The 53,479-nt window shown below is 39.4% G+C and overlaps 7 protein-coding genes across 23 annotated transcripts in view; 2 read left to right on the top strand and 5 right to left on the bottom strand.

Annotated features, from left to right (window-relative positions):
- Window positions 1-707, top strand: part of LOC102719528 (squamosa promoter-binding-like protein 1) — a 6,003-nt gene extending 5,296 nt beyond the window's left edge. For all 5 annotated transcript variants that reach the window (XM_015832580.2, XM_006644023.3, XM_006644024.3 and 2 more), the window contains exon 12: window positions 1-707. This exon is cut by the window's left edge and continues 244 nt beyond it. In XM_015832580.2, coding sequence (XP_015688066.1) covers window positions 1-218 — 218 coding nt within the window. In that variant the 3' untranslated portion in view covers window positions 219-707.
- A 305-nt stretch (window positions 708-1,012) lies between these two features.
- LOC102713783 (S-adenosylmethionine synthase 3) lies at window positions 1,013-3,562 on the bottom strand. Its single transcript, XM_006645724.3, has 2 exons — window positions 3,533-3,562; window positions 1,013-2,418 (listed from the first exon to the last, which is right to left on the bottom strand). The coding sequence occupies exon 2, from the start codon at window positions 2,406-2,408 to the stop codon at window positions 1,227-1,229; it is 1,182 nt and encodes a 393-aa protein (XP_006645787.1). The 5' UTR covers window positions 2,409-2,418; window positions 3,533-3,562; the 3' UTR covers window positions 1,013-1,226.
- Window positions 3,563-9,598: 6,036 nt separating this feature from the next.
- On the bottom strand, window positions 9,599-11,724 carry LOC102719993 (transcription factor TIP2-like). Of its 3 annotated transcripts, none has more exons than XM_040529979.1 (4): window positions 11,564-11,724; window positions 10,760-11,380; window positions 10,237-10,674; window positions 9,599-10,026 (listed from the first exon to the last, which is right to left on the bottom strand). In XM_040529979.1, the coding sequence occupies exons 2-4, from the start codon at window positions 11,351-11,353 to the stop codon at window positions 9,955-9,957; spliced, it is 1,104 nt and encodes a 367-aa protein (XP_040385913.1). In that variant the 5' UTR covers window positions 11,354-11,380; window positions 11,564-11,724; the 3' UTR covers window positions 9,599-9,954. The 3 variants fall into 3 exon arrangements, with proteins under 3 accessions (XP_040385913.1, XP_040385911.1, XP_040385912.1); XM_040529977.1 differs by having other exon boundaries at window positions 10,760-11,386; XM_040529978.1 differs by lacking the exon at window positions 11,564-11,724 and having other exon boundaries at window positions 10,760-11,517.
- Window positions 11,725-16,126: 4,402 nt separating this feature from the next.
- Window positions 16,127-24,715, top strand: LOC102720277 (protein WHAT'S THIS FACTOR 1 homolog, chloroplastic). 11 transcript variants are annotated; one of them, XM_040520758.1, is made up of 5 exons: window positions 16,127-17,441; window positions 17,662-17,746; window positions 18,299-18,445; window positions 24,388-24,494; window positions 24,635-24,715. In XM_040520758.1, exon 1 carries the CDS (start codon window positions 16,144-16,146, stop codon window positions 17,383-17,385), a length of 1,242 nt encoding a protein of 413 aa, XP_040376692.1. In that variant the 5' UTR covers window positions 16,127-16,143; the 3' UTR covers window positions 17,386-17,441; window positions 17,662-17,746; window positions 18,299-18,445; window positions 24,388-24,494; window positions 24,635-24,715. The 11 variants fall into 11 exon arrangements, with proteins under 11 accessions (XP_040376692.1, XP_040376700.1, XP_040376702.1 ...); XM_040520766.1 differs by having other exon boundaries at window positions 18,303-18,445; XM_040520768.1 differs by having other exon boundaries at window positions 18,342-18,445.
- Window positions 24,716-25,699: 984 nt separating this feature from the next.
- LOC102714056 (peroxidase 2-like) lies at window positions 25,700-27,636 on the bottom strand. The gene is made up of 3 exons (XM_006645725.2): window positions 27,618-27,636; window positions 27,213-27,479; window positions 25,700-26,708 (listed from the first exon to the last, which is right to left on the bottom strand). Exons 2-3 carry the CDS (start codon window positions 27,435-27,437, stop codon window positions 25,899-25,901), a joined length of 1,035 nt encoding a protein of 344 aa, XP_006645788.2. The 5' UTR covers window positions 27,438-27,479; window positions 27,618-27,636; the 3' UTR covers window positions 25,700-25,898.
- A 4,761-nt stretch (window positions 27,637-32,397) lies between these two features.
- Window positions 32,398-33,562, bottom strand: LOC102714332 (peroxidase 2-like). Its single transcript, XM_006645726.2, has 2 exons — window positions 33,329-33,562; window positions 32,398-33,213 (listed from the first exon to the last, which is right to left on the bottom strand). Exons 1-2 carry the CDS (start codon window positions 33,560-33,562, stop codon window positions 32,398-32,400), a joined length of 1,050 nt encoding a protein of 349 aa, XP_006645789.2.
- Window positions 33,563-40,116: 6,554 nt separating this feature from the next.
- On the bottom strand, window positions 40,117-41,602 carry LOC102720557 (peroxidase 2-like). The gene is made up of 2 exons (XM_006644027.3): window positions 41,295-41,602; window positions 40,117-41,186 (listed from the first exon to the last, which is right to left on the bottom strand). Exons 1-2 carry the CDS (start codon window positions 41,517-41,519, stop codon window positions 40,368-40,370), a joined length of 1,044 nt encoding a protein of 347 aa, XP_006644090.1. The 5' UTR covers window positions 41,520-41,602; the 3' UTR covers window positions 40,117-40,367.
- Between the last annotated feature and the right edge of the window lie 11,877 nt (window positions 41,603-53,479).

Here is a 53,479-nt window from a genome sequence, read left to right on the forward strand (position 1 = left end):
AGAGTGCAAAGCCACCACCAATCTGCAGACAGTGTCTCCCAGAACCCGCATACCGTCATCATGCAAACAGGTTTTTGTCGACCAGGCCAGCAGTGCTCTCCTTGGTTGCCATTGCTGCTGTTTGTGTCTGTGTAGGATTGATCATGCAGGGGCCACCGCACATCGGCGGCATGAGAGGTCCTTTCCGCTGGAATTCCTTGCTTTCAGGCCCCAAGTGATGTGATGATGATGATAGACGGCCAAGCATTTGCAAATACAGTTTAACTGTATCATGTAGCATGAGGATGCTTGTTCTGACTGTGTAGATTATTGTAACACAGATATTCTTCTTAGCAAATCACATGTAGTGTAAAATCTTTAGAATGCTTAACTTGCATATATCGAAACCCCAACTTCTTGTGATTGAAAGAAACAAGACCAGATGGATGAGTTATATCAGATGGTTTAGTTTTGACCATGAGCAGCCACAACAGAAACGCAGCAGGTTCAATAAAACTGTTGTGGAAACAAACAGCAGCACTATCACAGACAGAGAGCAAGTAGCAGAGCAATACTGGCTTGGATCAAACTGAAATTGCTGATGATAGGCTGGGTGTTAAAATAGTTAAAATTGCTCTCTTTCTTAAATGAGAGGCCGGACATTGAGGCTTTGTTAATTAGATGGATTAACTTAGAAAATTATTTGCTACTACAACTGTTTTATATGTTAAGACTTTCTAGGCTTGTCTAGATTGATTCATTGATGAATATATATAATTTGTATATATGTTTAGATTCATTAGCATATATATAAATCTAGATAAGGCTAGAAAATTTAGATTTATGAAACTAGACAAGGCTAGAAAGTCTTATATTAATAAATAAATCTAGATAATGCTAAAAAGTCTTAAACGAAGGAAGTAGGATAGTAGGCGAGAGGATTTTCATTCCGTACGGAGGAGATTGATGATCATTCACAGAGCAAGGCATCATAGTTGGATATAAACGACAAAATACACACAAGACGATGACAGAGTAGAAAGGTTTCATCCCTTGGGTAGTTTCATCCTTTCATCACCATACAAGTTTTTTCAACACAAGAACACGTATAAGACCTTACACATACCTGCTACTAAGGCAGTGAAAATAGACATGTAGATAGTGATGATCTGATTAAGTTCAGATTTTGTGGATAAAAACGCTTCCAGAATTAATGGAAATGCATCCGGCTGCAAAGGCATTTTCGCTCATGCGTCCCACTTGAGGGGCTTCACCACCTCCCAGGTAAAGTCAGGGTCCTCCCTCCCGAAGTGCCCGTACGCCGCCGTCTTCAGGTAGCGGCCATTGCCGCCCCTCATCAGGTCGAGGTCCACGATGATCATGCCTGGCCTGAAGTCGAAGTTGTCGGCGACGACCCTGAGGATCTCCCTGTCGGGGATCCTGCCCGTGCCGTACGTGTCGACGAACACGGAGAGCGGCTCCGGCACGCCGATGGCGTACGACACCTGCACGACGCAGCGGCGCGCGAGGCCGCTGGCGACGATGCTCTTGGCCGCCTGCCTCGCGACGTAGGCCCCGCTCCGGTCGACCTTGGTCGGGTCCTTGCCGGAGAAGGCGCCGCCGCCGTGCGCCCCCCAGCCGCCGTAGGTGTCGATGATGATCTTGCGCCCGGTGAGGCCCGCGTCTCCATGAGGCCCGCCGATGACGAAGCGGCCCGACGGGTTGAGATGGAAGATCGTCTTCTCGTCGAGGTACTGCTCCGGGATGACCGGCTTGATGACATGCTCCTTCAGGTCGGCCGCGATCTCGTCGTTGGTCACCGTCTCGTCGTGCTGGGTGGAGATGAGCACGGTGTGGACGCGGAGAGGGACCATGGCGCCATTGTCGTTCTGGTATTCCACGGTCACCTGGGTCTTCCCGTCAGGCCTCAGCCACGGGCATGCCCCGTTCTTGCGAACCTCGGTGAGGCGGGCGCCGAGCTTCGTGGCAAGAACATGGCTGAGCGGCATCAGCTCGGGGGTCTCGTCGGTCGCATATCCAAACATATGGCCCTGATCGCCGGCGCCGATCTCCTCGGGGCGCTTGGTGAAGTGCCCATGGACACCCTGCGCAATGTCAGGGGACTGCTGCTCGATGTTGACGAGCACCTTGCAGTGCTCAGCATCAAGCCCCACGTCGTTGGACACGAAGCCGATGCCGCGGCAAGTATCCCTGACGATCTTCTCGTAGTCAACGTTGGCCTTGGTCGTGATCTCGCCGAACACCATGACCATGTTGGTCTTGGTGCAGGTCTCGCAGGCAACCTTGCTGTCAGGGTCCTCAGCGAGGCACGCATCGAGCACCGCATCGGATATCTGATCACAGAGCTTGTCAGGGTGTCCCTCGTTCACGGACTCGGAAGTGAAGAGGAAGGTGTCAACCTCAGCCATCTCCTTTGACCTGCACAACACGTTGCACGGTTTGCATATCTCAGAACATAAATTTGCATTAAGTAAAATTTTGTTCAGATTCCATAAGTATAGACTAAGAAAAGAATAACCCAAATGTCTCCAACCACACGATCTTAAAATGTGGCTGAAAACTGCTCTGTAACAAGCTGTGAGTTTTCCTGAATTACACCAACAAGAGTTAACTCTTGGTATCTTGTGTAAATTTAGTATCAAGTTAGCAGCATGGAAATATGCCCCCAAGTCAGTGTCCATGTCCAGTGAGAAATAAGGCAAATGGCATTATCCCAGTATTCTGAAAATATGGGCGTGATGCCAAATGCCATTATTCCACAGAACAAAAGAATCACTACCGCACTCAACTCCCAAATACCAGTATTCCACGGAACAAAAGAATTATCCCAGTTATAACAATATGCGAAATCAGCGTCATCCCACATCGCAATAGCATACAAATCGGCACGCAACGGATTTGTCCTTAACAGGTAGTACAGCAAAAGATTCGACGGACAAATTTTCGATTCGCTAAATTATTCACAGCACAAGCTACACTTCAGTTGTTAATGAATCCACTCGTCCCAGCACAGAGAATTTTTACGATTCTTGGGCTGGGGAAGTTACCATTTTTTTTTAGTATCTCCTGTTACCTCCATACGAGTAGATACTACAAATTGACCAAAAGATAAGTAACACAAATCAGCAAAATCAGAAGTAAAAACATCTTCACACAAAATTATGACAGAGACGTACAGTAAAACCACTCTCCAATTCATCTTTGCAAACTGCATGATACGAACAGAACAGCTTGCAGCTGAAGAAGCATCAAATGACAAAGCTGCACACTAAACCAACTCCAATTTGCTGGCTCCCCCCTAGTTCACAATGATATAAGCAGGCCGCGAGACACGCGCGCAATCCAACTTTTCAGTATATAAAAAAATAATATCAAAAGAGAAAAACAAAAGGAAGCCCAAACTTGCGGGTCTCGCCGCCCACTACGGAATCTAGTCCATCGATCTAAGCGAAGCACACAGACACGGGCACACAGCACCGACTAAACCGAGAGGAGAGAGAGAGAGAGAGAGAGAGGGTGTAGAGCGCCTCACCGGTGGGTTGCAGCGGCGCGAGGGCGAGGGCGGCCGGGAGGAGGAGGAGGAGGAGATGGCGGAGGCGAGCGAGAGCTTAGGGTGGTCGGAGGAGGTTGTGGAGACGAGAGATCCGGCCGGGCCGCCTCGCGGTCGCAGCTAGGCTCTTTATATACTGGTAGGAGGCAGCGCCGGTGCGAGGCGGGGATGGCTGGGCCGTCGGATGGGATCCAACGGCGAAGGCGGACCGGAGATGCCCGTGGTGGGCCCCACACGCCGGGACGCGTGGAGTCGGAGTCGCGGCCCACTCTCTGCCTTCGAGCTGCGCTGTGCCCTCTCTCTCTCCAAAATAATGGATTCAGTGGTGTTTAGTTAATAAAAAAAAATGGTGTCACGTTATATATTTGATTGGATGCTGAAATGTGTTTTCGGATACAAATATAAAAACAAATTTTATGGTTGGCCTGTAAACCGCGAGACGAATCTTTTGAGCCTAATTAATCCGTCATTAACGTATGTGAACTGCTGTAGCATTTATAGCTAATCATATACTAACTAGGCTCAAAAGATACGTCTCACGATTTATCATATAACTGTGTAATTAGTTTTTTTGTCTATATTTAATACTCTATTTAATCGTTGAAAGATTCGATATGATGATTTTGGACGAAAATTTTTAGGAACTAAACATCCCCTCAATTAAAATAAAATAGATACGCTATGCTTGATCGCTGACCAACCCCAAATCCCCAATGGCTAGTTGATGGATCATGATTGGTATAAGTGTCTATGCTTGATTATTAAGTCTCTTTCAAAATGTTTATATAATTGTTACTTATTTTATTTTGACTTCATGTATTACTAAGATCATTTTATTTATGAGATTTACTTCAGTCCAATAAAAAGTATCTCGAGGTACCGGTATTTCACGGTACCAAATCATTTCTAATCGTAGGATCTAACAGTAAATATCCTACTCAGTTAGATTTAATAATGAAAAACGATTTGGCACCGTAAGATACTTTTTATTGGACCGAAATAAATCTTTTTATATATAATTGTGTATATTTAAAAAAAATTTAAATAAGACGAATTAAACACAACATCAAATAGTGAATAAAAAAAGGAAATTTTGCTTCGTATTTTGGGTTCACGTGCTAGTGATAAGCGCAGTACTGTCCACAATAAAGGATCTTGATCTCAATGCATGGCTAGCTGTGCTGCACAGTATGAGCATTAGAGCAAGTTTAATAATATAGTAAACTAGTAGCTCCAATTTATATATAGTTAATCTAATATCCAATTTATATAATAGTTACCTACAAAACATCAATACATGGTCCTACATGTCATACACATATTTTGTCTTAAAGCCCGTGTGCAGCTGGTTACAAATTACTAGCATACCTCTCCTCTATCTCCTCTCTTACCTTTTAAAATATGCTTATAGCTAGTTTATAGTCTGCTATTGTACCTGCTCTTAGGCCTTCCCAACCCAATGATTAGGATGTTGTCCATAATATTAAATAAGTTGCTATCTAGGATGAAAAATAATACGGTAAGTGAATAAATGAGATTTTTACACAACATCTGAGATATCATGTGAGATAAGTAGTATTAAATTAAAGTATGAAATAGTAATGTTAGCATTGGAAGAGTAATGTTTATTACTAATTTCTTGACGATGAGTCCTAGCAGATGTCGTAAGCAGTCCAAGCTTTGAGAGTTTGTTGCTTCTCGCTCTTTTGCTTTTTTTTTTCTCGCTCTTTTGCTTGATCAGGTCTTCAGGCATAGTCAAATCAAAGGTGCTAATTAAGCTGGTTGTCTTTGGTATATCAGTTATAGGTTATGAGATTGGTACATACCGATACCAAACCCGGAGGCTGGTGTCTTGTTGGTTGTTGAAGAAATTAATGATGCCAAAAAATTCTTACTTGGTGTATATATATTGCCTTATGCCTTGCCTATCCCGGCCCTTGGTTAGTGCTTTCCTCATAGATTAATTTTAAACCTATCAATTAGTTTCTAATGACTGCAAAATCTTGTCCATGAACTTCTCCAAAATAAAACGGAAAATCTTGCCATGATAAAGCATTTCCACAGGCATAATATCTAAGCATTATCATTTCTCTTCTCTCACTGGTAGAATGGAAAAAAAACAGGAGCATATTCATGGTTTGGGACACGTTAAGTCAGATATATCATGGGTCACTTATGACCGTACAAATAATGAGGGCTTTCCCAGTCATGCACGGCCCTTTTCTGAACCGGATTGTTTCTGGTATATGTTTGCATTTAAAAAGCCCATTTGCCACACTTTCATCCGGCTCACTTATAACAAGCGTTTGAGAAACCTAGCTGGCGAAGTGGCCATTGCTAAAAACGTCTTCACTTTTCCATCACAATGACAAATTTCTAAATAAGCTTATAAGCAGCGGTGAACACAGAACAAAAGTTAGCAGGAATCCTATACATGTCATAACACATATAAAATTCTTATTTTTAACTAATAATATAATTAATATAGACTAAAACAACTAAATATTAGAATTTTACTAGGGTCCTGTGACCCCGGATCCTATACTATAGAAACGCCATAAGCATGAAAAGCGTCTACAATTGATTACGTATAGTTCCAACTTTATAGACATGTAGATATGTGCACTGCTTATTTACAAACTTTTCCATGAACTAACTTGATTAATTAGTAGTTCCAACAACATATATTTGTTGGGTTCTAACTAGGGTTTCTCTCTTAACGCGTAATATAACTAGCCAAGCCACCGTTACTAAAATCGATGAAAATAGGATAAATTTTACCAAAAAGAATTAATCCTTTACAAGAAAACTAAACTAGGGTGATATACTAGACACTTTCAAAGGCTAGCTAGCATGCAGGTTACTAAGGTATGTTCAAAGGTAGAGCCTGTTATCGACTCTTATCTGATCCACGTCAGCAACAAGAACCTATTTTATAATGATACGTACAAAGCTAGAGTCAGGTATGTTTTCTTTGTTAATGCAATAAAATATTTTTTATTACTCTAGTTTCCTTTTTATTTATCTTCATGCAAGTTTTCTTTAATAAATGCTTAGAGTCGACTCTAAGCCATTGTCATGCATGACAATGGCTTTTCTCTCTCATTCTCTCTACGTCACTAAATTTGCTTATGTGATGATTGATATAGTCAGCTAATAAACACTTTTGTACGTGCTCTAATAGTGATAATCATATGGGTGCCAACATCTTTACTTAGTTAAAAATACGAATATTTATATCTTGGTACGTCGGTCCATTGCCTAAATTTTGGGTCGATTTGGCCCGCTGACATGTGGCCACCAGCAACACACGAAGTTAAGGCCCACGACGGCACGCACGGCCCATCTCAGTTGCGGTGGCCTTGCATGGTTTGACGCAAGCCAAGGCACACAGGCAGCATCTTCACTTGGCAATAGTATGTACGTGCATATCAATGATCATGATCATAATTACTAGAAGCTTCAATCTGATCGATCAAGCACTAACCTTAGTTGTCGTTTTATTTGTCTTGTGGCGTGCGTGCTAGGCTGCTAAGTTTATGCATGCATGTCGTACGACTGTGTCGATCGCTTGATGTTTCAATGAGACAAAATATTGACATCTACACATACATAGATTGAGATTGCTTCGTCTGCAACTAACTGTAAGAATTAGCTAATAAAACTGTAACTGACAATATCTAAGGAATGTGTGCACGTACAAATTGTTTCCAAAGTTAGAGTTGGGGAGCACCGGCAAACTTGATTATGTTCATCAGATTTTAGTGAATATAATTTCTCCATCTCGGGTCACTAATAAATTATATTCAAGTACAAACATAGTAGTATGTACAACATAATTTTATCTAAAGATGTTCCTATCTATCTTATAATTAATCTTCCATACACTTAAAAGCCACCCGTTGCTAGGCACGTGCGTACTAGGCACGTGCGTATCAATGGTATCTTTACGTACTTAAAAATATGAATTATTTCTATTTTCCTCCGTCTATTATATGTTTTCCTGATACGCAGTCAATTATTTACATCAAATACTACTTAAGATGTTATATGAAACTCGATTGTCCATTAAATTATATATACATGACACGCGCGCGCACACATATATAAGTCATGTATTTTAATGGAATTCTATATGGAATGATTTTTTTTATCCCTGTGGTGAACCATAGGTATTGTACTAGTATATAAAAAGATATGGTGAACACGTACCGAGTGTTCTTACGCAAGGATGAGGACTTAACTTTGACGGACCATTCATGCACATGCCACATATGCGTGAGACGAGACGAGCATGCGTTCCTCTTGTTCTCTCCACCACACATTTCTTAGACATCATCCCCTTATACGGATGTCTCCCTCTCCTAGAATAAGCAAGATGACACTAAACTTACTCACATGTCATCTCATGAGGTGTGTTTTTGTGATTTTTCAAAGAATCTTCATACGTGCCTCAATCCATATATTAATACAGCAAAACCTTGGTTCAGACGATGGTTCTACGAATCTCTAATTGAGAATGAAGAAGCACGCAACTTTCATCAAATATGCTATAGTGCAAACTTAAATATTTTTTCATTCTAAAATATAATAATTTCTAGATAGGTTATTGAGCAAAGATTATTTTAACTAAAAAGATTTTGATATATCTAAATAAATATATACGGAGTATGTAACAAGTATAGGTATAATGCTAGACATGTTTATATTGTGGAACCAATGTAGTAATTTAACGTGAATGCATGCAAATGGAGCGTTAATATTCATCTTAATTCTTAAGGCAGAGATCGAACGGCATGAATCAAAAGTTAGAGTCTTTTTGTTCCTCCTGATTTTTTCATAGTCCTATCACATCGAATATTTGGACACTAATTAGAAGTGTTAAATATAGAATATTAATAAAACTCACCTCATACTCTGGACTATTTCGCAAGACGAATCTATCGAGCCTAATTAATCCATAATTAGCGAATGTAATGCTACCGTAAACATTTACTAATCGTGGCTTAATTAGGCTTTTGTCTAATAAAATAACATTTATTTATACAATTAGTTTTATTATCAGTTTATATTTAATACTATTAATTAACGTTTAAACATCCGATGTGATAATAAACTATAAAAAGTTCCTACATCTAAGCAGCCTCTTGATTAATCACGTACCATGTATCGATCGAGCGGCCTAGCAGAAGATCGAGCAGTACAACTGTACTAGTGTACTTGCCGACCAAGACCAAGTCAAGAAAAACTTTTGCAGGCTAGCTAGCTATTGCGCCTGCATGCAGTGAAACAACCAAACCCCAGTGTACTGAACGAATCTATCCATATGGTATGCATGTGTATGCGTAAACCCCTTGCAGGTTCATCCAACTTTTGTTTGGCAGGAAAATTCCGCTGTTGCATTGTGTATTTCAAAACTAATTGAGAGAGCAATAAGAGATGTCCTAATAATTAAGAAGAAGCCCACTTGTAAAGATGTATTTATGCTATTACATATATATTTCCTCTGTTACATAATGTAAGACTTTCTTTCTAGTCTTGCTTAGATTCATATGGCTGCTAATGAATCTAGACATATATATATATAAATTATATACATTAATCATCAATTGATGAATTTAGACAAGGCTTACGATATAAAACGAAGGTAGTATCATAGTACCTAACTCTAAACTAAATAAGTGGTGTTATCCAAATTCAAACAAATTATTACTCAAGTAAAATGATCTCCATGCCCCCTATTTATTTATTTATTTATTTATTTATTCTTTTGGTGATAAAAATATATGCAATAATTATGCATGTCTCTATTTATTCTATTTTCTTTTCTTGTAAATCCCAAAGTGGTCACTAATTTTGTGATAAATTTTTTGATAAAAAATGATCGCTTATTCTATGACTGAGGGAGTAACAGATCCAAGTATATATATGTGAGTTAAAATTTATAATTAATAACTAGTAGAACATAACAAACTTACCTTAATTTAGAACAAAGATAACAAACAAAACCACAAATAAATTATAGTCATAAGGAAAATCTACTGACAGCTGAACAAGCACTCACCTAACCCAATTTCATGCCTACCGGTCTATCTACTACTGTACTGGAAGTGCAACCTACATGCACGAGTAATATATTACTGAAATATTTAATCCAATTAAGTGTGTAGTAACATCTCAATTAGAGCATCAGTTATTTATCCAAGTAGACCAAATACATGCAACCATGACATATACCAAAGACCCAAACAGAGCTAGCTAATAAGTCTAACAATCCAGATTAAACTTAACAGTCTAAAATTAAAGGGAAATTTAAGATCTACTCATGCATCCAAGAACCCTAGCTAGCTAGCGCGTAGAATTAAACTTGCATCGTATATCGGTTGGCTAAATTAGCATGATAGCTAGTACTCATCCACCACTTCAATCAGCCTGCTGGCCACTGCACTTGCAAACACTGGAGACCCCGGATGAATCTGCATGCATCCAAATTTAACAGGAATTAATAGATCAAGAAATCACATTAATTGCATCTCATTAACATTTAATTATTTTGCACACACGACGAATGAATTGCTCAGGTTATGATATGATATGTGTTGGCTTTTCTCTACGATGAAAAGTTGATAATTAATCGAGAGATTCTATGAAAGCACGAGATGGGATGGGGTTGCAGGTTGTGTGACCTTCGTGTTGAACATGTAGATGTGGCAGTCGCCGATCTTGCCGCCGGAGAGGTGGACGAGGTCGAGGCGGAGGTCGTCGAGCGCGCGCGACGCGGCGGCCAGGCACCCGTCGCGGCGGCGTTTGGTGAGCTTGATGTTCACGTCGTCCTCCACGATCCGCACGTCCACGAACGTCTCCTTGCTCCGCCGCTGGATGTACGTGCTCCGGATCAGCTGCCGCGGCACCACCACCGCAGCCGCCGTCGTCGCCGCCGCCACCTCGCCCTCCGAGCTCTCCGCCGCCTCCAGCAGTACCGCCGACGGCGCCACGTCCACCACGTCCCCCTGCAGCTCCCCCCGCCGCCGCTTCTTCTCCACCAGCAGCGTCAGCTCCTCCACCGTCCTCCCCAGCTCCTGGATGTACTCGATGGCGTCCGAGATCACCGTCGCCCTATCCTCCTAGTGAATCATCCATGGATGGAGATGGAGAATAAGATCAAAGCAAGAATCGATGGCTAGGGCATGCATGTAATATGGCATGTACCTTGGTGCGGTTGGGGATGAGGAGCATGAGGGCGTTGTACTTCTCGGTGAGCCGCTGCCGGCGCTGCTTCTCCTTCTTCTCGACGCCGTTGGCCGGCCCGCCACCACGAAATCCAGCGTTTGCGCGGCTGCGCTTCCTACCTCCGGCGCCGGAGCGCGGCGTCGGGGAGCTGTCGAAGGGGCCGACCATGTACGCCGACTCGTCGTCGGCCGGGCCGAACACGAGGGACGACGACCCGGTCCTTGGCCCACGGAGGTACGCCTCGGTCGCCGCCCCCGCCGGCGGGTAGTGGCCGCCGTAGTAGTCGCGCAGCATGGTCACCGTCTGGTGGTGCGGCGGCGCCACCAGCTGGTCGTACTGCACCACCGTCGCCTGCTGCTCGGCGCTGCCGCCGAAGAAGTAGTCCACGGTGGGCTGGGAGGTGGCGCCAGTGGAGGAGGCGGCAGCAGCAGCAACCGCAGCTTCGAGGGAGTGGAGGAGGTGGAAGTTGAGCTCCCCCGGCATGGCTGCGACGGCGGCGGCGAGGTGCGACTGGCCGATGTCCAGCTCCAGGCTCTCATGCGGCATCAGCAGCTCGCACTGTGGGTGATACATCTTCACCCGATCTACCTGCAAGGCTAGCTGCAACTGCAACACAAATCAAGAACCCAAACCACGAAGCGATCAGCGCTCACTCTTCTTGCTTAATTAAATTATCTAAGTTCATCAACCAAGCCCGAATTAAAGAAGAACAAACACAAAATTCGATCCTTTAAACTCTAGAATAGAATCAATCACACAGTGATGAGATAAACGTAGCCAGACCTTTCTTCAGAGCTCAGATCTCACTCGCAGTTCAGCAGAGATGAACCAGCTACAATTAATTGAGGTTTGCAAGCTGATCAGAGGAGATCAGGGCTTCCTACTGAGAGCCATGAGAGGAGGTAGTAGTATATAAAAGGGGCAAAGGTGATATTGGGTAGGAGAAAGCAGTTGGTTTCTTGTGGATTGGCAGAGAGAAAGCAACGCTGGTACAGAATGCTAGCAGCTGCAGCCTGCAGCCTGCAGCTGGCCTCCTTTTCATCAGAAGTGTGGTTTGTTGCTGGGATTCCTCTCGGGGGGGCCCCACCGCCCTACTCTCCAAAGGAACCAAAATCTGCAACACACCACACACTGACAGTTTTAGTGGTACATGGTCATGCAGGGTTCAGAAAGGCGTCCATGCATGTCCTATATTGTCCTGGCCGGCTAGCTTGTTGGTTTGATGTACACTTGTACACCAGCTGCCGGCTAGCTTTTTCTCTGAAGGCTGAGTGAGGGAGAGGCAGAGAAGTGGGCATATAGTTGGTTATCTGATCAAAGGTTAGGAACTTAGGAATTAGGATAAGATCAAGGTGTTAGGACCTTAGAAAATTGGGATAACATATCAGGGGGGAGGGTTTGTTGAATTATGATCCTAATTTATTTGTGGTAGTAGAAAGACCTACTTCGATAGAGTGAAGCGTAGGCCTGGGGTGTGAGGGCAGAGCCCCAGTGGTACGGATTCTAGGGTTTCACCTTATATACCTCTTATAAGCCGTCGTGTGGTGCTGTAATCTTATCCTGACATAGTGAAGATATTTGCTGGCTAACGCCTGTGGTTTTCTCTCCTGTTTTAGGAGGATTTTTCAAGTTAAATCTCGTGTCTTTTGTGATTGATCTATTATGTTCATTGTTTATTTGCCGATCATTTCGTAACACGGTTGTCATGTTTAATTAGTTTTTGCGGTCTGGTTGATGGTTACATGCAGTAAATTTTACTGTATTTAAGTGCAACAAACAGTCTACGTGTTGATATTTTATCTTTTGTTCAGGCGACAACCAACGAGCAGCGACATAACATGAGTCTTAACCTTTTTCCTGTTAATTCAGCCAATACAAAGAGACAGTACCTAGTCATAACTATTGTGTGGTAGTAATTATTTTACCTGGTGTGTAAATGTAGTCATAACAGTAGAAAGAAAGTATAAATAGAAAAAAAGATTAACTATTAAGTATAAACCTCATGAGGGCAAATCTAACATGGTACTAAGGTGCTTCAGCCCATTTACCCGCTGGATTCTCATGAAAACAAGACAGAGCTAAAAGACAAGAAGGTAGAAAAAAGAGTAGGGGATATGCATTTTGAGACCCCCCACGAAGTGTTATATATTTAACTTGATGTGTTCAGTTAACTATGCGTATGTATATTAGTTTTTTTATAAATTAAAAACTGAAGACTAACTTCAAGTTTTCTTCCTCACTTTAAATTTTAAAGAGATGCGGAGCCATAATAGAAGCTCATCGCTAAGAGAACATACCACGTACTCCCTCCATCTCTAAATGTTTGACGTCGTTGATTTTTTTATATACGTTTGACCACCCGTCTTATTCAAAAAAATTACATAATTATTAATTATTTTCATATCATTTTATTTATTGTAAATATAATTTTATGCATATATATAGTTTTATATTTTTTAAAAAAAATTAAATAAGATGAATGATTAAACGTGTATAAAAAAATTAATGACGTTAAACATTTAGGATGGAGGTATAGGAAGTAACATGCGTGATGCATCCATCGAGTGCTATGGCAGAAGATGACGATGCATAAACACATACAGGAAAAGAGCGCATGCAGTACAGCGCACCGGCCAGAAACCAAGTCAAAATTAAACTTTCGCGATCGAGCTGCAGGGGACAGAAGAAAAGATATCTGGATGTGCTTGCGACTGCAATGCATTATGCACGTACAGTGCATGGCCACCAAATGATCAGTGAAATGAATTGATCAAACAGCTGGGACAAATAACAAGGAATCACTTTCTTAAATTGATATATACTCTCTCCGTCCCAAAATAATATCAGTCATTCTGCCCCTTTGATTTGTTATGCAGAGGGTTTAGTAAGATTCATTATATATTTATAAAATTAAAATTAATCTCTTTTCAGAGTTTCAGCGTGTGCACCTCGTCAAAACAGAATCGTACAAATTATATCGACAAGGACCATCCATATTATATCTAGAAGCATATTAGCTGTTTTTTTATTAGGTTAGAGGCTAGAGATTCAGAACAGGGATGCAACTAAAAACACAATGATAAAGAAGAAAAAAAAATCGTCAACTTGGACCATATTGTGCCTTTGTAGTACCAATTATTCAGAGTTCTTACTTAATTAGGGCGCTTCTCTAGGAAGGCCCTTTCCCTCTTAATTAAGGGGATGCCCATTTTTTATGCCATCCATATTTCTAAAAATATTTGATCACATGTCCAATAATGATTTATCACTCTACAAACATGCAAATTCAAGTTTGACATATAAAAGTTGAAACAAAAGAATAAACTTAACGAATATGCACACTATTCACAATCATATTTATTATTTTTATTTTAGTTTGTACAAGTTGAATTTAAACATGCATGTGTATGTTGAGTCATATGTCATATATTGTTTTATATTGTCAATTTCTTTTGAACTTTCACAAATAACAACTATTTTGAATGCCTTTTACGAAAACCTCTTGCATCATGCAAATCCAACTTTTTAGAAAATGATAGTTTTTGGTACTTGATAATAACAGTGTATATTTAAAAATACCATACAACATTTTAAAAATATGACATGAAAATAAAGCACGTTAAATGTAAGGCAGTAATTTACACATGTGGCTATGTGGTTAAATTTGATGCCTATAGAAATTTTGTCCACTGGTGGCCCACTTTATTTGGTTGTCTATGTAAACTACTATTATAGTAGACGGTCAGTGCAAGTTGGTCACTAGTAAAAATCATCTAACATACCCTGAGTAACACCGTCCACTTGTAAAAAATACCGATTTATATAGGTCATTACCTAACGAGGGTGTTCACCCCACTTGTGCAAATCATTTTGGTCACCCGTAAAGGAAAAAAAGAACTTTTATATTGATTTAGGTTTTTTAAAGGGTCGTTTTAGGCTGAATAATTCTAAATATGGTAGAAAGAGGTGAAATATACGTGCAGGGCCAGACAATGTTGATGACTTTTGGTAAAACTTATAATATGTTTAAAGTGCTTAATTATATCTGCACAGTATATGACACCCTATATATTTTTAAGCATGTGCCGTTAACCCCTCAAGATTTCTTGATGTGTTGTTGGTGACAAGGGTGATATTGATGGCTACATCTACATAACAAGCATGCATGAACCACCCTAACTGCAAATACGTCCATGGATCTCTCTCTGTCCTGTAAACCTTGATACGCGTAATCATTCATTCGTTTACATCACCCATCAGGCCATCGGGCCATCAGTCGAGAGAGAGAGAAAGAGGGAGCGGGGGGGGGGGGGGGGGGGTGGAATCTCCGAACGGTAAGCCGTGCCATCGATGCATGCAAAGTTAACCTCACGACAACCTGCAGGGAGGCGGCCATGGTGGAGGTTGGTTGGTTCACGCCATTTCTTCAGCTCTCCCCGTACTAATCAGAATCTCGCAGCCAGCCAGCTCTAACGATGCACCTATAGCTATTGTTTCAGGTGTACTAATTCATTTTTTTTATGTGGTATATCACTTCTTTTTTCTCCTTTTGCCGGGCAAAAAGAAGGGTAAAAAAGAATGCGAATATGTAAATTCAAGCGCTGGCATTTCTGGGTTTGTTTAGTTCACGAGATTTTTTGGGTTGGGTATCACATAATATGTTTGACCGGATATCGGAATACTATTTCGGTGACAGATTAAAAAACTAATTACACATGGCGTCAGGAAACCACGGGATGAATTTTTTAAGCCTAACTAATCCGTCACTAGCACATATAAGGTACCGTAGTAGTTATGGCTAATCATGGACTAATTAGGCTCAAAATGTTCGTCTCGTAAATTCCTTCCAAATTACGCAGTTAGTTATTTTTTAACTATATTTAATGCTCTATACATATATCCGAAGATCCGATGTGATGGGTGAACACGAAAATTTTTGCGAACTAAACAGGGCCAGACTGGCCTCCGTTAGAATAAAACATATTTTCTCACGGAAATTCCACGGGAACTGAATTTTAATTTCTATGAAATTCCTGTAAGACTGGCAAAACATAACGGATATACCTGTTTTTCAAAAGGAACGCTCGAACAATAGACTGGCAAAACCTCATGGGCGTCCAGCCCAATAAGGCTCATTTGACGGGCCAACTATTCGGCCCATCAACAGGGTGGGCTAGAAAGGTAAACTAAATTTCAGCCCATTTCCGGGATGGGCTGGGAATTGTCGATGGTGTCCAAAGAATACGTATTTCTCAATTACGTTAACTCCTCCGTAAAGCGTATTTGGTGAAGCATCGGTGAAGAAGAATGTGGGCGAATGCCACTACACCGTTCGAAACTTCCCTTAAACCCCCCACGTCGCAATGCTTCTTCCGGCCGCCGCCGCCGCCGGCGTTCGCCGCCTGCTCTCCCTCTGCCCCGTCCGCCGCATCTCCTCCCTCAAGGTACCCTGGCGCCGCGACGCCGCCCTCGACGCCGCGATCCTCCGCGACCGGCGGTACCGCCTCGCCTCCCGCCTCGTCCGCGAGGTGCTCCTCTCCCCCGGCCGCCGCCTCCTCCTCCGGTACCTCTGCAAGCGCCGGCAACGCATCCGCCTCCCGGTGCTCGTCCCGACCTTCCTCCGCCGGTACCCCACCCTGCTCTCCGTCTCCCCTCCCCCCAGCCCCTTCGCGTACCCTTCCCCGCAGCTCCGATCCTTCCTCGAGTTCGCCGAGCGCCTCCACGAGCTCCACTCGCCGCTCCTCGCCTCCAAGCTCGCCAAGCTCCTCATGATCTCCTACACCCGCGCCCTCCCCGTCGCCAAGGTCGCCGCCGCCAAGCGCGACTTCGGCTTCCCCGACGACTTCCTGACATCGCTGGTGCCGAGGTACCCTCACCTCTTCCGCCTCGTTGGAGATCCCGGGCCCGATGCGTCCGGCGATGCGTTTCTTGAGCTGGTTTCGTGGGACGACCGGCTGGCGAAGTCGGCGATTGAGTTGAGGGCGGACAAGGAGGCTGATGTAGTCGGCATACGGCCGAGGCCCAATTTTGCTGTTAGATTGCCCCGGGGATTCTACCTCAAGAAGCCGATGAGGGAGTGGGTGAGGGATTGGCTTGAATTGCCATATGTTTCGCCATACGCGGACACGTCTGGGCTGCACCAGGCATCACCAGAAGCAGAGAAGAGGTTGATTGGTGTTTTACATGAGGTGTTGTCTTTGTCTGTAGAGCGCAGGATGGCTGTACCAATTATAGGGAAGTTCTGCGATGAGTTTAGGCTGTCAAACGCGTTTTCTAATGCGTTCACGAGACATCCGGGGATATTCTATATATCGTTGAAGGGTGGGATCAAGACAGCGATTTTGAGGGAAGCATATGATGAGAATGGTGAGCTTGTTGATAAGGATCCAATGATTGAGCTGAAGGAGAGATTTGTCGCAATCATGGATGAGGGTCACAGAGAGTATTTGGAGGAATTGAGGAAGAAGCGGGAAGAGCTGGAGAAACAGAGGTTGCATGAGGCTCATAGAGGTGCCAAAGTTCAAACTGGTATTAAGGATCAGATGGAAGAGGAAGACATTGATTGGTCAGATGAAGACGATGATTCAGAAGGAGAGGCCCTCTGACTTGTGCATGTTATTTCTGTTGTGCTGCTAGTGTGACCAGGAGAACAATGACCAAGGTGAATTGATGATTCATTCAATTCTTAGTTTGACCATTTAGGTCCTAATAAATAATATGATGAATTGATATCCAACAACTTCTGTTTCAGAAATTTGGCTGAAATGTAGGTTTTGTAATGATGTGGCTTTTGATACATTTTTATGGCAAGTTGCCTTCATTCATCTATGACTGAACTCATTTGATTTTGGTTAGCATTGTTAATGATGGTTTGTTTTCAGTTGACTCTGCAGAAATGGAAAGGGTGCAGATGCGTTTCTTGTAGAACATTCGCAATCCATCCATCAAGACTCCAGGATATTCATTGTAAGCCTATCTTCAGAACCACTCCTTTCATTGAACTATTTAAACTTGTTTGCATCATGCCATGCTTTAGACAATTCTACATGTTTGTAATCTGAAACAACCATATGGAAAAGTTTCCTTTGTTGAGCCAAATATTTGTTTATTCACCATGATTCTCATAAGGACACTGCGCACATTACACTGCAAAACATGAAACATCAATTATGAATTATGACAACCTATTAAAAGTAGCTTAAATTTCTTTTTAGATTAGGATATATCAATCATATCCCGCTTTTTTTTCCCAAACAACTAGGAGCATTTTACGTGTATTTGTTCCTATAGCAGATATTTCTGGTTATCCAATTGTTGAGACTTTTGACAGAGTGTAAGGCCAGAACCAAAAATTTCTCAAGCCTAGGGCTCAACTAGTGTAATTTCCATGATGCTACCTTTATCTTCTATGTTTTGAAGTGTAATTTCTGATGGATATTTAGGCTCAGGAGTAGGGCTGCACCGCTAGCTACCCTACTCCTATCTCTGCGCCTGACAGAGTTGATCCTTTTTTGCAAGGTAGTGGCTTGGTTAACCATAATTACTTGCAAGAAATTTTCAGGCAAGTTCAACCATGTAGGAATTTTTCCATACACAAAAAGCACCGAGTGTGTGGCTGACAGAAATGAAAACAAATCGCAGTGTGGAATTGAACACTCTCTACAGGTAACAAAAAACAAGAAGAAAACTAGAGTTATAATATTTGCTTTTATAAAGTTATATTTTGTACAGGCCATCTTAACCACAGTTTGATCTCCCAATTCCCATCACTTTTTTGAGCACGTGATACTTCTTGGTCAATAAGTTATTACACCATATCTTACTGTTGAAAGGAAAATAATTTATATTTTGCGGATAACTTAGTAGAGGGAGCCTACCCAAAGGGAAGAAATTATGCTTTTTGCCCTTCTCCAGCAGGACCACCAGGATTCGAGAATGACCTGTTGCTCACTATATATGAAAGCATTATCTTTATTCCGTGAAGGAAATAAATGGATAATTAATTTATTTTGCCTTATTGATATATAGTTCTTTGTCACGAATATTTCAAAGAAAAGCTGGGAGCAAAATCATGGCTGGTTCATCTTGGAGATGCTTCATGTTTTATTTTGTGCAAAAGCCATTCTTGTGTCCATATAGTTCAGGCCCTGATTTCTCATCTTCTTCACTGGATTATTACTGTCGATTATTTTCTCCACGCTTTTAAAAATATGATTTATCAAAAAACATTCTTCTATTTCATTGCTTAGACCACTTGTTCTAAGCTATTTTATGATTATTTCTAAAAATATTTAAGTTTTCCCTATAATCAAGTAGATAATTTGTGGCAATAATCCAGTAAATAGTTTGTTTCAAACGATTTAAGCAGTAAAAAACTTAGCTTTTCCTAATGATAATTTGTGGCAATAATCCAGTAAATTCCCATGCAAATGCTCCCCTTTTTGAAAAAAAAGGAAATTATTTTCTTACTTATCATGGTTGCACAATCTGGACAATAGATGTTTCAAATATGAGTGAATATAGTAAACATGACAATATTGCGATATTTTTGCCTCTTCCGTTTCTTGTCAAAGTGACCACATTTATCTACAGAAACTATGTTTGAAATAGATATCATGTCCACCACATTAGGACCCATTACTATTCATGTGGTTACTGAATGGCGGTTTTAAGAATCTTAGTTTGATGAAATGTGCTCAACAGCCATTGTAAAACAAGGACAACATAGATGGTGAGAGTTTCATATCTGATAGTTCAGCATTAAACTGAACTTTTAATGGACTGTTCTATCAATTTTCAGGTCTATGTTGGATTATTAGTTGCCAGAATTATGATCAATGTCGTGTTCCCTCTGGTGCAGTCCAATTCATAGATCAATTGTCAGACAGACACCTAATTCAAAAGGACAAAAGATTTCATATTTTTTTTCATATGATATTTCTAACAACCATAAAGGCTAAAGCATCCAAAGTTCCAAACTAATAATTAGTCATCCTGTATGTACTAGTGTACTACTGTTTAAATCTGTTGAAGATTTGAAGCATGACAATTTACGGCACATTTCGTATTCTTTTATTACTCATCTGCAGTAAATATGATGACCATTATAATCGCTAACGAATTCTAATCAGTCAAGTTGAGCCATTGCATCCTCAGGATGTCTTTTATACATCTAATAGGCTGATTCAGTTTCATGTTAATCTTTTCTAGTCCAGCTCTTCTGGCAGCTGAATCTAATTGACCTTAAAATACATGGCATATGTATGTCATGTGTACATTAATTATTAATGGATAGTTGAGTCCCATAAAAACATATACTCTCCATATATATTTTAATAGATAATTTTATTAATTTTTTGACATGTGGTTGACAATTCGTCTTAATAGATAATGTCATTATTTTTTTGACATGCAGTTGACCATTGGTCTTATTAAAAAAACTTACGTAATTATCATCTATTTTTTGTGATTGAATTTATTACTAAATGTATTTTATTATAACTTATATTTTTATATAATAATTACATTTTAATTAAAATTTGTTGTTAATAATAATTATATAAGATTTTTGATAAGACGGATGATCAAATATGCAATAGGAAATCTGCAGTGTTATTTATTAAACTACATACGTAGTTTTGGTCATTTATCAATCGGAGTCGCTGGATGTGTCGAGTAGCAAGATCCCCACAAACCGTCAATGTATGTGGGCAGATTAATTAGAGTATTTCCCCCAACTTGCCAAAAGCCCCTATCGCACTGGCATTCGTAGCTAGTTAGGTGTATTTGGTTGGTTGGTGCGATATATTTGGATGGGAGATGGTTGTTCAGGTTTTTGATTTTGTTTGGTTTATAGACGAAACTGAATATGGTGGTCCAGACAAAGGATATTCTATGAGTGTATTCGGTCAAATTGACCGGATAAGCTCATCACCCTCACTAACCGTGATTATTAGTGATTCTTTAGTGATAATTAACTAGTTTGTCAATAATTAGTAATTAACATGTTTAAATTAGTGTTAACTAATTTATACTAAATACAATAAGATCTATAATGATTAATTTATATTATTATTTATTAGTAATTCAATATATTCATTCCAACCATTCTCATATATTCAACCAAACAAAAAAGATCATCCTATCTGTCTAATCAAATATAAAACTGGATCATCATATCCTACCATTATAAATGACCATATCTCATATCTCATCCTACCTTAACACCAACCAAACGCACCCTAAGTAGCTTGACTCGTGGGAAATTAACACTCTCCGTTATCAGGCATGGCATGGACTGACAAAGTTGTCATCGAGCCATGCGTGCAGTGCAGGACGCGACGGATGCATACTGTGCACACATCGTCTCCTAATTAATGATTGCAAATATAGGTAGGGAACTATATTATTGGATTATTTATAGAAAATGTCCATAATATTATATTATATGGAAACGATTTGCTTGTTTATAGAAACTTTCTTAATTGAAATCATATAATCCTCTCACCATAATATAGTAGTCCTGCCAAAAAGAAAGATCTTTGTTAAGAATATAACTTCTTTTTTCAAAATACAATCTTTTACTTGCAAAATTAAAATGTAAATATTTTTTTTATACTAAGGGCAAGTTTAATAGTAAAGTCAACTTACTGGCTATAAGCTTATATTATAGTCAACACATATAATAGATTGACTATAAGATTGGCTATAATTTTTATCTCTTATCTATTTCTTTTACCTTTACATTTAATGGCTTTTTTGGAGTTGGTGTATAGCTGACTCTTGCATGAGAGCTAATCTCACTTCTTTTTCATTATCTCTTTTCTCCACATCAGCTTATAGCCAACTTATAGTCTACTATTACACTTACTCTAAAGTAATCAAGTCCATTGATTTTGAGGTAGATCGAATATAACATGTTGGATTTGAGAATTGAGTAATGTAAAAGTGAGGACCTATAGTTGGTGCACTATAGGTAGATTTTTTGTCGACATTGATTAACCATGAACGTAGTGGTACTCTATCCGTTGCAAAATATAAAGATTTCTGCACATTTTTGTAAATACACACAAAAATATTATTTTATTTGATACTATAAGATATTTTGCTCATCTCTAGATTGATATGGATGTTAATAAATTTAGACAAATACATAAAATATATTTATTGATTTATATATAAGTCTAGGTATAATCTAAGGTCCTGTTTGTTTTTATAAGTCCTAGGACTAAAAATTAGTCCTAGGACAAAAACATAAGTTCTTTTTATTTCTACCCTGTTTGTTTGGAGGGAGTAAAAAGTACTAAAATCTCATTAAATGACCTATTCAATAGTACACAACGCACATACATAGCTATAGGCCTAGAGCAGTAGAATATGTGTACTATAGGCCTTTAGTACCTTTTACCACCTTCCCTAGGGATTTATGGACCTAGATAGTCATTACTAGAAAACTTATTTTTGGCGTTGTAGGGATTTGATTTTTACAGGTGGACATGTCATTCCGAGCTAAACACCGTCTGCAAAAATTGTACTCGGTCTAGAGGGGGCGGCCCGCCTGAGAAGATGAATCTTTGCAGGCAGGCCATATAAGCGTCGCCTGTGAAGATCGATCTTCATAGGGCGTTGTGTGCCTTATAAAATCCATTTTCATAGGCACCTATTGTATGGACTGCATGCCCCTATTTATGTTGGTGTTACTATTTTTTATCATATTGCAAATTGATAAAAAATTTCGCTCAATATTTTGCATATTTGTTTTTACTATTTTTATACGCAATTATCATTTGTATGGTAGAATGTATAGTTTTTTATATGTTGTTAAAGGTTTTTTAAAAAGAGGTTTCAAAATTTAGTACCAAATTTTTATGTGAACCTACCATTGGATGGAAACTTTTTAAAAAATTAAAAATAATAATACTAAGATTTCTATATTTGTATGTAAAATTAATATTTTTATTACAACTACGGTATACATTTACAAATTACAAAAATAAACTAAAAAAAATTTACTCAACATTTTGCATATTCGTTTTTTTCTATTTTTTTACGTGCAATTGGTACAATATATAGTTTTTTATATGTTGTTAAAGGTTTTTTAAAAGAGGTTTCAAAATTTAGTACCAAATTTTTATGTGAACCTACCATTGGATGGAAATTTTTGAAAAAAATTAAAATTAAAAATATTAAGGTTTCTATATTTGTACGTAAAATTAATATTTTTATTACAATTATAGTATATATTTACAAATTATAAAAATAAACTAAAAAATTTTACTCAACATTTTGCATATTAGTTTTTACTATTTTTTTATGCGCAATTACCATTTGTAGGGTACAATGTATACTTTTTTATATGTTAAAAGTTTTTTAAAAAGAGGTTTCAAAATTTAGTACCAAATTTTTATGTGAACCTACCATTGTATGGAAATTTTTTTTAAAAAAATAAAAGTAATAATATTAAGGTTTCTACATTTGTACGTAAAATTAATTTTTTTATTACAAAATTACAAAAATAAAGTAAAAAATTTCAAAATAAATACATCCACATCTATAAATATTTTCGCAGGCGGACAGGCCGTTTGCGAAGATAGTTATGCTCTGTAGGAGGTACATTTTCGTAGGCGACCCATCCGCCTGTGAAGATAGTGAAAATTGTTTTCGCAGGCATGCCGCCCGCCTGCGAAGATGAACTTTGCAGGTGGACCGCCCGCCTGCGAAAACCTTTTTCCTATATAATCGCCTGCCCGCTGCCCCAAAATTTCCAAATCCGAGACACGAACCCTACACTTTTGGCGCCATGAGGCTGCCAAATTTCTTCGCCGCCGCAAGCCGACCTCCTCCGCTGCCCGCCTACGCCATCGCCCTCCGATCTCCGCCGCAACGCTTCGACGTCCGGCCGCCGCCGTCGGCCTATCCACCGCGTTGTCGGCCTCCACCGACGTCGTCGCAACCCATCCGCTGGCCTCCACTGCCGCGGTTAAAAACCCCATCTGCTGGCCATCGCACCGTGCCTCGCTGGACCTGGACCTGGACCTGGACCTGCATCACGCTGGCCATCGCACCGGTCCTGCACTGCCGCGGTCGAAAACGCCACGCTAGCTGGACCTGGACCGGCGGGAGCCACCGCCACTGGCGATGGCACCATGGCCATGCGCATCGCTTTCCGGCGGAGCAAGGCGATGTGGTGGACTCGGTGCATCGCATCGTCGGTTTGGTGGGTCTCCCAATTATTATCCTGTAGGACCATGGCTCGCTTGAGAACCGGATGCCTCTCACCGTCACATCTTCGTCGTCTTCACCCCTGGCAGGTTCTTTTTATGTGTGTGTGATCCCGACTGTGGCCACGCATAGCCATTGCCGACTAGCAGTAGTTTCTGTCCTTGTCGAATTTATGGCATGTTCTTTTCACGTTTAAAATGAGGAACAAAATCTGTAGTTTGGTTTCATGGCATTGAACTATTTGAGAGAATTGTAAGCCCATGTCACCCTTATTTCATTGATCTTTTGCGTTCTTTCCACGCTGCAAAAAAATCATGTCTGGTGCTATGGTTAGTTTTAAGTTTTGACACTTGAATCTGTTTTACATCTTGTGGTTAAAAAAATAGGCAATAAAAGGAAAACTCTCTGAGAAAGAAGGAACGAGGCTTTTCAGAAGTTAATTGATGGTGTAAGCTACTGCCATGATAAGGGAGTCTACCACGGAGACCTCAAGGTAATGACCGATTTGTTTTTAGGGAAAAACTTGTAATTATCTATCTTACGGATTTTCGTCTTTCATGAAAATTAGCAACTTGGTCAATGTGGATTTGTGACTCTGTAACATGGTTCTTGTGAATCATTCCACTGTTACAGCCTGAAAACGTTCTTGTGGACAAAAAAGGCAACATCAAGATCTCTGATTTTGGTCTTACTGCTTTACCTCAACATCTCGGGGTATGATTTCACAAATTCAGCTATATTAAAAACGTTTTCCTTAGATGGATCTTTCATTGAACTGTAAATTCGGTACTTCTCAGAATGACGGATTACTGCATACTACTTGTGTTAGCCTCAACAATATGGCCCCTGAGGTAAGTAAAAGTTCTTTTCAGACCAACCAAATTATTCTCTTGTAAAACTTCTCATCCTTCTGCTAAATGCTTCCATTTTCTGCAGAATAAAGGATATAATGGATCCTTGTCAGACATCTGGTCTTGTGGAGTAATCCTTTACGTAATGCTTGTAGGATATCTTCCATTTGATGACCAAAATATTGTTGTTGTTTATCAGAAGGTAGTGGTTTATCTCAATCTGAAGTGGTATGATCCTGAGATGGTATTGCCTAGCGACAAGTGACGAATTCAAGAATCTTCGGGAGTGGAACAATGCTATGTCATAATGTAACTAGATGGCGTATATGAAGTAACAATGTAGAAAAATATTGTAATATATATATATATATATATTGGCAACACTTTTGAATTATGCAATATATATAAATTTCTCAGTGCCAAATGTTTGATAATCTTCCAATATATGTACAAAATAATCTATCTCTAAGAATTTCTATTAACGGGCAAATTATTATTAAATTTATGGATAAATTATTATTAAATTTCAAAAATTTCTACTTATCTTCGCAGGCGGATTTTTTTTTGCACGCGGCAGTTTCCTATTTTCACAGGCGGACCAAATTAGCCAACGCCCGCCTGTGAAAATTATCTTCGTAGGCGGGTGGCCGCCCCGCCTGCGAAGATCGGTGATTTTTCACAGTCCTTTGCGTACAGGCGGACGGCCGCCCCGCCTGCGAAGATCATTTTCGGCTGCTTGCGATAATGCTTTTCCCAGTAGTGAGTTTTAGTCTTTTTTTAGCCCCTCCTGTTTGGTATTTTAGAGACTAAAAAGAACTAAAGTGAAAAGATTTATGAATTAGCCCCTCCAAACAAGCGGGCACCTAAGACATCTTATAATATATAGAACCGAGGAAGTAGTGTGTGTAACAACGTAGATAGGGCATGACCACAAACATAGGTTCTGTCGAGTGTCCACTGTGCCTCGTCTTTTGCATGCATTATTATGTAATTAAGACCTGCAAGTGCTGTCCGATCGAATTAGTACGTACTTCGTACTAATTAAACTAGCGGCGGTTGACGACACTGCACTCGTTCCGGATCTCTCCCTTGCTCCCCGCCGGCATGGGCAGCTTGCTGAGCTTGAGCAGCGAGTCGGCGAAGTCGTGGTCCCAGAGGGTTCCGTTGTCGGCGTACTCGTGGACGTGGCCGCGCGCCTCGTCTCCCGTCAGCAGCTGCCAGTCGGAGTTGAAGTTGACGACCTTGTCGAGGTTGTTCAGGTAGTAGGTGTTGTCCAGCCTGCTGACGGCGCGCACGCGGCCGGCGAACGCCGGCATGAACCTCGCCACGGTGGCGAGGTCCTCGTCGCGCACGTTGTTGGCCACCTCGGGGTCGGCGCCCCTGGAGCACTTGTAGTTGAGCAAGTCGCGGTACGCCGGAGCGATCTGGTCCGGCGGCGCGGCGAGGCGGGCGGCGAACGAGGAGCAGTGGCCGTCGCCGACGGAGTGCGCGCCGGACAGGATGACGAGCTCCTCGACGGTGAAGTTCTTGCGGGCGAAGTTGTCGATGAGCTGCTGAAGCGTGAGGGTGGGGTCCGGGATCTCCGCCTGCGCCTCGTCGGCGGAGGAGACGAGGCCGTCGAGGCGACCCGCCGGGACGTCGAAGTCGACGCGGCCGTCGCTGAGGATGCGGCCGGCGTCGCGGGCGGCGTACACGAGGATGTCGGCGCAGGACACCACGCCGGGGCACCTCTTCTCGACAGCGGCCTTGATCTCCTCCAGGACGTCGAATGCGGACAGCCCGATGTTCACCGGCGCCGACTTCTCCGGACGAGGGTTCTCGTCGGAGGCGTCAAGGAGGACGGAACCGTCGCACCCCTGCTTGCATGCATGCATCGTGCGAGCGAGCACTCAGCTAACAATTAACCCCAAGTATTTGGACGTCGAGAGACATCACAACGAGCGTAGATTCTAAATTCTGCATATCATTTAAATAATTATAAAAGAATATAAATATATTTTAAAAGATAGATTAATATATGATTACACAAATTAAAAATATGACTTTTACAATTCATAACAAAAATAACAAATTAATTGGTAGATAGTGTAGTATACACGTACTCACAATCATATATTTATTATTTTTGCTATGGATCGTAGATTAACTTGCATATTTGTGTAGTGATATATCACATATTAATCTATCCTTAGAAATAATTTTATAATTTTTTTATAAATATTTAGATAGCATGCAATAGACGGGGTACGTCTTCCCGAGAGCTTAAAACCGTTTCTCCATACAGTCCTACATTACGTCTATGTGCATGCATTCTGAAACTGAAAAAGGAACAAGATTAACCCGAGAATTTTAACTAGTACCCTGACAAAGCAGTCATGGAAGATGAGGCGGAGGAGGGCGGCGCCGGTGCGGCGGTCCTGCGCGAGAGCCCTGACGACGTGCAGCCTGACGATGCCCTCGACGCCCCTGCACTTTCCGTCGTAGTAGCCGACCTTCAGCTCGCCGTCGCGGGCCGCCGCCGACGGCGCGGCGACCACCCCCACCAGGAAGCAGCAGGCGACTGCCACCATGAGTCCCGGCCTCATGCTTCTTCACAAATTTAGCTACTAGCTAGCGCTGTAGCCCGCCTGCACTGCAGCGAAAGCTTAATTAATTAACTAGAGTAGCTAGTTCGCATGTTATTAGTGTTGGATCCGAGCAAATATCTATGTATATATATGTGTATATGTATGTATGTATGTATGTATAGCTGATTAAGTTATTACCGGTGCTTGAGCTGCGAGCTGATCGATCGATGCTAAGCTCAAGGTTTGAGCGGTACATATATACATATATGTACTTCGGGGTTTGGCCTAATATTTGAACGGCTTATATATGACTCGCTGTACGTACTGATAGTAAGTTAATTATTCAAGACATTTCTGTGTTGACAGTGACCAGTGAGTAAGTTCCACGAACTTTAGTGCATGTTTGTTTTCCGGTCTCTGTCATATCAAATTTTTGACACATTAAATAGAGACTATTAATAAAACTCATATCATACTCTGTGACAAGAGACTAAATAAGTTTCTAGATCTAATCTGCCCCATAGTACCACACCGTAGCAAATCTGATACTCTCTTTATTTTCTATTTAACGTGGTTGTCTTTTCGTCTATATTTGATTATTTTTTTGTCCTAAAAAAATATATAATATTAAATATTTTTTATGATTTGATTTATTACTGTACGAAATTTGCACCGATAACTTATAATTTTATATATTAGATAAAATTTCTAAATAAAATTAACGATCAAATATAAATTTAAAAGTCAATGACGTGAAATAAAGGAAACCAAAAAGAGTAGTAATATACAGATCTACTGTAGAGTACAGTATAGATATGAAAGGGAAAATAGTAGAGTTTTTTTATCATTCTTGAAAGTATCTCAATGTGCTAAGAATTTACTATAAATTTTTGTTATCTCAAGGTAAAAATGTTATTTTTGGTATCTCAAGGTAAAAATAGATGGTACCTCGAGATAATTTTATAGGATGGTAAAAAAGCTCAAAATAGTAGCATGCACCTGAATACTTGATATACATAGGACTGCCAAAAAATACATCTTTTTTTCGCAGAGGACAAAACACGTTTTGAGAACGTCTGTCTCTGACAAATCGACCGTAGAAATAGCCAATTTCTAGAAACGGGGTAAAAATTTCAGCAGGAACGATTCCCCATGTGGTTTTCTTTAATGCGTCTGCTGCTTATTAAAATCCATTTTCACTCGCGATCGTCTTAACATGTGCAAATAGAAATGGATTGCTCTAAATATTATGAATTTTTACGCGCCAAATTAAACAATTAAAACTACTAAAATATTTTTCAACTTTATTAAACATCTGTACATATTCACACACCCCCTATTAAAATCATACGTTCTTTTACACTGAATATTGTCTAGACGATAGAGGATGAGTTTTTTTTTCGATTTTACTTTTTATAAAATCTGTAGTGCTTGTTTGGCATTCTAAATGACTAACAAAAAAAAAACCATCAACTACAAAGTTTTTGATGTTGTTGATATCTACAACGTTGATATATATATAATGTCTCAATTGGAGGTCATTTGAAACATAGATATGAGACTCTGTAAAAATGGCAACAAAAATTTCAACGGCTAAACGTTGTCAAATGTAAAAATGTAAAACTCATCAACTATAAAGTAGTAGGAGTCGTTGAGATTTAAATATTTGATACCCAACTTCATATTATATATATATATATATATATATATATATATATATGAAAATTCATTTCTGGAGATGAACTACTTAAGCACCTGCCTATTGTTTGTTTTAAGCCCCGTCGGGGTGTATATTAAATTAAAAAGGGGGAAAAACAATTTACAAGAGATATAACATGCGATGGGTGTAGGAAGGGAGGGGAGCCAACTTGCTACGCCTAGGTGTAGTCTAGCTTGGGAAAGAAAAAAATACATTACACGTTTTCCGTCGACTCTCATTGGATGGGTATGACTATTGAAATGCCCTTCGCTCCACTTAGGCACCAGGAATAGATTTCGTCAGCAATGCGATCCACTAGCGTATGAAGAGCGGTCTCTTCCCTTCTGAAAACTCTGTTGTTTCACTCCTTCTAAATTTCCCACGACACCAGCATAAGGAGGGATCTTAATCCCTTCTTAAAATCCTTTGGTGTTGATGTTGTGGCATGGTTCGCATAGAGTGCTTTTGCTATATATAGTCTGCATGTGTAAATTAACATTTCCACTAGTGGGCTTTCATGTGACCTGCATGTGTACGTAAATATGCCTAGTTACACACATGCGTCGTGCTTCTTAAGATGCCCACCTACGTAGAATTTGTTCCACAAATAAGCAACAGGGTCTTGATGGTCGTCTTATAGACTGCATATATGAAGATCTAGATGGGTTTCAGTCGATAGGATTTTCTTATGGGGTGATCCTAAGCTTCGGTAAGCGGCCACAAAGACAAGCTTGATATCCCATATATACTTAAGTTATCCATTTTTTTCGAATGAAGAGTAGATCCTTCATAAATGATCATGGGTTATCTACAAAGGTTATATTTTCATGGATAATGCGTAGATAGGAGGAACACCTCAAAACATAATAAGCTCTCGATAACAAAGACCTAGCATTGATCTCTAAGGTCAAGACCTTTTTTAGGGAAAGAATATCTTCGATAGACTAGTCCTTCTGTTCTAAAAAATAGTTGTATAATTGGATTCAAAATTTATCACAAATATAATTATACATACCATCCCTAGTAGGCCCATCACCCTACTAGCACTCACAACTTATGTCCTACCATATCTATATATCCTATATAGTTGGAACAAAACTCAGCATGCATAAAGACACCCAAAATTTACGTTATTTGACCATTTTTAAAAGTAATTGTGAAAGTCATATGGTTTCAAAATTTATTTAAAAATGATCTGTTTTGCTCCACGCCATCCCTGAAGGCTCTATAACCATGCCTGTGGTTAATAAATAGTAATCGACATTCTAAACATAGACAAAGATAACTATAGATTGATCCCGGGTATTTTAGGGTTGACTTTAATTGAACTAAATGAATAAAATTTTATTTTAGATAAAACTTACTTTATTTTGTTAAACTAGAGCTAAACATAAACTATCCGTTGGTCGATCTATGCCCATCCTTAATCATAGAGTAATATAGATATTGGTGCCGTACTGTAACTTTAACTCTAGGCACGAGCAACATAAGCAGTGTCACATTGCAATTTTAATTAAGGTACAGGCAAAATAAACGAGTATACATATAAGGGAGGTTGTATGTATGTACATATACAAGCTACCGGCAAACTTTAGGAGGGAAAAGAAAAAAGCAAACTAACGTACGTCATGTTCGTTTCAGTTTGGTGCAAATCTACATCATGAAAGTACGCGTACAACGCCAAATTTGATCGTGCAAGTTTGATTCTTAGCCTTCGGTTCTTCAAGTCCGTCACATGTAGCTCCAACAGCTAATATGTTCTTAAACAAAATGAAATCTGGGCATGCGTACGTACTTTTATTTAAGGCAATATATATACAACATGCGACACGTTCTCTCTTTGCGTGCTTGCCTCCATAGTCTATACTTGCAATTAACGCTGCATAGTCAAATACTTTCACATGCTTTTGTATGAAACATATACTGTTCTAGTACTAAAAGATATAACACGCATGGTAGGCGAAATATTATTGAAAAATAGAACGTTGCACCAAATAACTAGGAGAAATATTGCATGATTATTTTGTGAAACATACCTACCCCTCACTTTTGATGGCATAACTATGACGGGCCAAGGCAATAAACCAATGCTCAACGTGACCCTCACCTATGACGGGTCCTACGGGATGCCGCCATCGGTGAGCTCTCCAGCTACGGCCCGTCATAGGTTCAAGTGACCTATGACGAGCTAAAAATAGAAACCGCCAGAGAAACACCTCGGTCGTATTACTTTTTCAGCTCGTCGTAGATAACTTGACACCTTTGATGGGCCACTCAAATCTGATCCATCAAAGGTGTTGTAAAGTCACCTCAAATGATATCTACACCTAAACTGTTTGAGTTGAGCTATGTGTTTTATATATATTGGTACTAGCTGAGCGCTTGGGATCTAGTTTAATAATTTTTTTCCAATCAAAAGTATTTTTTAAATTTTTATTAAAAAATATATAAATAAGAAAAATTCAGACTCACAAAGGGGGAGAATAGTTAGTTAGGCCATGATCGCCAAGGTATGTTAGTTAACTTACCTGTCTCGTTTTTCGCATGCACGCTTCCCGAACTGCTAAACGGTGTATATTTTATAAAAATTTTCTATAAAAAAGTTGTTTTAAAAAATCATATTAATCTATTTTATATTTATTTAATAATATAATTAATTAATCATGTACTAATCTATTGCTACTTTTCCGTGACACCGTAAGTTAACTTAACAACCCCAATGGCCGAACGCGGCCTTAGTCCGATGACACATATTCATCGACGGTCCAGAAAATTGGACCCAGTGGGCCTGTCTCGGTCCATGAGAAAAGTGGGAGTTCATGAGCCCAGTGGATTCCAAATAGGCCTAGTTCCATCGGTCCACGGGAGGTTTCATCTCATCTGATTTATTTCAGTTTGTTCTTTTTGTCGCTGGGCCTATTTTCTTGCCCTTATGATTTGTTGTGCCCATGAATTTCGTAAATACAATTACGTACTACATATCCATGCACAGTCGAAGTAAATAATAACTCATGTAGTTGCAATGAGCTGAAACACGTATAATTAACAAATATGAATTATATCGAATGCCTGAATGGATGGAACATCCGTAATCACGGTACAAATGTGTGAGATTAATTAACATTGGCTTAAACAAAACGGACACCAACACCAGATAATAAACAAAAAAGTTTTGCAACTAAAACGTCGGATCGATGCATGATAAGCTGTTAATTACCATGAAGCAATAACGCAGGCATAAGTTTGCCATGCAAGAGAGACGGAGAGGTGATCGATTAATTAGTCGTTGATGGCGCGGCACGACATCCTGACCTGGCCGAGGCTCCCCGCCGGCATGGCCAGCTGGCTGAGCTTGACGAGCGCGCTGGTGAAGTCGCTGTTCCAGAGCGTGCCGTTGGCGGCGTACTCGTTGACGTGCTTGAGCGTGGAGCTCTGGGCGACGAGCGCCCAGTCGGAGTGGAACAGCACCACGTTGTTCTTGTTGTTCTTGTAGTAGCTGTTGTCCAGGTAGTCGCCGCCGACGGCCGGGACGACGTAGCCCTGCAGCTGGCTCCCCAGCGTCGCCGCGTCGATGTCGCGGATGTTGTTCGCCGCGGTGGGGTTCGCCTTCGCCGCCGACGCGCAGATCTTGTTGAGGACGTCGTCGCGGTAGCTGGCGTTGATCTCGGACGACGGCGCGGTGAGGCGGTCCTTGAAGGAGGAGCAGTGCGCCTTGCCGATGGAGTGCGCGCCGGAGAGGATGACGAGCTCCTCCGGGGTGAACCCCTTAGCCGTGAAGCCGGCGACGAGCTCCGCGACGTCGGCCTTGGAGTCCGGGAGCGTGCTGTCCGCCTCCGCGGAGGACGAGACGAGGCCGTCCTTGCGGCCCGCCGGCACGTCGAAGTAGACGTTCCCCTTGCTCATGTACCTCGTCGCGTCGCGGCCCGCGAACACGACGATGTCGGCGCAGGAGACGACGCCGGGGCACGCGGCCTCGAGCTTGGCCTTGATCGCGTCGATCACGTCGAGTCCGGCGATGCCGATGTTTGCGCCGGCCGCCTTCTCGGGGGAAGTAATTACATCCGATTTATCAAGAAGGATCGAGGCATCACAACCCTAAACGAACCCCCAAAAAAAAACACAAGAAATACAACACATTAATATTAATATTAATATTATTATCGCCCATGGTTGCAATTAAGCTTAATTAATTATTGTGGTGTGTGTTTACCCTAACGAAGCAGTCGTGGAAGAAGAGGCGCAGGAGGGCGGCGCCCTTGGAGTTGTCGGCGTCGAGGTAGGCCGTCACAGTCTCGTTCACGATGGACTCCACGCTGGAGTTGCCGCACTTGCTGTTGTAGTAACCCACCTTCAACGCGTACGGCGCCGCCGCCGGCACCACGACGGCGGCGGCTAGCCGGAAGGCCACCGCCAACATGCACACTACCACAAAACTGGTCTTCATTTTTGTTTTTACCACAAGACACCTCGAGTGATCGATCTGTGCGTACGTCGTCGTCTCTTGTGGTAGTGTGTGAGATCGATGTCGAAACCCATCCAACCTGACCTGCTTATATATAACTGCAGATTGAGCTACACCGATTGTCCAATTAAGTCGGTGGTTTGTGCTCAGGCACGAACAAATAATAATAATCTCTCTGTCGTTCCTCGAGGAGAAGAAAGAAATATAAAAAGAGTAATGGTGGCTATATATTTTGGCAAGAATATTGGGGACACATCACACACGAGCTGAGCTGCTGGGCTGCTAGCTAATTGAGCGGAACGTGGCAATCATGTCGAGGTATAATACGCGGTGTGCACGAACTTAATTAACTGTCGATCCGATCCCCATGGACTTTCTCATTTTGTAAGTACTGTTTGTTAATAGCTTCGATCAGACATTCAGACAGAGCTATTGGCTAGCTAGATAGGTCTTAATCTCGTCCAGATCTTTATACATCCAAGTTGTCTTTAGAGCTGCAGGGTTTGATAGACGACAGATCGATCTTGATCGGTGCAGATATGTGGGGTTGCTGGTGAATTCGATTGTTGAATTCTGACAAGACAAAACTTGGATCTATTCGATCTCAGTTGCTCGATTTTTTTAGATTTAGTTCATTCAGCGTGTGCGCACATTTGTATCCGGGAGTGCACAGCTGCGCTCTTGTACTTGTAACTTGTAAGGATTATTGAGGTTGTTTCCAACCTATCTCGTGTTTAAATATTGACAAAGTTTTTACTCCACATTTTTTGAGGTATGTTTATGATCCGTTTTGAGGGTATATAATATAACATGCTTGGGTACTCCTTGCTAATCGTGATTGGCATATATCATATCTATTTTCATAAGATTTGCTGTTGGATATAAATGAATTTATATTATTCTACTAATCATAAAATGCATGAGTCATTTTTACTTCACTTCATGAGCATATATATATATATATACATATACCTTTTGAAATGCAGTGTAATACTACTACAGATCCGACCACCGGTCATTGGCCACCTGTGACGGGCCAAAGTGACCTGTTACAGTCTTATAGATGTCCAAATTTGTGGCATACCATAATTTTGCCTGATTGAGGAGAAGCATCGTAGCATAGCCACTCATAGATGGCGCATGAACTGTAACGGGTTAGTATTTTTTTGAGTTTGATCTATTATCGGTTTTGTACTACTGCAGATGGATCGAAGTTTGTGTGTATAGTACTAATCGCTTGAACAAGAGTATGGATTAATGGCGTTGCTGAGTTCTCTAATGTTGTGGAGGATGAAAACTCGATGTTAAAGAATGAATATATGGTTTGTTGCTGCGTTGATTGCAAAAATAAGAGTATTTGTTTACAAATAGAGTGTAGTCGACATAGTCTCATTTGATACGTAGATGATTGATGAAGGGCTATAATCGCTGGACAAAGCATGGCGAGCAAGTCTAGAACTAACGCCACAGTCCCTAAGACAATGAACAGACGTACAGAATGAGGAACACCAAAGAAGCTAACGTGCTTGTTCCTTCTCCATTTGATGGTAATATTGTTGATATCGGTAGTAATGCATGTTACTGAACTACATAAACTCGATCACCTATAGCAGAGTTAATGTGTTCCCTTCTCATATTACTGAACTTATCAACTATTTATTCTCACTAGACATGACCAATTTTGTATTAAAAGGTGGATGGCCGCTAGTCCCGATTTTTTTTCTCCCTTAATAAGTCAACAAAAACCTCCTCTTATTTTTTGAACTGAAATAATACTTAATTACATGTGTGTAATTATATATATATATACACACACGCGCATCTATAGATGCTACATTTTTATATATATTCGCCATTAAATTTGTCCTTAAATCTTGTCATCAAATTTTTTTTCACCAAGTTGGAATATAGTTCTGTGTTGCTATCCTAAACAAATGATACAGCTCAAAGATGAAGATGCAAATCACTAAATGTTGATCTCATAATTGAAAACTGAGTTAACTAAAATAAAGAATTAATAGTCTCCATTCTATTATATGCAACCCTAAAAACTGTCCAACCGACATTCACGTGTCAGAATAAAAAATGGGGACCCTAGCTCATTCATGCACTTCTATTAACTAGTAGTCTAGTCAAACTAATAGTAGCTACTTGTATACAAACTAAATACAGGTTCGTGGATTATCTGTATCATTCTAAGGTTTTATATTCCCAGACAAAAAGAAAAAAACTGTTAGGAGCATGTGACGGGCTCAAGAAGCAAAGGCTAAGAGTCAAAATTGCACGACTATATATCTCTAATTAAGCTTGCAAGTTGCAACAACCATAGATGGTTTAAGATGTTGTACACGTACTTAATTTGAGGGTGCAGATTTAATTTGTAGTGCCTAACTGGGATGAACGTGGGACGTCAATTTGCATGTTCTAGCTTTTAGATTAATATTCCAGGTGGCGTTTATATGCATGCGTGCATACTTCTAATTCTTTAATTTGGGGGGGACGAAAGGCTAGATACCCGTTCGCGAAGTTTATGTCATTCTAGTCCAATATGATCATTCTCAAACCTGTGATTTCATTGCAGGCCATCTGTTCATGGCCCAACTGGTAATCCTAGCCCGAGGCGTACTAATGATCACCATTTAACCTCTTTTCAATCCTAAATAGGCTGGGCCCCAGTGTCAGACTCCCTCATTAATTTATTACCACAATTCTATCCTTGCCCTAACAAATATTACATCATTTCATTTCCTAAATATTTAACACCATTGATATTTTGATACATTTGTTACTATTTATTTTATTTATTTATTATAAAATATATAAAACTATATATATGCATAAAAGTATTTTAACTATAAATAAAATGATATAAAAAATAATTAATAATTATGTAAATCTTTTGAACAGGAGACGAGCCATCGTCACCTTATTGGTCTAGCTGTCTCGTGTAGCGGATAGCCGGGAACGCCGTCGTGTCTTCGTCTTCCCGCCAGCGCGCGCAGATCGCAGCCAAGTGCAGCGCGGAGGGCCGAGCTCTGTAGCCGTCTGCCGTCCTCGTCGCCTCGGGCCACCGCAAGACGAACCATCGCGCCATGGACGTCGCCTTTACGTCCTCATCAAGATGACTCAAGAAGCGCCAAGAATAGTACCACGAGGAGACAGATGAACCGTCGTCTTCATCTTCCTTGAACTGAGCTCCCATCGCTAGCGATCTTTCGCATCTAGCCACATCCGAGCACTAAAGGCCATGAAAAGAGAACCTACAGGTCCGCATCGAAGTCATATACACTTCTATTTTTGTCCACGTCGCAAGATATCTTTCCGTTCGCCGCCGGCGAGACCAAACATGGCTGCGGCTATGGCTGCCCTGTTCTGCCCAGCCCCGAGGACTTCGTTTAGAGAATTTAGAGAACACTGGGTATCAATTTGTAAAGTATACAGTGCATGACATGTGGGGCATGGACCGACTCGTAAATATAAAACAAAGCGAGAACTCTTTAGAAAGTCTATTTAGTCACATGTTAAAGGAGTTCGGGTTGATTGACATATAACTGAGGACTGTTTTGCATATTTGCTTTCGCTCCTTTAATTTAAAATCTGGAAAAATTATGAAAAATCCGCTCAACTGAATAATGTGCTAGGTTGTAAAATCTATAGAAATTACTTCCAAGCTATGAAAATTGCCAAACTCGTCTTTTGGGGTCAACGAAATGTTTAGAATATTACAGAAGACTAAAAACTAACATGTTCTGTACAGTAATTGTAGATAATAAATATGCTTCAAGGAAATGATTTAATATTAGGAAGAACACACTTGTTAGCTTGTAAAATCCATAGAAAACTCATACTAACTCAATTTGCCCACTTATGTTGGATTTCCTTGAATACTATCTTTGGTTTGGCTGAATGAGCTTACCTAGAATACATGTTAGCATATTGTATAGTGCATGCATGCATACTATAAACTTAACCTAAAAAGCCGCCTAAATTACTTTTAGGTCCAATCATAAGTAAATGTATTAGTGAATAAAAATTAATATCCTCCTATTTATAAATAATAAAATGTGTAATGCAAAACATAGAGAATACCCCTAAAATTAGTATGGTATAAAATACGGTATTTCATGTATATACTCCATTAGACTTATTAAAAAAACTGTAGATTCTTTTAGACAAACCTAACTTCAGCGAACCCATAGGAATATATGTATATTTGAATCTTGCACACTAAAGTATACTACTTGTAGATTAGTAAATTATTTTTCTAGTATTGTGGAGAAGAGTAAATACTAAAACGCTAGCAAATTTGTAATATTTATAGAAAATGCATTCTATCTCCAAATGAGACAAACCAACTTCAGTAGATTCAAAATATTATGAATTTTATTAGTGGGAATTTAAATATGGCATGTACTACATGTAAAATTTGTCAAACAACTATGCCTTAGGAAAGATAATTTAATGTATATCAAAAATATAGTTGAACTTGAATTGTAAAACTCGTAGAAATTTCAGTCTAGCTCTAGAAATTATCAAACCAACTTTGTTGAACTAATTAAATGTACCATTATTCTGTTTAGGTATTTTAACCTAGAGCCAATTCCTAAAATTCATATTCAAGTATAGTAGAGTATAAATAACGTATTCGATAAATAATACCATGAAGAATTCACCTAGGTTCACATGTAGTATATATATGTGGTCAGGAAAAATGACAGTCCCCTTTGATTCTGAGAAGTTAAACTTGTGTAAAAAATATATAGAGGGAATACACTCAAAGTTTGTAGAGTAGAAATATTGTATTTAGGTATATAATTTCCTAGGGATAGTTGAAGATATAGTATAAAATCATTTAAGAAAATCTAACTTGAATAAAACTATGGGAAATTTAACTTGAATAAAACTATGGGAAATCACAGTAGTCAGCATCCTCGGGTGCTTTGATGTGCATATGATGGAGCTGACATGCAAACCTACTCGTTATTGCCTACTTTATACCCCTTTCAGCCTCCTAGATATTATTTTGAAAGGTGCCAATTGTGAGCGATGCAATATTGAGTGGCAGATGGCTATTATGCGTGTATGGATCCGATTTGTTTGAACCTATATGGCATTTACAATGGGCACTTTAACGATATAATTCTGGTTAGTCCACAATCCATGACTCCAAATAAATTTTATGGAATCCACTATTTAATATTTTTATAATATATTTGTTGAGTGTTAAAAATATTCATACATTTTTCTGTAATCTTGGTTAAACTAAAATAATTTGATTCAAAACGATACCAAAACAACTCACATTTTGAAATGGAGGAAGTGTTTATGTGCATTGAGAGTTGAGGCACCGTAGATCAACCATGCATGTAACAAAATTTTAAATCCAAATGTCTTTGGGAGGGATGAATAAGGAAATATTTTACTAAAAAATAAATTTGGCTCCAGCTGTTCATTGAAATTAGCCCTCTCCTCCAGTTATAAATTAAAGTTTTTGTCTTGACTAAGCAGCTGATCCTGCTCTAGTACGTCTCTGCCAAAGAAAATATTTTCAAGATTAAATCAGTACAGTATTAATTAGTACTATCAGGGACGTACAGGGCCAAATGGTTTTAGCTGGAGAGACCGTTAAGTATACTTCATGCATGATCCTATTTCTGGAGAAAATACAAGGTTCGCCAACCCAGCTGATGCCAGTAAACTAATCAGCTATAGCGGTAAATATTACAAGATTGTAAACTAACATTCCTAGCTAGATATAACTTTCTATCTCATGATGAGAAACATATACTACTGTTGAGTAGTACTATAAAATAGGGAAAAATGAGAAAGGGAAAAAGATTAGCGCTGATCCGAAGCACGTCTCCAACTACTTGTCTTGTATTCTGTAACTAATAATATAAATGATATCCTAAACTAAGACAAATCCAAGGAGAAGCCATGTGGTTGGTGCGGTTTGTTGGATGGGTTCTGTCACAGCATGTGAGCATGCTTTCATGGCCTTCAACTTGTGTGTGTTGTGACCACACATTTGAACATCTATCTATCTATGCTTCTTTTTCATCATTTAACCCCCCTTAATTTATGGCTAAAAGAGACAATCCATCTAACTGCTCAATGTGACATCCCCTTGTTTATAGCTAGACGTGTTAAGCATGATGTGCTTGTGTTTTCGTTTTTATAGGGATTTGTTGGATGCAGTTTTCGTTTTTATAGATTTGTTGGATACTGGAATCGCAGCCTCACGAATAACGAGTAGAGCGTTATATATTTATACATAGTACGTACGTACATTCTATCCAGAATTTATAAAAGTTTCGAACAAGACTAGCTTGTATATATATATTGTCATGAACATGGAAAATGGAGATATTCCAGAAAAGAAAATAATAAAAGAAGAGATCATCCTCGAAATTCTGAGTTTACCTTCATATTCCTACATATATATTGTGTAGATTTAAGTATTTAACCATTCTTTCTGCGGTCTCATGCATGGGTATGAGGTTGTTAATTATATACGTATATACTGGCGCCGTCGTGATTAATTAACATCGCAGTTAATTATTTTTACTGTATGCAGAGTTGTATTGTATAACTTATGTAACAGATTAACATGGCTGAGATCGACGAATTACAGAACAAATTACAAACGAATGGAACTCAAAAAGAATGGATCGATGTAAAAAGAAAGAAAAAAAAAAGAGAAGCAGCCAAATCAAACTACAATCATATATAGTTATTTGATCATCCGTTTGGTCTTTTGCCCATGCACGCATGCATAGATATCGAATTAGTATTGGAAGTGGTTGCTGACGCTGCACTTCTTCCTGATCTCGCCCTTGCTCCCCTCCGGCATGGGCAGCTTGCTGAGCCGGAGCAGCGAGTCGGAGAAGTCCTCGTCCCAGAGCGTGCCATTGTTGGCGTACTCGTGGACCTTGTCGAGCGAGGTCTGGTTCGTGAGCAGCTGCCAGTCGGAGTGGAAGGTGACGATCTTGGCGAGGTTGTTGTGGTAGTAGGTGTTGTCGAGGAAGTCGCTGATCTTGCGGACGCGGCTGGTGAAGCCCGGCATGAACCGGGCGACGGTGGCGTACTCCTCGTCGCGGACGTTGTTGACGACGTCCGGGTTGGCGCCCTGGGAGCACTTGTAGTTGAGCAGGTCGCGGTAGGCCGGGACGATCTGCTGCGGCGGCTCCGAGAGGCGGCCGGTGAAGGAGGAGCAGTGGCCGGCGCCGATGGAGTGCGCGCCGGAGAGGATGACGAGCTGCTCGGTGTCGAAGCCCTTGGCGGCGAAGTTGTCGGCGAGCTGCTGGACGGTCATGGTGGAGTCCGGGAGCTCCCTCTGGGCCTCGTCGGCGGAGGAGACGAAGCCGTCGAGGCGGCCGGCGGGGACGTCGAAGTGGACGTGGCCGTTGCTGAGGATGCTGCCGGCGTCGCGCGCCGCGTAGATGAGGATGTCGGAGCACGACACCACGCCCGGGCACCGCTTCTCGACGGCGGCCTTGATCTCCTCCAGCAGGTCGAACGCCGCCAGCCCGATGTTCACCGGCGCCTCCTTCTCCGGGTGAGGGTTCTCGTACGACTTGTCCAGTAGCACAGACCCATCACACCCCTGCGCGCATTGCTCAAAACCACCATTAATCCCAACCACATCGAACTGCTTGGAACAATATGTATGCAACATTATTTGATGTGCTCGATCGCATGCGTAACTACGAACCCTGACGAAGCAGTCGTGGAAGAGGAGGCGGACGAGGGCGGCGCCGGTGCGGCGGTTCTGCTTGAGAGCCTTGATGACGTGCCACTTGATCACGTTCTCGACGCCCTTGCACGTCTTGCCGTAGTACCCGACCTTGAGCTCGCTCGCCGCCGCCGGCTCGCCGCCGATCACCAGCGCCGCCGCCGCCACCAGGGCGCACACGATGGCCACCGACAGCTTCATCATGCTTCCCCAAACCTAGCAGCAAGCTAGCTAATCAAGCTAGATGAAAGATGAGCTGCGAGGCGATGCTAGGACGGGAGGTTTGGATGGGGTATATATTGCCGGGTTCGGACAAATATTTTAACGGCCATGTATATATAATATCATTCACTGTACTGATGATGATAGCGAGAGCCCAACATACCCACGATGCTGGCACAGTGCTACTACTACTTCAATTGCGACTTCGAATTGATAATTGATACACTATCATGCATGTGTACTAAACTACAAAAAATCGAGCCAATAATGTGTTTTGCACAACCTGGCCGGCCGGTGCTCTTGCAGCTCTGCTCTCTGGTCGTCGATCGATGGTGATCTATTTGATAAAATAGTGTACTAGCTAGCTAGTTTTAGGCCAGGCTGCATGTACGTACAGCTACATATGTATATTGCCAATTTGTATGATCGTCGTGTAGAATACGAGACTTTCCTGAGCCTTTCCTCTCCCTAGGCGCCGCCATGTTACCGGATGAACAATGGATGATATATACATCACACAATAATTGCTAATTAACCTGCAGGATGCGTAATTAATGAGATATATATGTGTTAATGTGGCTAACAACCGTATGTTGTTCCCTGGTCTCTGTATTCTCATGGAAGATGCAGCCATACATGCATGTATATAATTAGACTGGTGTGGATGGTCAGGACCATAGATTTCGCAATCGAACAGCAGTTTAGTTAGGATAGGATAGTACATCTTTATATATATAGTATATAACTATATATGTATGAACCTAGCTAAACATTCAAGAATTAATTAATACTCAGCTAATAGCTTCTACGAGTGTACTGTTTGCTACTTTATTTTCTTTTAATGTGGGTTGAAGGAGATAAAATTAAGGGCATGTACACGGCTCGCATTGTTGAATGTCGTATGTGTGCTGCAGCATTAATAAACCATCGCTCAAGGTTCAGATCGAATAGAGTACTAGTAGAAAGTACGTAGCAGCATGTCACATCTCAGTTAGTTAGAGATAGGTTGTTCCATCCATCCATCCGTGATGCCTGGACTGGACGACTCATCTCTTTTGGTCTTCGAAGACCAGGCAGATCCAGAATGCAAGCTTCTGCAGGTTTCGTTTACACGCTGGCATGCATCGCATTATTATTAGATATATACAAGCATCGCAAAAGTGCCACTTGTGTACTAATCGTCAGAACGTACGGGAAAAGAGACGTTGAGATATATATTATAGTACTAAGATTTCACCAACTCTGCCTGCTAATAGCGGTCATCACCTACCAAATGGGAAAAGAAAAATAACTGAATAATCATCTTCACTGATAGAACTGGGCGACGAAATGCAGTTCTGTCAATTAGGAGTAGTTTGTTAGCTCTACATAACAGAATCTTCTTCGATTAGTAGTACTAATGAAGAAAATCTCTTTGAGAACCATATATAAATTGCCTGATGTGTGGATGCCTGCATCGATCAGAAGTAATGAAGCTAATATCGATCGATCAGTGATGAGACAACCATGAGGTATGCATACACTTTTAAAGAAATAATTATCTATCTAGTTGGGAAAGAAGTTAAGTAAACCCACAAATTACTGAACTTTTTGGGATGATCATCAAGATCAGAATCTCTTTAACAAAGCATAATATCATTGCATTGGATATTTGTATATGCTAATTGACTATTCAATTAACCATTTGTTAATGCATGCCACAAAGGAGAACATATTAAATACTAAAATGCTACAATTGTGGCGGAATATGTGTAGCTTCCTCTCGATCTGATAATTATGACTAATGAGTCATACTTCTCTGATTGTTAATTTTTGCCGAAGACAGTACAAATTAATGTAGACAAATACATGCACACATGGTTACTTCTATGAACACACGCGCACCCTGAACACCTTTATATCTTGTAATTGATGAATTAATCACTGACATCTCATTGGTGATTGACATGCCGTCAACCATAGGAAGAATGAATAGCCGTAAATACAGGTACTCGTACGTGCTGAGTTGCCGTAAATACAGGTACTCGTGCTGAGTTGAAGACTTAAATATTTGGGTGGACAATATCACCAAAATAATTAAATCTTATTAACTGAGCCATCTCAGTTCACGCATACCATGTACTTATTATGTTTAATTAATTACGCTATACAATTTCAACAAGAAATTTTAACTTGGCCAACGCTCTGCTCTATCAGTACAATCGTAAATTGTCACATAATTGTCATTCAATGGGTATATATTTACACTGAAGGACGTGTATGCATGACACGAGTGTAGCACGTACCGCTAATTAAATTAAAGTCATGTTGTTAATTCCTATTTCAAAATTAATTAAGAAACACTATCTCAATTAGTTGATATAATCATATAATAAGAGCTTTTTTCCCATCCTTGAGGAGGTACCAAATCTTTTCTATATAAAATTTAGTAACTTCTAGTACCAAAAGGTACTAAATTTTAAATAAAAAACAATGGTATCTCTGGGTACCTTCTCAAGGATGGTAAAATTACGTATATAATAAAGGGTTCAGCTTTGGATTCTTGTTTAATTTGCCACACTTGCAAAACATAACTTATTTTCCCATGACCTCCAGGTAATTTTCATTTTCAACAAACATATATATGGTCACAGAAGAACATACATGTCAGGTTATATTAGGTTAAACTGCCTCAGTATACATGTCCAACCATGACAAATGCAAGCACTTTCCGTTGGATCGAAATCGATCTCTTTTATCACAAACAATAAACCTCGAGCTAGCTAGATAATATATACTGTACTATTTTACAATGGCGCCGACAGGTCACCAGTATCTTCACGCGATATATATGTTTTTTATGTAAAGTTATCGTCTAACTACCGTGAGTTGGTGTGTCAATATTTTATCATCATGTGCCTGTATATACATTGTCCTATCTGCTTTGTTCAAGTACTTTCCTAAAAAAACACTTTTTTTGTGTAAGCTGCTTTGTTATCCGTGAAAGAACTTTATTAGTTGCAAGTGAGGATACATGTGGTAGCTGATCGATGTTTAGGTTCATCCTCAATGGCAAAAATAGATATACACACGTGAATATACTATATAATATATCAGTACACACCAGTATATAATGGGATTGAACATATTATGTACACGTATAAACAGACCAACTGGGCTATCTAGCTAGCTGTGATATGAACAGACAGGACACCACGCGTGTGGTACCACCACTTCAATTAAGTTTGTAACTAAGATGATAAACTGACAGCTTAGCCCCAAATTAGTTAGGTGTGATTTGCACGATGAACTGTACAGCACATGCTATACGTATTTTGCTGTACGTTGCTTTGTTTTTAAAAGATTCCATTTAATACTGTATTAGTATGATCGTGTTCCTGCCATAGGGTGCTATGTTATGCTAACATTAATTCCTTAGTATTATTATTGATCAGTGCTTAGTACCTTTGTTTATGATTACTTTGGAATGCTGGTAAATAAGTTACTGTCAATTATTCTCAACATAATAGCTATAGATTTAGTACATGTTCGGATGTTCCTGAGTGGCTATTTAAAACGAGAATTTAATTTAATATACGACTCTTTAACTTATCTTTTCTTATACATACAATTATATTTTGTGTATATATATCCACTAATCTTGAAATGAGTCGCCATGTTTCCTTTGGAGTATCGAATTCTCACATTAATTAAAGAAAAAAGAAAAAAGATTTTAACCATGAGATCAGGGTGGGTTCATACTATTACAAGATTAGTGGATATATATGAAAAATATAATTGTATGTATATAAAAAAGAGAAGTTAAAGAGTCACATATTAAACTTAATTATCATTTTAAATAAATTATATATAAATTACAACTATATGCATGGAAACTTAAAAGTAAGGAAAAGTTATTTATACAATCCAATTGTAATTTTATCTAGTTCCATGCAAAATTGTGTAGAGATTCCCCAAGGTAAACCCTAAAAAGGTATTTATCGGTATATAAAATATTTTCTCCGGTTTTTAATAGACAATGTCATTAACATTTGGGTACAGGTTTGATCTTTTTTCTTATTAAAACTTACATAATTATCTTTTAGTTTGTTATAACTTGATTTATTATTAAATGTACTTTAAGTCTAACTTAATTTATACATATTTACATAAATTTTTGAATCGGACGATTGGTCAAATACGTGAAGTTGTCTATATATTACAAACTGGAGGGAGTATGAATGTGCTTGGTGTACATTGCAATGAAATCATCTTTTTCGTATGTTCAGTGCATGTCCAATTAATCACGCGCGCCTATTTTTCTGTTAACCTTTACTTTTATGGAAAGCAAATTTCGCTTACTAATTCTTCACCTTGTTATAAATACTCCACGTCCGCCACATTGTCCTGGACTCGTGGGTGTATTGAGATTTGGATCGGATGCGTCGCATCTGCTTGATGATATGACACTACCTCTCTAATTATTTTCAACTTGGTCAGTTGATCTCATTATATATATCTATCCAACTTGCAGCATGGTGATGCAGTATATACCCTGTGCATGTCTATCTGATCAATGCATGTGTGGTGGGCCCCTGTAGTACAGTGGCTAATATCTCTAGCTTCTTGTACACATGATTAATTGCCAGGTAGTAGTTCTCTTTTGAATGCCAGTTGCAATTCAATCTATAATATGAATATATGATGAAGAAGATGACAAACTACCACAAAAGGGAACAATGATGGTTACATGATCATAATTGGATTGGAGGCATATGTATGCAAGCTTCAACCTATCTATTTAGAGCTAATTAGCTATTCATGACAGTATGACAGGAAATTTTGGAGTAATCACAGAAACAGTGAATGAATCTAGTCGATAATTTAGGGGACCCAACTATAACTATGTTCGAATTAGAAGAAAAGTCCATATAGACACTTTTGCTTCAACCAACCAAATAGTTTATCATGTAGGGAAGTCCATTTAGGTGGGAGCTACTTATAATTATTAACACTACAAAATTCAAGCATGTTAAAATCATGCTTACCAAAATGTTGGCACTAACAATAAATTAAGCATCATTTAATTTAATATTGGTTGTGCACCACCATAATGCCAAAAGTTTTGCAATCAACTTGGTGTTACTCTAGTAGGCCTGAAACCAAACAGTAAGAGCATTTTTGTTACCACTCCAAATTCTGAATTTAACTCTATATGACAAGAGGTTGAAGTCAGGTTGTGGATCTACTCGAGCCAGCTCCACTTCTATAGGTTATTTTTTTCAGATCACTTCAGCCCAGGGTTCGTGTTATAGAGATTATCATTGTGATAATCGCTTGAGACAATAGGGCGTGGCTTCCATAATGTGCGGTATGGTTTGGAAAATTTCGCAAGGTTTTAATAATTTTGAAAGAAATTATCAAAATAATAATCGTCAGGTCATCGCCTCATGGTTTAGGTCTTAAAAGCAATATTGCAAACCCTGCTTAGCCTGCTTCACTTCCATTTTGTGGAGCTAAAAGTATTTGGTTGGGCTCTAACTCTAGAAGATGGGAAGCTGGAGCTAGGGCTATGCCAAACTAGTCACAAGGCTCTTTTTTTACACTTTGTAGATTATTTACCCCATGCTTTGAAAATATAATTTATCAACTAACTTTCTTGTACTACATTTCTTAGTTATATTGTTTATTTCCTAAAACACTAGCATATTTATTTCTAAATAAATGTTTCAACTGATATGTGAGCCCTTCGGTCTCATATTCTCTTGTTTTAAAAAAAAATGTTGAGAGTTGGTGGTGAGGTGGTTGCAATTTTCCCACTTAACCTTACCATTTGGTTATTTTTCAAGTTGTATATGGTATAGAAAAATATAGTGTGATCTACGGTATGGAGGCGGCAGATTCAACACTTACCCGCGTAGACACACTATATTTTTGGGGAGGAGTTAACAACTAGGGTGTGTTCGGGGGTGGTGGATGTTAACCGGGCGTGGAAAACACGGTAATAAATTAGGGCATGATTAATTAATTATTAATTATATAAATAGAAAAAATTGATTAATTTGAATTTTTAAAGCAACTTTTCTGTAGAAAATTTTCATAAAATTTCCTCATTTAATAGTCCGATAAACGTGTACGAGAATATTGAGTTACTTAGCAGCCTAGGTATACTATCATCATCATCTAGTATAAAGCTACGTACGTCATATACTATCACGCTATTAGGACACGTTTTATTGGACGACGGGAAGAAATAATCATCACATGGACGTTGTCATAGAGTTGCTATCTTTGAAAGATATTTAATTCGGAAATTATGTATGCCACAATATTGCGCAAATTTGTTTCGTCGAAATCAAGCTAATAAAAGTCTCCACAAATGAAACTAGGGTTGCGTGCAGAGCATCTTATGCGCGTACTGCCGCGTGTGAGAACGTACAGCTAGCAAAGAAATTAATCATGCGTAGTGTTAATTGTACCGTATAAGACTTGATCAAACGCGGAAATGATACGGGAGACATTAATTTTTCGTATTCTTAACGTAGTAAATAATATGATGTTTTCTTAATTTCGTTGTCCTGGTTTGGGGATCATTAATTGCTTGCCTGTGATATATAAATATATATATATATACACAAAATTAATTTGTAATTAAAACTTATATATATGTCTGAAGAATAAAGTATGATTAAATTAAAATTTTCAAAATTAACTCTAAATTTAAGGTTAAAAATTTAAATTTTAATTTATAAAATATAAACAAAAACGAAAAAAATACGGATGAAAATGACTTGCTGAGAGGTGCAAGGTAAGGAAATAGAGTAGTTGTTGATGACTTGGTGTACACCTTGTTCTTCGGTCAATCGCTTGGAAGTCAATTAATTACTTCATCGATCATGTGTACAATGACGAGGAATTAGTAAGCAGCATGTACATATATATGGTGCAACTACTGTACAAGTGTATTTTTTCTACATATTTTGAGATGGTTCATGCATGTATATACATATTGCTTGAACCACAAGTACCTATATATCGACATATATATATACAGGGTATATATCTAAGGTGCTGTTTGTTTTTATAAGTCTTAGGACTAAAAATTAGTCATAGAAGTAAAACATAAGTTTTATTTTCGTCCTATTATGTTTGTTTGGAGGGGCTAAAAGAAACTAAAACCTTATTAAATGATCTACTCAATAGTACACAACACACACATAGCTGTAGGTCTAGAGTAGTGGAGTAAATATGCTATAAGCTTTAGTCTCTTTTAGCACCTCCAATTCCCAGGGACTTATGGACCTAGGTTGTTTTAGCCTCTATTAGTCACTTATGTTTGGTATTTTATGGGCTAAAATAGACTAAACTGGAGGGATTTATGAATTAACTCCTCAAAACAAACGATGCGTTCAAGACGAGAGGTTGGAGTTAGAATTAATGGTGCACGTAAGACGAGAAACACCATTAGCATATGATTAATTAAGTATTAACTATTATAAACTATAAAAATGAATTAATCTGATTTTTTAAACAACTTTTATATAAACTTTTTTAAGTAAAAGACGTGCGTTTTGTAGTTTAGGAAGCGTGCGCGTGAAAAAAATAGGCAGTTGTTATACCGGATAGGCCCTCTCGAACGCGCCCCAAACAGTACAAAGAAGTTTGTTTATAAAGCATATGGCCAAGCAAAAGTTGCTGGGTGTACGTTTCTAACACAAAAGGAATAAAAGACAACCGATCGAGGAAGTTTCCAAATTAAGTTCCAAAAGAGTAGTACTAGGTGGCCAGTTTTGTTTAGACAACCGCAATGATCGCTCGACCGGTTGCCTGCCAGACGAGACGATCGATAGTGCATTTTGCAGTGCGCAGGGCGCGGGCAGTGCGCGCGACGTCGCAACACTCGTGATGTAGCTAGCTCGAGTTTTTGCTGGTTGGCCAGCCGGGCAGCTCGTGATGTAGATAGCTTGGCATGCAGCTTGCAGTAGATCGACCGGCCATTCCTCCCGAAAGCGATCGAAATAGTCGTCGCTGTTCTGCTGGGGGCGATAATTTTTGTTCCGTTGTTTGCTTGCGCTGCCCGCGTCCGTCCTGCGTGCTACGCGCTTATTATATGCCGCGAAATCCGAGTACTTGGGGCCGAAGCAGCCAAGGGGAGCCACATGCTATTTTTGTCAATTATTTTTGAACGTTTTCATTTTTCTATATAATGTTAAAACTAAATTATTGTAAACTTATTTTTAAATCTAAGCAGCCAAGGGGAGGGGGTGGATTTGTTTCATAGAGGTTTCATCGGAATAAAACGTGTGGGCATTGTTTCCAATCCGATGAAACTCCAATGAAACGGCAACGGGAGTGAAGCATTTCATCTAAACTAGATTTTTACGATGCAGTGTGAAAAAGCTGAAAGCATATCATGTTATATACAAATAACTATATATAATATTATAGTACACTTGGTCGCAACATAATACAAAGATTTAACGTTGTGGTTATATGGTGAAAGCGTGCACCAGAGCTTAACCAAAATAATCTGATATACACACTCTTAGAAAGTGATAAAACTGTGCACGATACTAGTCTAATTTTTCGTTCCTCTTTCCAGCCCGACGCCGCTGCTGTTCGCGCGCATGCAATCATTACGTACGTCACTACCCACATTTTGGCACGTGCATTAGAGCGGAAGCAGTTTTTTTAGCACACGGGTGTATATACATCCGTTGCTTGCATGTTATCTAAATAATCATAAAAAAATATGAAAAAAATTTAACAAGATAGTTTAATATGAGTTATATCACTCCACCAACATGCAAGTTTAAATTCATATTCTACAAGTTGTAGCAAAAATAATAAAAATAATTATGAATATGCGTATAGTTAGTTTTAGTTTTATTTGTTTTTTTACAGATGTTGAATTTAAGCTTGCATATTTGTGGAGTGATATAACTCATATTAATCTGTCTTGTCAATTTTTTTATATTTATTGATGACTATTTAAATGACATACAAACACACGGATGTACTTATACCCGTGTGCTAAAAACTGTTTCCGTGCATTAGCTTTTAAAATGGGTTGAGTCAGTTTGTCCTGAGAATGAGTGTAGTTGTTCGATCGTGAGATATGCTCGATCAGTGGAATTTTGTTTGGATTGGACTTCTGTAGCTGCTGCTTAATTTTTCTGGATTGTGCTGGGGATGTACTGGGCTTCAAACCTTTAGCAGGCCTTAGCTACGCTACACCCGTTTTTCCGTACTATCCCGTTTTAACTTTTAAATATGAGTATATTCACGGTGATCTCTATTTATAATATTCTACTACTAATATGATTATTTAAAAATAGGTTTTAAAAGTTGATTTATTACTTTTATGACCGGGAGAAAAAATATTCTGCTATCAGCAAATATCAATATGTTAGTATTAAATAAATACAATCTAGTGGATAAAAGGATATATAGAATGGTTGTAACGATTTCTGCAACTAAGTAAAGCCCATCGTACAGCACCTTAAATGTATGTGGTTTTCTTGGTGCCAATAATTTTGGAGAAAATCACTTGTATACCCCTAAAATTTTAGCTAATCTCACCTACGGCACTCCTATGGTATTGAATTTTGCTTACTTCCTTATGTACCCCTAAAATTTGATTTTGAACCATTTAATGCAATTCACGTCATTTGATCATTAGTTGATTGTCTAATTTCTATAAAAATGTTAATTTTACCCTTTGATAAACATAGAAAATTATGAATTACATTATTAAAATGTAAAAGTTTACCGCATAAAACTATTAATGGTTATAAGTTTAATGTGTGATACATTAATTATAACATAATTTATTAATATATAATGAAATAAAAATATTTATTTATTTATTTTGCTCTTTAAAAATTCATGAAAGTAACGAGCATTCATACATACATAGATAGGACTACCTCCATGCTCATTATATTTTTTTAAGAATTCTCCCGATCAACAAATCTATTGTTCTATTAAACTTCAAACAAAAAAATTAATTTATTACGTTTATTTTATTTTTAAAATTTATGTCAGAATTTTCCGCACTAATTATTTAGTCTCGTTAGTTACGTAAAATGCACAAACTGTGCACTCAAACAAAATTTCCAACCCCTTTTCAAGCTTACTAGCTATATGCCCGTGCTTTGCAACGAAATGATATTTTGAAAGGATATATTAGTTACTTTAAAGCATAAACTTTGTTCATAGTATACTAAACAAACTGATGAACTAATTCTCATGTTCAAACAGAGAAACATGATGTCTGTTAAACTTAAACAACTGATTGCATCCCAACAAAAGTAATTCTAACCGGGCAAGTATAACAGTGTAGACGATCGACAGCTAAATAGATAACTTGTACCATGACTTGTCTATATGTTTATCTGCGAAACATTTAATTTATCCATTGACATATAAATCAAGGTAATCAAATGGTGCTAGCGAATAGACGAGATGCGATATGCAACAGTGCTAGCGGTGTCGGCTTGGCATTGGAGCACGTACCCCTGTCGTTTCTTTCCGAAGAGACGCTGTCTGTTAGATGCGGCGGGGTTTTTTTTGCAAATTTTGTAACATACAGACGGCTTAAAAACAGATGTTATACGTGTCCTAGGTCGTTGTTATTTTTCCTTCTCCTGCGACTGTCTGGGCGAGCGGTGGTGGGGATGAGCGGCGTCGGCGGAGGAGAGGGCGGGAACGCAGCGTCGGTGACGGACGGCGAGCGACGCCAACGTGAACATCGGCGCCAACGGGGGGCAGCTAGGCGAGCGACGCCAGCGTCGGCGGTGGCGTGTATGCGTCTTTTCTTTATTTTTTTGGTAAAAAATTGACTTAATCCCCTTTACGCTGAAATTTATCTGGACCCTTTTATACCTTAAAATTTCAACATAATCCCTTCCATGGTCCTCATTTTTGGATAAATTCCCTATATTTGTATTAATGCTCCTTATTTTTATGACTTCTTAAAAAATAAAATAAATACATATTTTTATTTTGTTATCTAAAAATAAATTGTCATAAATGATGTATCGCACAACAAACTTATAATTATTAATAGTCTCATGTAATGAACTTTTATATTTTTAATAATATAATTCATAAATTTCTACATTTGCTCAAAGGGTAAAATGGTCATTTTTATAAAAATTAGACAGTCAACTGATGGGAGGGGCCTGAAAGGGATCAAAATTAAATTCCAAGTATACAAGAAAGTAAGCAAAATTCAGGGGCATAAAAGAGATTAACTAAAAAATTTAGGGGTATACAAGGGATTATCCCTTTTTTCCATTTCTTTTTTTTTCAACCATGTGTGTTCTTTTTTCCGTTTCTTTTCTTTTTTGCAATGACGTAAGTTCTTTGTTTTTCATTTCTTTTTTGTTTGACGTTTTGTGGGGAGGGCAGACGGACGAACCAAAGATGCTCCTCTTTTAAGGTAATAAAGATGAGCAATTTTACAATTCTTAGTAGGTACTGAGAGATACTAAGTAAGTAACTAGGTACTAAAATTTTTACACTGAAAATTTGGTACCTCCTAGTACTTTCTTAAGGACCGTAGAATAGCTCAATAAAGATATTCAAACCTAAAATATTAAGGACATTAAGATATTTGCCTCCAAACTTAACAGTGAAATAAAGGAAAATATAACATCAGGGTCATGGACCGGATGAAGTTGAAATTTTAGGGATACAAAAGAGATCAGGTAAATTTGGTAAAAAAGGATTGAGTGAATTTTCAAATGTATATAGGGAATTTACCACACTTCATTTGGGAGGAAAAACAAATTATTATTCCACATAAAAATCCTCTCAAATTAAGTTGAGTTTTGACTTCATATTTGTTAGTAATGTACGTAGTTCATGCCTATGATCATCTCTAGTAATTTTTTTCATAAATTTAGAAAACTTTTGGATTTGATTTCTACCGGATATTCCCTTTGGATAAAAGGCCA

This window comes from Oryza brachyantha, chromosome 1 (genome assembly GCF_000231095.2).
Source record: "Oryza brachyantha chromosome 1, ObraRS2, whole genome shotgun sequence".
NCBI lineage: Eukaryota > Viridiplantae > Streptophyta > Magnoliopsida > Poales > Poaceae > Oryza > Oryza brachyantha.

Bases quoted from the DNA above. Each gene is read 5' to 3' on its own strand.
- LOC102719993 (XM_040529979.1), bottom strand. From the start codon at position 11,353: ATGTATCACCCACAGTGCGAGCTGCTGATGCCGCATGAGAGCCTGGAG. The intron at 10,675-10,759 runs GTACATGCCATA...ATGATTCACTAG, and splicing joins TCATCCCCAACCGCACCAAG to GAGGATAGGGCGACGGTGAT. The intron at 10,027-10,236 runs GTCACACAACCT...GGATGCATGCAG, and splicing joins TCTACATGTTCAACACGAAG to ATTCATCCGGGGTCTCCAGT.
- LOC102714056 (XM_006645725.2), bottom strand. From the start codon at position 27,437: ATGAGGCCGGGACTCATGGTGGCAGTCGCCTGCTGCTTCCTGGTGGGG. The intron at 26,709-27,212 runs GTACTAGTTAAA...GCATGCAAGCAG, and splicing joins TCCATGACTGCTTTGTCAGG to GGGTGCGACGGTTCCGTCCT.
- LOC102713783 (XM_006645724.3), bottom strand. From the start codon at position 2,408: ATGGCTGAGGTTGACACCTTCCTCTTCACTTCCGAGTCCGTGAACGAG.
- LOC102720277 (XM_040520758.1), top strand. From the start codon at position 16,144: ATGCTTCTTCCGGCCGCCGCCGCCGCCGGCGTTCGCCGCCTGCTCTCC.
- LOC102720557 (XM_006644027.3), bottom strand. From the start codon at position 41,519: ATGATGAAGCTGTCGGTGGCCATCGTGTGCGCCCTGGTGGCGGCGGCG. The intron at 41,187-41,294 runs GTTCGTAGTTAC...CAATGCGCGCAG, and splicing joins TCCACGACTGCTTCGTCAGG to GGGTGTGATGGGTCTGTGCT.
- LOC102714332 (XM_006645726.2), bottom strand. From the start codon at position 33,562: ATGAAGACCAGTTTTGTGGTAGTGTGCATGTTGGCGGTGGCCTTCCGG. The intron at 33,214-33,328 runs GTAAACACACAC...GGGTTCGTTTAG, and splicing joins TCCACGACTGCTTCGTTAGG to GGTTGTGATGCCTCGATCCT.